The sequence below is a fragment of the Micromys minutus genome, assembly GCF_963924665.1.
Source record: "Micromys minutus genome assembly, chromosome: 16".
Lineage (NCBI taxonomy): Eukaryota > Metazoa > Chordata > Mammalia > Rodentia > Muridae > Micromys > Micromys minutus.
The window spans coordinates 31,947,464-32,019,552 of record NC_137985.1 but is presented as its reverse complement, the minus strand read 5'-3'; the positions used below and the strand labels follow the sequence as shown (position 1 = coordinate 32,019,552).

Sequence of the window (72,089 nt, the reverse complement as noted above, 5' to 3'; positions counted from 1 at the left end):
TTCAGATTGAGCTACAGTTTGTTTGGCAGGGGACATAAGACATAAAGAAAAAAATAACCTTCACTTGTTGCTTTGGTGGACACACAAGCCAGGTGATGTTGGTATCTGAAGATATACCTAAGACCAGAGCATAGAGCTTTCAACAGTCTGGATGGCTGGGCGGGGTATCTGACATGGACTTCTTTCCTTTGTGTGCTCTCTCATGCTGAGGCCTCAGGTTCCCCCACCCTTGGTCTTTTTCGTCTGCCTGAACTCCCCAAATGATCCCAGACACCTTGCTTCTCTTTCCCCCTATCTTTTTTTTTCTCTTGGCTCCATGTTAGTTTATTTTTCCTGGTTACAACTATTACGGTTAATGTATGCATAAAGCATTGAATACACATAACTATCAGATGTTTTGAGAAGATGCAAGGCCACCTGGATGGAACAAAAGAGACAAAACAAAAAGCAAGGTTAAAATGTTGACTTTATTTATATATGTGTATTTGAATGTGTGTATTTTGTAAGACAGTGTGAGAATGGGCTCCTCCTTGACACATACATATGGCATTATATATTTTTCTTATTTCTCAAACTTCTCCAGAGGCTTCCACCAGCTGGTTCTCTTTCTTTTTTTAAATTAGTACTAACTTTTGCATTCTTTTTGCACAATTTTTTTTAACTTCACCAAGATTTCCTCTTCTCTCGTGATCCCCTTTCTGGTCTCATGACACCATTCTCAATATGAACACATACAGATACCCATATAATTTTACATCTAGGTTAAAATTTGGACTTTAGATACAATCATTATTGTCTGTGGAACTTCTGCTAATATAATTTCCCCTGTTCTTGACATCAATAAATCAGATATATGAAAACCCAACTGGAATTCTTTTTGAAATGATTCCTTGATACAAGTGAACAGAGACTTTTATTGGATAATAAACAAAGAGCCAAGGCTCACCAATATCAGGACAAGATGGATGATGAGTTTAGGTGGCTGGTAAAATAGGTTGTAGATGCTATAATTGTGTAGTTAGAGTGGATACAGAAGGTTGAGTTGAGTGGAAGATATTCTGTTTACTACTCCTGGAAGATGATGTACAACACAGCAGTTCAGAATGGGGAAGAATCAGAACCGTGGAGGTTATGAGGCATTTTTATATTTAAAAAAATCTCAATTTGAATTTTATTTCTAAACTGGGCATGGCCAGATATATCTGTAAACTCTAAAATTGAGACCCTATGGTAGGAAGGTTGTAACTCTGGGTCACACAGTGAAATTTGTCTCAAGCAAAATAAAACAAAACAAGTTTTATTTGAAATGTAACCTCTTACCAAAAAGTAATGAGAAAATATCAGAGACAGTCTCAGAAATGTAAAATTTAAAATATCAGAGACAGTCTCAGAAATGTAAAATTAGTATATCCAAAATAAAAGTAAATTTTAAATAAAAGACTGGACAAAAAAAAACAGCAAGGGAATTTGCAGTAAAGAAACAGAGAAAATGAGACAGAAATGCATGAAGGAAAGTTAATTACTTGATTATAAAATGTTATAAAGGCTATTTGAGTGATTTTAATACTAAAAGAGTAAGGTTGAGGATTAAATGAATGATCTCAGGAAAACGTTTAAGTGAAATATTTCCTCAAATATGGGGAGCTTATACTGTAACTGCTGCTGTCACACAGTAGAACAGGCGTTAGAATCAGTTCCCTAGGTCTCTGTGACTGGGCTGATAAGATAGGATGTCACCATGTCATCCAGATTTGAGGCTTAGAAATCCATGTCCTCTTTAGGCTGAGAACACAGGAGGAGGCTACTGTGGGGTAATATGAACTATTTCCCATGCGAGCTGTTCATGCGGAGACATTGGGTGACGTGCTGGCAGCGTAAGGCTGATCTAGATATGAACTTAAAATGGTCAGCTGTCAGTTGTGCAGCATGAGGTAATCTTGGCCCCTGTAGATGTAGATGGATTTCATGTTCATCTTCATATGTAATGGAGTGTATGCATATAGTAAAGAAAGACTGTGCGAACTTGGCTTTATGAGCTCTTCCACAGCTAGAGGTTTCCAACACTATCCAGAAAAAAAAAAACTGGATTATGTAACAGTGCAACAGTAGACATAGCTGTGACTGTTTTTAACAGAGCCTAGGCACTTTTTAAGCTTGGATACATTAGTGGACTGTGTACACAAGTCAAGCTCATTATAAGTTTAATACACTTGTCTTCCCACTATGAACTCTGGTTCTGAGAAAAAAGCCACCCCCGTGTTAAGCATTAGTTTTAGAAGGCTGGTTGACGGATTGGCGCGAGATTTTCAGGTTGGAAACCAAGATTATCTTTGGCTCTCTTTGATTTTCTAACTGGCATTTATTGCCCAGCACTATGTGTGACCTAATGTGTCTATGCCTACTAAACAAATACATTTGGAATGTACATCTTCCTCTTGTTTTCTATCATTCTAAAGACTAAGAATGTCACCAAAGAGTATCTGAGATCTGTCACAGGGATTTCTTTGTTTTGTTGTAACCAGCTTTTAGTTACCTTTTCTGTTGCTATGGAAAAATATTCACTCCCTTTCCAAAATCTCATGAGAGAAAGTGTTTAATTTGGGCTTCTGGTTTTAGAGGTTAGAGTCCTTGATGGTAGAGCACAGGTAGGGTGGCAGTAATAGCTGAGAACTTATATCTAGAATCACAAGTAAGGGTCAAAGAAAAAAGAAAGAGAGAGAGAGAGAGAGAGAGAGAGCAAGAATATATAGAGAGAGAGAGGGAGAAGAGACAGAGATTCTCACACAGAGAGACAGAGACAGAGAGGGATTAGAATGGGTCTTTCCCAGTGACACACCTCCAATAAGGCCACACCTCGTAATCCTTCCCAGACTGTTTCACTAGCTAAGGGCCAAGTATGGGGCCATCTTCATTCAAACTACCATCCTTGCTGCTTCCATTAATGCATTTGAAAACTGATTTTAATTTACTCACTTAAAAAATTATGTATACGTGTATGTGCTTGCCTGAGTTTATATGTACCGTACACTTGGAGGCAGAAGAAACACCAGATTCCCCGGAATTGGAGTTACAGGTGGTTCTTAGCTACCTATGTGTGTCCTGAAACTCAAGTACTTTGCAGGAACAATAAATTCTCTTTGACTGTGAAGTTAATTCTCCTGTCTAGATTTATTTATTTTAATTTTAAATTTCAAATAAGACTTATTTTTATTTATGTGTATGTTTATTATTGTACATATATGTGTGTATGTCACATGTGTGTAGGTACCAACAGAGGCTTGAAGATGGTGTCAGATCGTCTGGAGCCGGAATTACACGTAGTTGTGAGGCAAGACGTGAGTTCTGGGAACCAACTTCAGGTCTTCAGGAAGAGCAGGGAGTGCTCTTAGCTACTGAGCTGTCTTAAAGCCCTCAGTAGTGGGTCATTTTCCTGCTGTAAAAACTTAGTGTGAGCTGAGAAAATGACTCAAAGTACTGTTTTATAATTATGAAGAATTGAGTTTGATCCCCTCCAAACCCATGTGAAAAAAAGCTAGGCATGGTGGCATGTTCTTATCCCAACACTGGATAAGTAGAAACAGGATCCCTAGAACATGACTAATTGCCTAACTCCAGACAAATGAAAGACCCTTTAAAAATAACATGTAGCTAGGGACTGAGGTACAACACCTGCGGTTGTATTCTGACCTCCATATGCATGTGCAAATATGAGCATGTACACCCACACATATGCACATGTATTTTCATGCATGTATGCACATTCACAAATCACCCCCCACAGAGTGACTTCCTGAAATTGTGACCAATGTGACCAATAAACTATCTCTTATTTCCTTGAAGTAAGAGGTTTGGTGTTTTTTTGTTTTTTTGTTTTTTTTTTTTTTTTTTTTTTTTTTGTTGTTGTTGTTGTTGTTGTTCTTGTTTTTTTTTTTTTGGTTTTTTTTTTTTTTTTTTTTTTTTTTTTTTTTTTTTTTTTTTACAGAAATGCATATGTTGCTGTTGGTTCTAAATTCAGAGAGGGTGTGCATTTGTGAAACCCTGTGGTGAAATGTATAAGAAGATTCTAAGAGTTCTGGATCATCTTTTATCTGTGATACAGATGCTCCTTTCCAGCTAATGAACCCTTGCTGTAACTGCACTATAGTTAACACATTAACGGTGATAAACTATAAGAGTGGATGAAAGTGTTGCAGGTAATTCATTGGCTGAATAGCTAAGAAAGATAGGGCTGGGGAATTAAAAAAAAAAAAATCCATAGTTTCTGATACGAAGGGAAAAAGGCATGGAGTGTGATGTACTTTAACATCATGCAATTGATAAAGCAGGCTTTGATTGCCTTGTTTACAGAAGAAGGGGACTCAAGTTTAAGAACAGTTAGACTTTTCCAGGCCACACAAGTACTTTTGTAGCCCTTGCTTGGGTCCCTGAGTCCTATAAGACATTAACTCTAGAGTAAGATTAACCTTAAGAAGAAATTTTTCTAGCAGAAGCTTAAAAGGCCAGGTAAAATTTTTTACAGAGTTTTGTGGCTTTTTTTTTTTCAGCAGAGATGTTAAAAAAAAATAGCAAAGAACCTCTACTATTCTGTAATTAGGGGTTGAGACAACTCTGTCTAACAGGGGTGTCTGTTGCTTTCTACTTAGCAAGTCTATGTGTTTAGGATTTACTACGAAGTGACCCATTTGACATCTGTACTAATGCCAAAGGTCCTTTCTTTCATAAGGCTGTCTTTAAGTAAGACCATGGTATCTCCTTGCCTTTTCCACTCTGACATAACCTATGACCACGATATTCCCTTTTCACACCTGGAAAGCACATTTTCTTTTGGTAGTGTGAGTATAATTTGCTTTTTAAAATATAGCACATATATTTCTGAGATGAATGTCACTTAAAAATGGATTCCTATTTTAAGAGCTCCAAACTGTGGGCCATGACTGAACGCTGGGCAGCTCTTAACTTTAGAAGTCTTTTTGTAGTTCTTTTTGTCACTGAGTAACTTTCCTTTTTCTAGTCCTTAACAGTCTCAGAGGGGTCCTTCTAATGTGTCAGCATCTTGCTTCTGGAAGTCATTTCAACAGGGATGCACCACAAGGCACAATTGTCAGGAGGGGGTGAAATTTGCAATTTTTAACTCTTGAAGTTACAGTGAAACCAATTATGTATAGCCTACATTATTTCGATTTAAAAATGGACACATCCTGTTGTTATTTATGGAAAACCACAAATGAGCTTTGTTAGTATTGGAAACAACGAAACAGGCTTACAGACCGGAAGCTGATGCCTTAGTTCTCTTTCCCAGCTTGAAAGATGGGAGGTGAAAAGGCAGAGAAGCTTGATACAAAGGAGAAGAAACCTGAAGCCAAGAAGGCTGGCAGGGATTCTCCTGCCCCCGGGCCCAGTCTGCTGGTGCAGCCAAAAAGGGTAACCCCAAAGTTAAAAAGCCCAAGAAGGCGAACCCCATTGCAGCCGAAACTCTGTCCTGGTTACAGGAACTGGCAGGTACCCACGATCTGCTATGAATTCCAGAAAGGCCTTGTACAAAAGGAAATACTCACCTGCCAAGACCAAGGTTGAAAAGAAGAAAAAGGAGAAGGTCCTTGTTCCTGTCACAAAAACAGTTGGTGGGGACAAGAACGGTGGTACCTGGGTGATAAAGCTTTGGAAAATGCCTAGGTATTATCCTACTGAAGATGTGCTCCGGAAGCTACTGAGCCAGGGCAAGAAGCCCTTCTTCAGTCAACACTGAGAAGGCTGCGCTCCAGCATCACTCCCGGGACTGTCTTAATCATCCTCACTTGGTGCCACAGGGGCAAGAGTGGTTTTCCTGAAGCAGCTGGGCGGTGGCTTGCTACTTGTGACTGGACCTCTCACCCTCAACACTGTTCCTCTGCGCAGAACACACCAGAAGTTTGTCATCGCCACCTCTACAAAAGTTGGTATCAGCGAGGTTAAAATCCCCAAACACCTGACTGATGCTTACTTCAAGAAGAAGCAGCTGTGGGAGCCCAGGCACCAGGAGGGCGAGATCTTCGACACAGAGAAGGAGAAATACAAGATTACAGAGCAGCGAAAGGCTGATCAGAAAACTGTGGACTCGCAGATTTTGTCAAATATTAAACGGGATGTATCCTCACAACTGGTATTCTAAATTGCTAACAACTTAATTAAACCGCTTCATATGTTAAAAAAAGAAAAGAAAAGAAAAGGAAGAAAAAAATTAAATGTATCATTTAATTCACTATTTTTAAATCAGGGCTTTTACTGGACATATTTTTCTATGTAATTTAGTAAATATCGATGATAAATATATACATTCATAATTATAGTTAATATTGGGCAGGCATAGTAAACGGTATTTAAAATATGATATTGACTTGCAATAGCTTGTGACATAGCAGGAGCTGACTGACACCTGGGATTCCTAGTACAAAGAAAGCTGAATGATTAAGAAGGAAAAATGCTAATTACCCTCATTTTATCATTGTAGATTCCTTACTTTCATCAAATTATTATGCTTTATTTTATAAATAGATAGAGTTACGATGTCAATAGAAATACAAGTAGAAATACAATAGATGTACATTGATATCTGATCCTAAAATGTATTTATTATGGTGTTGCTATCTCTGTGATATTTACTGATGACTTCGCTGTGACCCCCAACAGTTTAAAATGACTTAGGCAATGAAAGGGGTGATTAGAACACTAGCCTTTTGGCTACATAGCCTTCCAGGATGGCTACAGACCTTTGCTGCTCTAATACATCCCAGTTCTACATTTTGATTAACTGTATTCTTGACAACATTTTGTCTACTTTTTCACTTTTTTTGTGAACTTCATGAATGAATATAATATGTTTTGATCATTTCAAACCCTTAGTGCCTCTCCAACTCTGATTCTTTTTCCAACTTCATGTTCTCTTTTTGTAGCCCACTGATTTCCAGTCAGTGTAGCCTGTATGTACATGGGTGCAAGGACATCCACCAGAGCACGGACAGCTCCTTAAGACAACTGATGTTCTCTGTCCCTAGCCGCCTTCAACCGCCAGAGCTCTACAGCTACATGTAGTAGATCATACCTCATGATCTGGAATGGTGATAGGCTCCTTCTTGTGACAATCATGTGCATCCAACCACGATTTCTGGGAGTCTCTAAGTGCGACAGCCCTGTTATATCCAGAGAACATTGTTTAGCAGCAGTCTTCCTCAATCTTTGTCTCCTACATTCTCTCTCTGTTCTTTTCTTCATGTGCTCTCTGAGCCCTAAGGGGAGAGTTATGATACAGATGTCCCATTTATGTTCCTATTCTCTGTAGTCTAAACAGCTATGAGTCCCAGTGTTAAACACAATGAAGCTTCTCTCATGAAGACTGAGGGCTGCAGTCATCCGTGAACACTGACATACCTATATTGAAGGCAGTTTTGATACTGTGCCCTGGGTTTTCCACTGGTTTCTATAACTTCCAGCTATGGGGTTTTGGCCAGGATTATACTGCTAGGAATGAGTTTCCAGAGATGTAATAGGTCGTACATTTAACCAGAAAGAGGTTAGTAACTTCTGTAACATTCATGTGACCACTGCAGTGGTCATTATTGTAGATGGTAAGATTCATAGCGGGATAAGATGGTTGATTATTATTATTATTATTATTGTATCAGTAGCATCTTCTGGTACTTTAAACCTCAGCCACTCTGGAGGAAGCTTCCAGCCTGATTTATGTCCTATGACATAAGTACGTGATTTTTCTCAGCAATACCATTTTACCGTCATGTTCTGATGGGTAACCAGGAATAATGCTAATAGTAGCTGTAGTAATTTGTTTTGTTTGGGGCCCCTCCTGGGACCCCTCCTGGAAAATACATTGCAGGCTAGTATCCTACATGTGATATTTAATTTAATATAGTGTCATAGAGAAGCATAGTTCCTCCATATATAGTAAGTCCATTTAAGCTCAACACACACACACACACACACACACAAACACATGCACACACACTATTATATAAGGAAGCTTCATAAACACTAGGTTTTTATGTGAATTTTTCAAGCATCTTAGTGTTTACCATCTCTTTGACCCGCTTCCTTTGCCCTATCTGCATTTTCTTCCTTATCTGATTTCCCACTATCCCATTTCTCTCCCTATTCCATATATGTTCTTTTACCCCATTAATATCCCCCATGGCCTCATTCAAGTTTTCTGACTTTCATAAGTGTTCCAAGTTAAACAACACACATCAAAGCTAGAGTTGACATATGAGAGAGAAAATGTAGGATTTGTTTTTAGGGTCTGGGTTATCTCACTCAGAATGTTTTTCTCTAGATCCATCCATTTACCTGACAATTGCATAATGTTTGAGAACTTCATACATATGCGTAATATATTCAAATCACTCTTAGTTCCTACCCTTTCTTTTCTCTACCACCCTCCTGACCCCATCTCACATTCATTGTAACCAAAGTGTGAGTTATCCAATAGAGCCACAGTTTCTCTCTCCTCTTATGTAATTGTATGTGGTTGTTAAGTTCCACATTTAGCTCAGTCCATGACTTCTATAATTCCTTATAATATATCTCTTAATATTTTCTCCCAAACTTTTTGTTTCTAACTTTATTTTAAAAAACAAAGATAAAAGAAAAAATTTAAACATTTTTGCATAAATGTATACAAATACAAATGTGTCAGTGCTTGGCTTTTTTTTTTTTTTTTTTTAAGGTTTGATACTCTGCATTAAGGTCTTACTAGATACAATGAGCAAAAAGTACATGTTAAACAGGATGTAATCAGGAATTAGTCAACGTTTTCTTGGTGTATAAGGATTGAGCATGACTGGGTTTTTTTTGTTTTGTTTTGTTTTCTTTTCTTTTTTTCTTGAACTTCACACAGTCTGTGAGTTGTTTCTGGGGCAGTCCGAGGCTCTGGGGTTAGCATCCCACTATCAGTGACTGCATATTATGTCTGTTCTTTTGTGACTTGGTTATCACACTCAGGATGATATTCTCTAGATGCAACCATTTTCTTAAGAATTTGGTTAAGTCATTGTTTCTGATGGCTGAGTAGTACTCCATTGTGTAAATGTACCACAATTTTTGTATCCATTCATCTACTGAAAAACATCTGGGTCCTTTCCAGCTTCTGGCTATTATAAATAGAGCTGCTATGAACATTGTGGTGCATGTACTTTGTTGTATATTGGAGTGTTTCTGGGGTATATGCCCAGAAGTGAAATAACTGGATATTCAGGTAGTACTATGTCCAATTTTCTGAGGAATCACCAGACTGATTTCCAGAGTGGTTGTATCAGTTTACAAGCCCACCAACAGTGGAGAAGTGTTCCTCTTTCTCCGCAACCTTCCCAGCATCTGCTGTCATCTGAGTTTTGGATCTTGGACAATCTGACTGGTGTGAGGTGGAATCTCAGGGTTGTTTTGATTTGCATTTCCCCTGATGACTAAGGATGTGGAACACTTCTTTGGTGTTTCTCAGCCATTCGATATTCCTCAATTGAGAAAGTTTTGTTTAGCTCTGTACCCCATTTTTAATAGGGTTGTTTGATTCTCTGGTGTCTAGCTTTTTGAGTACTTTGTATACCTTGGATATTAGGCCTCTATCTGATGTGGAGTTGGTAAAGATCTTTTCCCATTCTGTTGGCTGCCGTTTTGTATTTTTGACAATGTCCTTAGCCTTACAGAAACTTTGCAATCTCATTAAGTCCCATTTGTTAATCTTTGACCTTAGAGCTTGAGCCAGTGGTGTTTTGTTCAGAAAATTTTCTCCTGTGCCTATGTGTTCTAAGGTTTTCCCTACTTTGTCATCTAATAGTTTCAGTGTATCTGGTTTAATATGGAGATCTTTGATCCACTTACACTTGAGCTTTGTACAAGGAGATAAGAAAGGGTCTATTTTCACTCTTCTGCATGCTGAGTGCCAGTTGGACCAGCACCATTTGTTGAATAGGCTGTCCTTTTTCCATTGAATGTTTACAGCCCCTTTGTCAAAAATCAGGTGACCATATACGTGAGGGCTCATTTCTGGATCTTCTATTCTATTCCATTGATCCACATGCCTATTTCTGTACCAGTACCATGCAGTTTTCAGCCCAATTGCCTTGCAATATAGCTTGAGGTCAGGGATAGTGATTCCCGCAGATGTTTTCTTGTTGTTGAGGATGGATTTCTCTATTCTAGGTCTTTTGTTATTCCATATGAAATTGCACATTGATCTTTCCAACTCAACAAAGAACTGGGTTGGAATTTTGATGGGGATTGCATTGAATCTGTAGATTGCTTTTGGTAGGATGGCCATTTTTAAAATATTGATCCTTCCAATCCATGAGCATGGGAGATCTTTCCATTTTCTGAGATCTTCCTTGATTTCCTTCTTTAGAGGTTTGAAGTTCTTGTCATATAGGTCCTTCACTTCTTAGTTAGAGTCACACCAAGGTATTTCATATTGTTTGTGACTATTGTGAAGGGTATCTTTTCCCTAATTTCTTTCTCCACATGTTTGTCCTTTGAATATAGAAAGGCTACTGATTTATTTGAGTTAATTTTTTATCCAGCTACTTTTCTGAACTTGATTATCAGCTGTAGGAGTTCTCTGGTGCAATTTTTGGGATCACTTAAGTACACTATCAAGTCATCTGCAAAGAGTGATGTTTTTACTTCTTCCTTTCCAATTTGTATCCCCTTGATCTCCTTTTGCTGTCTAATTGCTCCAGCCAGGACTTTCCAGTACTATGTTGAATAGGTAGGGGGAAAGTGGGCAGACTTGCGTCCCTGATTTTAGTGGGATTGCTTCAAGTTTCCCACCGTTAAGTTTAATGTTGGCTGTTGGTTTGCTGTATATTGCTTTTATTATGTTTAGGTATGGACCTTGGATTCCTGTTCTTTCCAAGACTTTTAACATGAAGAAGTGTTGAATTTTCTCAAATGCTTTCACAGCATCTAGTGAGATGACCATGTGATTTTGTTCTTTGAGTTTGTTTATATGGTGGATTACATTGATGGATTTCCTTATATTAAACCATCCCTGCATCCCAGGGATGAAGCCTACTTGGTCATGATGAATGATCATTTTGATATGTTCTTGGATTCGGTTTGCAAGGATTTTGTTGAGTATTTTTGCATCAATGTTTATAAGTGACATTGGTCTGAAGTTCTCTTTCCTTGTAGGGTCTTTGTGTGGTTTAGGAACGAGGGTTATTGTAGCCTCAAAAAATGAGTTAGGTAGTATTTCATCTGAGTCTATCTTGTGGAATAGTTTGGAGAGTATTGGTGTTATGTCTGCAATAAATGACTGATAAATTTCTGCACTGAACCTGTCTGGACCTGGGCTTTTCTTGGTTGGGAGGCTTTTGATGACTTCTTCTATTTCTTTAGGTGTTATGGGATTATGTAGATGGTTTACCTGGTTCTGGTTTAACTTTAGGATCTTGTATCTGTCGAGGAATTCAACCATTTCCTTCAGATTTTCCAGCTTTGTGGAGTATAGGCTTTTGTAGTAGGATCTGATGATTTCTTGAATTTCCTCAGTTTCAGTTGTTATGTCTCCACTTTCCTTTCTGATTTTGTTAATTTGTATACACTTTCTTTTCTTTAATTAGTCTGGCTAGGGGTTTATCTATCTTTTGATTTTCTCAAAGAACCAGCTCTTGGTTTTATTGATTCTTTTGATGGTTCTTTTTGTTTCTATTTGGTCTGTTTCTGCCCTAATTTTGATTATTTCTTGCCGTGTACTCCTCTTGGGTGTATCTGCTTCCTTTTGTTCTAGAGCTTTTAGCTGTGCTGTCAAGTTGCTGATGTATGCTATCTCCAGTTTCTTTTTGGAAGCACTCAGGGCTATGAGTTTTCCTCTCAGTACTGTTTTCATTGCATCCCATAGGTTTGGGTATGTTGTTTTTACATTTTCATTGAATTCTAGAAAATCCTTAATTCCTTTATTTATTTCTTCTTTGACCCTGCTATCTTTTAACAAAGTGTTGTTTAGTTTCCATGTGTATGTTGACTTTTTGTTGTCTTTGTTGTTGTTAAAGACCAGAAGTAGACCATGGTGATCTGAGAGGATGCATGGGAATATTTCAATCTTCCTTTATTGATTAAGGCTCGTTCTGTGTCCAATTATGTGGTCAATTATCGAGAAGGTGCCATGGGGTGCTGAGAAAAAGGTGTATTCTTTTACTTTAGGATGATATGTTCTGTAGATATCTATTAATTCCAGTTGGTTCATAGTCTCTGCTAGTTTTACAGTGTCCTTGTTCAGTTTCTGTTTCCATGATCTCTCCATTGGTGAGAGTGGGGTATTAAAGTCTCCCACTATTATTGTGTGGGGAGAAATATATATTTTGAGCTTTAGAAGGGTTTCTTTTATGAATGTGGGTGCTTTTGTATTTGGAGCATATATGTTAAGTATTGAGAGTTCCTCCTGACAGATTTCCTCTGTAATGAGTAAAAAATGTTTTTCCTTTTCTTTTTTGATAACTTTTGGTTGAAAATCTACTTTATTCGATATTACAATAGCCACTCCAGCTTGCTTCTTGGGGCTGTTTGTTTGGATTTTTTTTCCCAACCTTTTACTCTGAGATAGTGTCTGTCTTTGTCTCTGAGGTGAGTTTCCTGTATGCAGCAAAATGCTGGATTTTGTTTATGTATCCAGTCTGATAGCCTATGTCCCTTTATTGGGGAGTTGAGTCCATTTATGTTAATAGATGTCAAGGAATATTGGTTGCTGTTTTCTGCTATTAATGCTTTTGTAGGTTGAGTTGTGTCTTTGTCTCTTTCTTCTTTTGGTTTTCTTACTTAGGAGTTTTCTTATTTTTACTAGAATGTAGTTCCCCTTATTGTATTGGGTTTTCCACCTATAATTTATTGTAGTGCTGGGTTTGTGGTCAGATATTGTGTAAACTTAGATTTGTCTTGAAATATCTCCATCTCTCCATCTATGGATTGATAGTTTTGCTGGGTATAGCAGCTTGGGCTGGCACTTGTGCTCTCTTAGGGTCTGCATGATGTCTGTCCAGGCTCTTCTAGCTTTCATAGTCTCTGTTGAGAAATTGGGTGTGATTCTGATTGGTCTGCCTTTAGTATTCTTTCTTTGCTTTGGGCACTTGGTGTTTTGACTATTATGTGTCAGGAGGTATTTCTTTTCTGGTCCAGCCTATTTGGAGTTCTGAAGGCTTCTTTTATGCTCATGGACATCTCATTCTTAAGGGTAGGGAAGTTTTCTTCTATGATTTTGTTGAATATATTTACTGTGCCTCTTAGTAGATATTCTTCTCCCTCTTCTATTCCTATTATCCTTAGGTTTGGTCTTCTCATTGTGTCCTGGATCTCCTGGACATTTTGGGTTAGGAGCTTTTTGTTTTTTGCATCTTCTCTGGCTGTTTAGTCTATGTTCACAATGTTGTCTTCGGCCCCCGAGATTCTCTCTTCCATCTCTTGTAATCTATTGGAAATGCTTACTTCTGTGACTCCTGATTTCTTTTTTAGGTGTTCTGCCTCTAGGGTTATCTCCTTTAGTGTTTTCTTTATTTTGTCAATTTCCATTTTAAATTCCTTCTTCCATTCCTTCATCTCTTTGTTTCTGTTTTTCTCTAGTTCTTTGAGTTCCTTGAGTGTTTTTCTTGTTTCCTCTTTAAAAGCTTCTGATTCTTTTTGCTTTTCCTCCCGTTCTTGTTTAAGGATCTCTATAATCGTCTTGAGGTGTGATTTTAGGTCTGCATCTTCTTTTTCTGGAGTGCTTGGCATTCCGCTGTTTGCTGTGATGGGAGAGCTGGGTACTGGTGTTGCCAGGTTGTCTTGGTTTTCTTGGGATATGCTCTTTCGCTTTCCTCTTTCCATCTTGTTGTCAGTGATATGTTCTTGCCTTTCCCTTGTACCTGGTCCGTGTCCCTGGATCTCCACTGGTCCAGGTGGTGGATGGTCCAAGCCCTGTTCTGCGTCCCATAGCCGCCGGGTGGGAACAGAGGTCCCAATGCTAGGTTTCTGGTCTGTGTCAGGCAGGGCAGGGGCGCGTTTTCCGTGCACACTTGGAAGAGATCTCTCTGCCCCCTGGCTGCTTGGATCTCCTTCTCACCAGGCCTTAACCTTTGAGAACTGCTGGTCCAGGTGGCAGATGGTCTAAGCCCTGTTCTGTGCCCCAAAGTCGCCAGGTGAGAACAGAGGTCCCCGTGCTGGTTTCCTGGTCCCTGGGTCAGGCAGGGCAGGAGCATGCTTTCTGTGTGCACTCGGCAGAGATTTCTCTGCCCCCTGGGTGCTCGGATCTCCTACACACCAGGCCTTAAGCTTTGGGAACTGCTGGTCCAGGTGGCAGATGGGCCAAGCCCTGTCCAGCTCCTGATTTTGTTGATTCTTTGTATGGTTCTTTTTGTTTCTACTTGGCAGACTTCTGCTATGAGTTTGATTATTTACTGCCGTCTACTATTATTGGGTGTATCTGCTTCTTTTTGTTCTAGAGCTTTCAGCTGTGCTATCAAGTTGCTAATGTATGCTCTCTCCAGTTTCTTTTTGGAGGCACTCAGAGCTATAAGTTTTCCTTTTAGTACTGCTTTAATTGCATCCCGTAGGTTTGGTTATGTTGTGCTTTCAATTTCATTCAATTCTCAAAAATCCTTAATTTCCTTCTTTATTTCTTCCTTGATTATGTTATCATTGAGTAGAACATTGTTCAGCTTCCATGAGTATGTATGTTTGCTTTTTGTTGTCTTTCTTATTATTAAAGTCCAGCCTTATTCCATGGTGATGTGTTAGAATGCATGGGAGTATTTCAATCTTATTATATCTGTTGAGGCCTGTTTTGTGACCAACTATATGGTCAATTTTGAAGAAGGTACTTTGATTTGCTGAGAAGAAGGTATACTTGTTTTAGGATGAAAAGTTCTGTAGATATCTGTTAATTCCAATTGGCTTATAACCTCTGCTAGTTTCCCTGCATCTCTGTTCAGTTTCTGCTTCCATGATCTGTCCATTGATGAGAGTACACTTTTATTGTGTGTGGCGCAATGTATTTTTTTTTTAGCTTTAGTAGGATTTCTTTTATGAATATGTGTGCTCTTGTATTTGTAGCATATATGTTAAGGATTGAGAGTTCCTCATGACAAATTTTCCCTGTAATGAGTAAAAAGTGTCCTCCCTTATCTTTTTTGATAACATTTGGTTGAAAAATCTATGTTATTCTATATTTGAATGGCTATTCCAGCTTGTGTCTTGGAGCCATTTGCTTAGAAGGTTTTTTCCCAGTCTTTTACTCTAAGGTAGTGCCTGTCTTTGTCTCTGAGATGAGTTTCCTGTATGCAGCAAAATGCTAGATCCTATTTACATATCCAGTCTGATAGTCTGTGTCTCTTTATTGGGGAATTGAGTCCATTTATGTTAACAGATATTAAGGAATAGTGGTTGCTGTTTCCTGTTATTTTTGTTGTTAGAGATAGAATTGTTTGTGTGTCTTCCTTCTTTTTGTTTTCTTGAATAGTTATTTTTTTTCTTTTCCCAGGGTGTAGTTTTTCTCCTTGTATTGGGTTTTCCAACTATCATCCTTTGTAGGGCTGGATTTGTGGTCAGATATTGTGTAAATTTAGTTTTATCCTGGAATATCTTGGTTTATCCATCTATGCAATTGAGAGTTTTGCTGGATATAGTAAACTAGGCTGACATTTGTTTTCTCTTGTGTCCAGGATCTTCTAGCTTTCATAGTCTCTGTTGAGAATTCTAGTGCAATTCTGATTGGTCTGCCTTTACATGTTGTATATCCTTTTTCCCTTGCTGCTTTTAATATAGTTCTTTGTTTTGAACATTTAGTGTTTTGACTATTATGTGCTGAGAAGAATTTCTTTTCAGGTCCAATCTATTTGGAGTTATGTAGGCTTCCTGTATGTTCATAGTCATCTTGTTCTTAAGGGTAGTGAAGTTTTCTTCTATGATTTTATTGAAGATATTTCCTGTGTCTTTTAGTTGATAATCTTTGCCCTATTTTACACCTATTATTCTTAGGTTTGATCTTCTGATTGTGTCCTGGATCTCCTGAACATTTTGGGTTAGGTGCTTTTTGCATCTTCTTTGAATGCTTTGTCTGTTTTCTATGTTGTCTTCAGCCCCAGAGATCCTCTCTTCCATCTCCTGTAGTTTGTTTGTGATGCTTGCATCTCTAACTTCTGTTTTCTTTTTTAAGTTTTCTAACTCCAGAGTTGTCTCTTTTTGTGTTTTTTTCTATAGTTTCTATGTCTGTTTTCAATTTCTTCATCTGTCTGGTTGTGTTTTCCTGTAGCTCTTGAGTAATTTTTCCTGGTTCTCTTGTTTAAGGGAAAATTATTCGTGCACTTCTCGACAATTTCTACCATCATCATGAAGTATAATTTCAAGTATACGTCTTATTTTTCTGGTGTGTTTGGCAATCCACTACTTGCTGTGGTGGGAGAGCTGGGTTCTGATGTTGCCAGGCTGTCTTGGTCTCCATTGCTTAAGTTCTTTTGCTTTCCTCTAGCCATCTTGTTATTTGTGATTATAGGTGATCTTGTTGTCAGTGACTGGCACCTGTCTCTTCTGTAGATCTGAGAGCCTGTGGTCTCAGGAAGAAAATTGCTTCTGGGTGTTCTACTCTTTGTGGACAACAGTAAATTCTGATGGCAGTGACTCAGTTCTGTCTTTGTGGGCTCAGGTGTGGGAGCTCTTGTGAGGCTGTTCTGGGAGCTCAGCCCTCTGCCCACAGGGCTGTGAGTCTTACTGGCAGAGACCCGGCTCTTTCTTTAGGCCAAAAAGGACTCATTTCCAGAGATCACCACACTTCCTGAGCTCTGAGAACTCTTTGTGTTCCCTCGCTGGACACTTGGTGGGCCTATGCATCAGGCTCACTCTTGGTCCAAGCGTCAAAGTTCCTGTTCAGCTGATCTGGGCAATCGGCCTTCCCCAGGCAGATCCCAAGTCCTGATGACAGAGATTCGGCCTTCACTGTGGGCTGCAAAGAACTCTTTTCCAGAGCACCCTGTGCTCCAAGAACTCTCGATGTGACCTCCCAGGGCTTGTGCCCCAGGTTCTCCGCTGGTCCAGGTGAGGGAAGAGCCTGTGCTGCTGAGCTGCAAGCTCAGCCTTGACTACTGAATTCTTATATGTAGTATTTTGTATCCTTTACTCATTTCCTTCTGATTATTTTGTTTTTATTTGTATATTAGGAATATAAACTTTTTACCTGAGGTGTAAGTATTTCCTTTCATTCTTTCATTTGGCTTTTGATTGATTTAAAAAAAGTTTCTCTTGATTAAATTTATTATTTTATAATTTATTATATTTTAACCATCGTTAGAAATGCTTTATGGCTTCAGAGTTTATGAAACAATTTACATAGAATTTCATTCTGTGTGTGTCCTTTCATGTCTTAAGCAGGTAGATGTCTGGTTTATTTAGGATTTGTGCTATTGTGTGGAGTAAATGGATTTCTACTTCATTCTTCTCCATATGCCTATTCATTAACTCCATTGCCCTTTACAAAAATGTTCATCTTTTTCTCATATTGAGCTCCTGCCTTTATCACATAGTAAATGTCAAGGATGTTGGGCTATTTCTGAGCTTTCTATCCTGCTTAACTGGTCCATCAGTCTACCAGAAAGCTAATTTCACACTGCTCTAACTACAGAAACTTCATTATGTGCTTACATTGTTAGGGTAACTTCCCACTTACTCCTTTTTGGGGTGGGGAATTTGCCAAATATTCATGTTTAACTATAACTTTTGTAATTAATTTGGCTTAACCTCAACAAAAAAATCTAATAGAGTAGATGCATTAAAATCTTTTCTTAAGTTGACAAGTAAACTAGGGAGTGGAGAGTGTCTTAGAGTTTCATTGCTTTGAAGAGACACCATGACCAAGGCAACTCTCATAAAAGACAACATTTAATTGGGGCTGGCTTACAGGTTCAGAGATTCAGTCCATTATCATTATAGACAGAAAATGGCACTGAAGAAGCTGAGAGTTCTATATTTGTTCAAAGGCAAACAGATGAATACTACTGTCTTCTTGGCATCTAGAAAGGAGGGCCACAAAGCCCACCCCCTCAGTGACACACTTCCTTCAATAAAGCCACACCCACTTCAACAAGGCCACACCTCCTAATAGTGCTATTCCCGGGTTCAAGCATATTCAAACAATCACAGGGGTGTTCCACACCTCTGGATTTTAAAGCTGAATAGGATACAGCTTTCCAGTGGTTTTCCCCCCCTTTGGGTTTCTATCAGTATCTTTGGCAATGTTTAATAATTTGCTTTATTTATCTTTTGCATGCATTCTATTGGTTATATGTTTAGAAATGCTACTGTTGTGACTTTAGTAAGAGTCTTATTTTTATTAGGTTTTCCAGCCATTATTATGTTAAATGAACTATACTAATAAATATGTTAGTCTTATACTTTGCAATATAATTTGTCACTTATAGATAGATACCTTTCTCCTTAAGTTTTTATTTTTGATTGACATAATAACTGGGTTTATGAAGCTCAGTGTGATGTTTCAATCTATTTATTCATTGTATAATGATCATATCAGGGCAATTAGCTTAACTGTCACCTTAAACATTCTTTTTGTGTAGTGCGTACATTTAAAACCTGTACATTTGGTGCTTACCTACTTCTAATTTTTATGCCACTTATTTTTCCCCCCATTACATCCATCAACATTTTCTAATGCCTTTAATACATCACTGAGCAGTGGTGAAGACATCTTCCAATTAGGAAGGAATTTCAAATTAGTTGTTCCTTTTGATCTAAGATTTATATATTTTACTATTAATTAGTTTGGACCTGAAATGTCACCTAAGAGCTTTAGATTCTAAAGTCTTGGGTCCCAAAGTATAGAGTTTCTGGGTGATGGTGGAATCTTTAGGATGTGGGGTCTTGTTGGAGAAAGTTTGGGTCACTAATGTGTGTTCTTGAATGGGATATCTGGACCCTGGACCCCCTTCTCTTTTTCTTTGCTTCCTGATAGTTGTGAGATAAATAGGTTACCTCTGCCATGTGCTCCCACTATGGTGTACTCAGAAGTAAAAGAAAAAAAATAAAGTTCTAAAATCCTCAAACCCAAAACAACCAATCAACCAATCATAATCACAACAAAACATGTGCCCAGTGACCATGGACTGAAACTTCTGAAACCATGTACAAAAAATAACTCTCTACCAGTCATGAGGTAGAAGTAAGCACACTGTCTGACCTCAGTTTTTTAATGACTTGTTATTGAGTCTTTCATTATTGTATAATTGCAAAAATCCTAGCTGGCTGTAAGAAGCAAAGATCCCAGGAATCTTTTCTTCACTTTCTTCCACTGGTATGGCTTAGCAACACTTCAGTACAATATAACAACCAAAATATTGCTGTTGGTACAGCCAAGATACATAGCAATTCACTGCCCCAAGGATCTCTTGTTTTCATTGCCTTTTTCTATCACACCTTTCTCCTCCAAGAAGAAACACGTTATTCATGCACATTGCAACTTGGGTGCATTTCAATAGAATTATGCTGTGTGAAAAATAAGCCAATCTCAAAAGTTAAATACTGTCTTATCTCATTATATAACACAGTTGAGATGAGGAAAGGCTAGAAATGGGAGCACATTAGTGGCTGTCTGAACTGAAATTATACCTGTTCTCTCCACCCCAATTTGTTAAGCACCACCTTCCTTCTAATTTTTATGGGAAATATATGTAGCATTATTTAAGAAGCTAAATCTATATAAACAGTATCATCACTTAGTTAATACCATGTTTTAGAGGAAAACATTTTTAGCAGATGAGTATAATTTAATATTTATATGTACTTAAAATGCAAAAATTATGGAAATATAGAATAATTACTGAATAGAAGTATGAATCATTCATATAGTGAACTTATGCCTTAGCCAAAATAATAGAGAATATGAACTGAATCTTGCCTCCCAAACTGAGGTATCTTGAGAGAAATGTCACTGTGGTTACGTGTGATTCTTCCCTGCTGTCTCTGTGCAGAACATCACTGCTTGTATAGAGCCAATGGTAAAATAACATTTACTCTGCTTTCTCTTCTTCATGTACTGGTTTTGAGTTCTTTTTTATTGTGGAGGGTGAGTTTCCATTGTTATCTGATAACATAGAATCTGGAAGATTTAAAAGTTGTCGGCACTGTACTGAAAGAGACACCACTACAACATATATTGCTCTGCAAAGGGAGTAGATACTTCCACCGAGTGATTGCCAGGTCCCAGACTGTACCACTAAATGTCCCTGTAGGGAGGGATTCAGCCGTGTTCTATTCGCTGGGTCTGCAGAGGTCTATGCTTCTATCTGGGAATTTGCATTTTTTGGAATAAAATCCCATACAGATTATTTCTGTGGCAATTTCTGTCACATTATATGGTGAAGACAATTTTCTATAGAAATTAAATGATTTATAAACTCATATATGAAATGGTTAATGCTTTCAGTCTCTTTTGTGGCTGGTTTTGTTATTTGATGGCTAATTTGGGAACCTATTTCCAGCAGTCAGTATAGACTAAATATATAACTAAAGCCTTGTTAAGTTTTTTGGGTTTTTGTTTGTTTGTTTGTTTGTTTCTGTTTTTTTAATTTCGGGTTCCTATGCTATGCTTAGGATGTTTGAAAGAAAGAAAAAATACATGTAACATATTTCACATTTCTGCACCTTAGTCTTCTCAGTAAATCTGTGGATGATTTGATGAGAAGTAAATGAACCTGTTTCTTTTACTCGCATACCAAGAACATATTTGTGGTTAAAATGAGTTGTTAATTCTGTAAACAAATACATGTTCAAAAGATCTATTATGGTCTTGTAATCTTAACCTAATATATTTTAGATATTTTAATCCCCCCAGGGAATACTTTTAGCATAGAAAAATACTTCATGGCATTTTTGTATAAGGTTATATAACTTTTCATTCATAAACATGAAGTTTGTTGTAGGAAGCTCTTTAAACAAAACATTTAATCTAGGATTTTAATTTAATCTGTTCCTTGAATCTATTACTATGTGGCCCGTGAGAATATATCCCAAAAAATTCCATTGCTAATACAGCAATGAAAATACTTTGGGTACTGACAGACTCGTTGAGGCATGTATACATGAAATAAAAAAACCTGTATTGACTTTTTTTCTGTGATGTATTCTACAATCCAGAATGGCTTTTGCACCAGTTTTTAAACTAGTTTTTACCCCTTTGCTGTTGATACCCGAGTTGTTATAAATGACTGCTGCTTTAGGGGTTAAACATTTTGTTAGTGAAGATACAACCAGAACACTAAATCATGATAAACACTTGTGACTGGGTGATAGGTAAATTTAGCTGGGCTATATTCAAAATTATTTTATTATCAAATCCATACCATTTGTTTTACTGGAAAAGTGGTTTGCTTTTTACTACTGGGTCAGAGTTTGTGTAGTAAAGAAATTCTTTGGTCAATGTTGTAATCTTTATATTTCAGTTTTAAGGTTTCTTTATTTTTATTATAGCAAACTGATGATTTTGAGATTCAAGGCTCCTAAGAGTTTGATTTGCTCCATTTTTCTTAAAATATTCTTCTTCAATTGTTAGATCCTAGGTTGTGTACTTCCAGTTTCAACCAAGATGTCATCATGAACCCGGCTACCACTGATATCTGGAATCAATGAAAACCCATCTTCTGGCCACTGATTGAGGGATTTTATTAAACGAGTTGTTTAAAGTGTGGAGACTCACCCTAAATCTGGTCTATATCTTCTAATGGCATCCCATTTAAAGAATGTAGAAAAGGAACCTCTGCTTATAAGAGTTGCTTTGGACAGGGTGTTTGTTCACAGCACTAAAACCCTAACAAGTAGTGCTTCCAGGTAGCTAGGATGAGGGTCTTAAAGATCATACCCACAGTGTCACACCTAATCCAATAGGGCCACACCTTCTAATAGTGCCACTTCCTGGGCCAAGCATATACAAACCATCACAGATACTAAGAAAGTCACTATATGAAGCAAACTCTCAGAAGAGTAATTAACTGTAGTTCCCAACTGCATAGGGTCTTTGAAGACAGTGTAGCATGTCCCAGAACTGTTCTGAGCATGGGTCAGGCATCCTGAGTATTTATGGTTTGCCTATGTCAATCATAGTTTTGGGCAATAATTCAGGAAATAAGCATTTCAAGGCTCTCTGTACGTTTCTGACCAGTGGCTAAAACCCTGTACCTTGAGTGGAACTCTCTGGAGAGTAGCTCTAGGTAACTGGCCTTTGGGAGTTTGTGCTAGGCTACACCAAACTGGAGTGCATCAAAAGGAGAACAGTATCTGGATGTGGGTGGTTCTGGTGCTGCACAGTGATTAGCCCACTTCTCACCTGGCATTAAGCCTAGAAGCATTACATCTAAATTGGTCATTTATCATTTGTGCAATGAGCTTCTCTCCTTTCCTGTTGTATTTTTGGCTCTTTATACATGATTATGGGCAATATTCATAACAGCATATATAACTTTATTCTTATGCTTCATTTGTTGGGGGAGATTTGGGTTTTGTTATGAATCAGTCACTTGCCTGTGGAAAGAAAGACTACGGAGTTGTTTGCTCCTGATGGGAATCTGGCTTCCTCTGCCTTTCCTCTTCTCAGACACTTTGAGCTGGACTCAATGACTGTATCCCGTTTAGGTTGACCTACTTCCATCTCTGACCAGGCTTGGCATTTTTCAAAATATTTGAATCTCCAGAGGGTCTTCAGTGTCTCCTTCCTGATCCTGGCTCTCTTGTCTGTTGTGGGTCACATACTTGTGACCCACCTCTTTCTAATTTTGCTTCGGTAATTCAATTTGGTTGCAGGATTGTGTTTGTGATTGTTTTCAGCTTATCTCATGTGAGTGCTGTGTACTGGCTCTATCCACCTTAGGATTTCTGTCTTGGTTTTTGTGCTTGTTCATGTTAGCATACACACGGTAATATCTCCTTTACTTAACCTGAGATCCTTTGTGATTTCTGCATCTTACATGTACTCATACTTCTTATTATTTCTACCCTAACCAGACCATATGGATTGTGTCTTTTATAGACATCTCATCCAGCTCAGGGTCTAGTTCATCAATAGCAGTTATTGTCCACAGTATACCCATAAACAAGCATCTCTGTGCAACATGAACTGAGTTTTCCATCTTCTCTGAGAATCTTATGTCTTACGTCAGTTATTTTCTGAGAATATAAAGTGTAGGAGGTAGGATCACTAACGTTTGCAACCTCAGTAATCCCATGTCTTTTCCACACACTCAGAAGTTAACCCTGGACCAAAGTATGTGTGGCTTTACTGAGCTTCTAAAATTTTTGTTTTCTTTTGTAAAAAATTGTAGGTCATCTGCTTACACCACCATCCTCTACCCACTGCTGTGAATCCCTTTATTATTAACAACTCACAGCAATATGCTTCTAGGATGCCATAAACCTCATATATATCAGAATATATGACAATAACTATGATATGATTTTATTAATAACTGTAATATCAACATACAATTGTATAAGATTTCTGAGCAGAAATTAAATATATGATCCGCCAGAGCTCTGGCCTAGACTAGTGAGCTTTGCCTGTGCCTTGATCAATCTCTAGATTTAAGCTGGGTAGAACATCCTGTTTATCAATCAAGTTTGCTGTTTTCACATTAGAAACAAAACCAATGAAAAAGGCCCCTATGCCCTGTTCTCATTGCAAAACCACAAGCTATATAAAAGGTCAGGAAAGAATCCAGTTACATTAAAATCCACCAGTCTTTTTCTTTATTAGACACTCTGTATTTACATTTGAGATGTTATCCCTTTCCACTACCACCCTCTCCCGCCCCACTCCCATCACCCCTCCCCCTCCATTTGCCTTCAGGAAGGTGCACTCCCTCCTAATCAAACTCTTGACCCCATTGTCTTGGCATTCCCCTATATTGGGAAACCATGCCCTCTCTGGAACAAAAGTCTCTTCTCACACTGATGCCAGACACTCTCTTCAGCTACATATGTAACTGGATCAATAGGTCTCTCAAAGTGTGTGCAAAGGTTAGCGTTCTAGTCCATGGGAGTTTTGGACGGTTTGGTTGCTTAATAAAATGTTGTTATCTTCCCATGAGGTTGCAACCCCTTTCAGCTCCTTAGGTCCTTTCTTTAGCAACCTCATTGGGATCCCTGAGTTCAGACCAATGGTTAGCTGCAAGCATGCTCAGCTGTATTTATATGACTTTAGTATAGTCCCTAAGTGGGCATCTCTGTCTGGTTCCTGCCAGTAAGTACTTTTTGGGATTAGCTATAGTTCTTGGATTTGGTGACTACATATGTGGTGGATCTCCAGGTGAGGCGGCTTCTGGGTGATTTTTTCTTCCATCCCTGTTGATTTTTGTGCAGAGTGTAAAGGTATGTATCTATTTACATTCTTCTACATGAAAACATCCAGATTGACCAGCACCATTTATTAAAATGCTTTTTGTCTGGTATGTATTTATGGCTTCTTTATCAAAAATCAGGTCTCCATAGATGTGAGAATTTACATATGGGTAATCAACTTGTCTATTTTTATGCCAACACCATGTGGTTCTTATTGTATATCTCTGTAGTAAAACTTGAAACTTAGGGTGGTGATACTTCCAGAAGTTCTTTATTGTTCAGGATTGTTTTAGCTATCCTGAGGGGTTTTGTCTGTTTGTTTTTCCTTATAAACTTGAATATTTTTTCAAGTTCCATAAAAAACCTGTGTTAAAATTTTGGTGGGGAATACATTGAGTCTATAGATTGCTTTTGGTTGAATGATCAGGGGGGAAGTAAGGCTGCAGCTGGTGACCTGTTTCAGTATTAGGGATGAGACTGGGGTACTGGGTCTGGGGGAATTTGGCAAAACATTTGTTTTAAGCTGCCAGTATTTTGTTCAGCCCAGGGGAGCAAAGAAGAATCTGGCTATCTGGGACATTTGCCACATTTATTGACTGGCCATGGCTCCACTCCCTATCTGTCTGCCTATGAAGAAATCTGACTAACTCTCATTAGGTTTCAAGAATTTATTTGGGACGAGAAAAATATATATATATATGTATGTTTTTTGCCCTGTGATCATTTGTAGTTGTATATGAACATTGAAGTCTACCTTATTGAAATGTAAGTGAAATCCAAGAAAATTAAAGCAAGTTATACATACAGTTCACTACATTGAAAAACCACATATTCACACAACAACCACTCAGTTAGCTTATATTTTTATTTCCAGAAAAAGTTTGCTATCATGAGTTAACTTCACCCTACATAACTATTGTCTGATTGTAACCATCATTTATTATTTTTACCTGTCTTAAATGTTATAAATAGTGTCAACCACTTTCATGTGACTGTTTTTCGCTCAAATAAAATTTAAAATTCATTCATATTGAAATTCTTTAATGCATAAGTATGAGTTTAATCCCTTATTAATTGCTAAATAGTATTTAATTATATGAACATATCAATTGCTTATTTTCTTATTTGGATTGGTTAAAATTTTGAACTTTTAAGCAAGCACAGAAAATCTACAAGACACAACCACACTACAGGAGAAAAGATGTTTATTGGGAGACAAACTGCCAGGCTGTATCACAAGAGTAAAGCAACCCAGCCAAAAAGATCACATATACTTTGTGAAGTGCTTGAGGTTTAAGGCTAGATCCTTTTCTCTCAGGACATCTAATAGCTACAGGCAAGAGTACACAAAATATTCAAATTGCATTCATGTATTTAGAAATATATAACATTCAGGAAAAGAAGGTCATAAATTTGGGGAAGAAAAGGGATACATAGGAGGGACTGAAGAAAAAGGAGAGAAATTATATAATTATATTTTAATTTCAAAATAAAATAATTTTAAAATTATTACTTTTAAAAAGAAATCTTTGTGTCTCTCAGACAATACTCTGTGTCTCAGGAGTCACAAGAAAAAAATTAAGCCACACATCTCCAGGCTCATGTAGCTTGGGGTTGTGTAAGTGTCATTTGGTCTGGAACACACCATTCCTGCCAGTTAAAAAGCCAGGCACTAACAATTATTGCCCAGTCCAGGACTTCCAAGAGGTAAACTGTTAAATGGCTGACATCCACCCTACTGTGCCTAACCCCTACACTCTGTTGAGTTCTTTGCTACATTCCAGAATTTTGTACACAGTCTTAGACTTGAAAGATGCTTTCTTCTGCCGGCCCTTGGCACCCCCAAAGTCAAAAGTACTTCATCTTTGAATACAAAGATCCAGAAGATGGGAACAGCAGTCAGCTGGTGTGAACTAGATTCTCTACCAGTTGGGCTCAATCCGGCCACCTTGCTGCCCAATCCAACCTCAAGCCACCACAGCACAAGTGTCAAGAAATACTGGCAGAATCCCATGGGTGAAGTAAGACTTCTCAAAAGACCTCTCTGATCAACCCCTGCTGGGAGCAGAGACTACCTGGTTTATAGAAAGGAGCGGTTTTCTCCATGAAGTTCAGAGACAAGCAGATGTTGCTGTGGTGGACAGCACAAATGTCATCTGGGCTGAGCCTCTATCCATCCCACAATCCTGACATATCAGTGCAGAAAGTGGAGCTAATTGCCCTCACCAAAGTCTTGGAACTTGGAGTTGGCAAAACAATTAACATCTACATGGATTGCAAGTATGCCTCTGCCACAACCCATGTCCATGGGGCTATATACCAGAAGAGAGGACTGCTCACGTCAGAGGAAAAAGAAATAAAAAACAAGCATGAAATCTTGCATCTCTTGAATTCCCTGATGGAGCCAGAAACCGTGAGTGCTGTTCATTATCCAGGACATCAGAAGGGAAGCGATTCAGTGGCCCAGAGCAATAACCAGGCAGACCAAGTAGATTGAGAAGTGGCTATGCAGGAGCCTATTCTGGTTATGGGCCTGCAAGAAACACCAGCTGGGAAATAGGATTGAACTAAAGGATGGCCTCACTTAGAATGTGCAGCAGAAGAAAAGGCCCAAATTGCTACCAACCCCACCAGCTATTACTTAGAGGAGGAAAGACAATGGTGCACTCAAGAGGGGAGAACTATACTCCCTAAAAGCAAGCAAAAGACTCACTTGGCCAAATACAAATATAGACTCATTTAGGGAATAAGAAGCAGTCAAGGGATCTAAGGTATGTGTAATAGATCTTAGGTTAAGGAATGTCAGCAAGTAAATGCCTATGCAACCAAGAGCAAACAGGGCAAGAGACTTAAGGGGGAGTGATCTGGGAGGTCAATTTCACAGAAGTTAAGTCAGAAAAATATGGTTACAAATACCTCCTAGTGTTTGTAGATACTTTCTCTGGATGGGTTGAGGCTTTCCACAAGCAGGAAACAGCTACCATGGTAGCCAAGAAGATATTAGAAAAAAATTTCCCAAGGTTCAGAGTGCCCAAGTTAATTGGATCAGACAACAGTCCCACTTTTGTTTCTAAGATAAGTTAGGGATTGGCAAAGATATTAGGGACTAATTGGAAGCTCCATTGGTTGTACTGTCCCCAGAGCTCAGGGCAGGTAGAGATAATAAACAGAACCCTAAAAGAGATCTTAATTAATTTGTCCTTGGAGACTGGTGTTAACTGGGTGGTGCTCCTTTCCCTGGTCCTGTTCCGAGCTGGGAACATCCCCTACCATTTTAACCTGACAACTTTTGAAATCCAGTTTGGTAGCCCAACTCTCTCAGTGTCCACTGGGCCCTTCCTGGAGGGATCCCAACTCACTGATAGGAACCTCTTCTTGAGGCTCCAAGCCTTTCAGTCACTACAACATGAGATTTGGCCCAAACTGTCTGCCTTATATGCTCCAGGAACACCAAACACCCCTCACCATTTCCAGACTGGTGACTGAGTCTATGTCCGGAGCTATCAGGCAAAGTTACTGGAAGCCCAGTGGAAGGGATCCTTCCTGGTGCTGTTAACCTCTCTAATAGGACTCAAGGTGGACAGTATTGCGGCCTGGGTTCATACATTCCATGTAAAACCTGAAGATGCCCCGCTTCCCAGGGATTCCTGCTGCCCCCATGTCCCTGTCCATCAAACTCTGACTGTGGTTTCCACTGGAATTAGAGGTGAGATCGCCTCCCTGAAGGCCTCAAAACCTCTCAACAAGTTGGCCTCACTTTCAACCTATGCCAGCTGGAGGCAGGAACATCCCACGAAAGGAGCGCTGGCAAAGGCAAACTGTCCATATGGGAGAAAGAGGGCTCTGGGCTGGGGTGGGGGAGGATGATAGTATATACATTCCCGCTCAGAGGTATCACCTGCATGAGACCCTCCCATTTATATTTGCCCTCGAGATGGAAGAAGCCGGGCAGAAGTTCACCAATGCAGGGGTCCAGACTAGATTTATTGTGCCGCCTGGGGATGTGAGACTATAGGAGATACCTACTGGAACCTCTCATCCTCTTGAAACTTGATCACAGTAAAAAGAAATTATATGACTGGGGGGCCCTTCCAGGGAGGCAAAGGGTATTGGGACATCCCCTGTGTAAACAACACCTAGAATCCAATAATGATAAGACTCACTCAAAAAGACAAAGAAACAATGAGATGGGAAAAAAAAAAAAAAAAAAAAAAAAAAAAAAAAAAAAAAAAAAAAAAACTTTGAGACTCAGGTTGCACAATGATGGCCAAGGTGAAAAAATGGCTAGCCAAATAGAAGGGAGAAAGAGAGTAGAGTCAGGGCTAGTTCAAATCTTGGTTTAACTCCTCCCCTTGGCTAACCACCCTCATACCCACCTTGTTAGAAACCCTAATTGTTCTGCTATTGTTGACTATTGGATCCTGCATATTGAAAAAGCTTATAACCTTCATAAAAGAGAGAATAGGTGCAGTACAGCTGATGATCCTGTGCCAACAATATGAGACCCTGAGGACAGGACATGAAGAATATGAGTTAGTCACCAGAGACCCCTGGGAGTAGCTCCAAAATTGAAGTTTATCCAAGAAAAATGGGGAAATGAAGGATCCTAGTGGTTTTTGCCAGCCTTGTACTGACGCACATCAGGCCAAGGCTAAGCCAGGTTCCATTCTCCACCCACAGGAACATTTTTGAGTAGAAAATTCTCAAAATGTACTGAGTGATGCTTGCTATCTGATAGATTTAGAGGTTAATAAGTTTAGCCAATACGTTTGTTTCATAAGCTTGCTGATGTAATCTGTGCCCCTTAAAAGTATAAGAACTTCCTGCAGTAACTATTTGGGGTCGCTTTCGAGTCACTAACCTCAAGGGACTGATCGAGGGTCGACCCTGATGTACCTGAAAATGAACCTCTTGCTTTTGCTTCGAAAAGTAAATAAATAAACAAATAAATAATATAAAAAAAGAAATCTTAAAGGAGGGACAATATGGCAAGAAAAGACCATAAAGTCAAATAACACATATATTCAACTTTATAAACTTGAGATTATTTTTGATAACACATAGTTTTATATTCTTGAATAAAACATATTTCTGTGTCTTCAATATCTATTAAATAAGAATAAATAATTTATAAATTTCTTTTATAAATAAATGGTTCTTAATCATTGAAAAACATGCATAATGTTAAATATAATATTAAATATTGGACAAATGGCAAAGGTTGGCATGTTAAGACACAGGCTTTCAACCCTGACCATCCTAACAATACAAAAATTGCTATTTTGCTCATCGCCTGTAAATTATATAAAAATAGATTATGAATGAAGGAAGAAGACTGTTAATTATACATTTGTGCATATTTGATAGAGAAATTCATTTTTTATTAAAAAATAAGGATTGACAGAGTTTAGGCAGATTAAGAGTCAAGAAGAACAGAGCTCTGTTAAAATCTTGTTCAACTGTAAGAATTTGAAGCCCTAGCTGAGTATAGTTTCTTGGTTGGATATTGCTCAGGATTCTTGAATACCTACATTCTCTCTGTAGTGGCAGAAATTTTTCTTCTTGTAAAAGAAGAAAATAAAATAACCAGACCTTGGACCCCCTCATGGAAACATTTATTTTCTTATCTAAGCACAGCTCTTTCCATATGAATACTGCTCACTAGCCAATCACACCACTGCCCCTCATGGTACTGCTCCTCTCTTAAGAAAATATTGCCTTACCCAAGGTTTTCCTCAAAGCAACTTTGACATCCTTATTTCTCAAGCTATAAATCAGAGGATTCAACATGGGCACCACAATCATATAAAACAAAGAAGAAACTTTTCCTTGGTCCAGGGGCAAAATGGAAGGTGGCTTGAGGTACATGAAAGCCCCAGAACCAAAGAAAAGACAAACCACAATCAAGTGGGAGCTGCAGGTGCTGAAGGCCTTGGACCTGCCCTCTGTGGAATGCATGCGAAGAACGCTAGAGAGAATGAGGGCATAAGAAATGAAGATGGTGACAATGGGCACACCGATGTCAAAGGCCACCACAATAAAAATTACCAGCTCATTTATGAAGGTGCTGTTGCAGGAGAGCTCAAGAAGGGGAAGGATGTCACATATGAAGTGATTGACAAGGTTGTCAGCACAGAAGGCCAGATTCATTAAGTTCCCTGTATGGGCCATGGCCCCAGAGAAACCCATCACATAGACTCCCAGTAAAAGGAGTAAATACACCTGGGGAGACATGATGACCGTGTACCTCAGGGGGTTACAGATGGCAACATAACGGTCATATGCCATGGCTGACAGAATGAAGGACTCGGAGACAACAAAGAAACAGAAGAAAAACAACTGTGTCATGCACCCTGAATGAGAGATGATGTTCTTTGAGATAAAACTCTTGAGCATTTTAGGGATGATAGTGGAGGAATAACAGAAATCTATTACAGAAAGATTGAAGAGAAAGAAGTACATCGGGGTGTGCAGGTGAGAGTTCAGCACTATCAGGGAGATCAAGCCCAGGTTCCCCAATACAGTCACCATGTAGAAACCTAGAAAGAGAAAGAAGAGGGGCATGCGGAGTCCTGGCTGGTCTGTCAGGCCTGCGAGGATGAATTCTGTCACAGAGGAATTCTTGACAGTCATTCTTCTCAGGAGGGAGGCCTGTGTGGCAGAGAAGAGAACCAGTGGAAAAAAAGGAAACATCACTGCCATCCTCACAAATCTATCCTGTCTTTGGAAAATAAGAGGGGGGGAAGAAATGAAGATAGCAGGAAGAGAGGGTAGTACAAAAGAAGAGAGAGAGAGAGAAACTGATCAAAGTGGGTATCTCTTAAATTCTGAAGCTTGTCCATTTGTGATACCTTCCCCTTTTCTGCCTCTGAGCAAGTTGCTGGAAACATGAGCCTCTTCCCTTGAGTGAGTCCTGACAATAGATCCCACCAGAGATATGATAGTACCTCTCAGACTAATAGATGATAGATAGATAGGTAAATAGATAAATAGATAGATAGATAGATAGATAGATAGATAGATAGATAGATATATGATAGATAGATAGATAGATAGATAGATAGATAGATAGATAGATAGATAGATAGATAGATAGATAGATGAAACCAGGCTTCTCACAATCTCTTAGCTCAACTGTATGCAGGGTGAATTAAAACACTATGAGGTAACACTTATTTAGGAGTTACTGTAAAAGGCTCTAAGAATGAGTCTCTACTGCTATCCTCACTTTACAGATGAGATAAATAGGCTATTACCCAGAGTCACAGACCCTCTAGACTTCAGGCAGGAGGGAAGCTCTCGGAGTCCCACACAGAGTCTGCATTCTGAATCTGTTTCATGACTGCTCAGGGTCAGAGGGGCACATACCTTCCTTTACTTGCAGCAGGGATGTTTCTGCCTACTATCTCTCTTTTGATGTGTTCTGAGCAAGACAAAGACCTGGTGAATAGAAGACAACAGCTTAGAGATTGGGCCTTCTCTCCTTGGCCAAAGCTCAGAATCTTAGTTTTCCCTTATAATTCTCTCTTTGCTGACAACCTTGACTTACACCTTTTAATTGGCCCAATGGTTCCTCGAGCTTCCAGGAAAAAGGCAGCTCCTGTCCTGACCTATGGTAATAGGAGAATAAACAGACATAGGCTGGTTCACAATCTCAATGGCCTGATTATGAAGACAGAGGTTCCCTCGGGATCATTTCCTCAGAGTTATCTTCCCAAAGGAAGCAAAAATGTTTGTTTCCTGTATGATTTATAAGTTGGCTCTTTGAAGCAACTTTTCTTTCAGCTAATGATTACACACAGTGTAAAATTACAACAACCACTACTTCTTAAATACCCCATAATGTACTCAATGCTGTGTCATTAAACTGAGTCCCAGCTGTCAAGGTCTAAAGTATTTGGAAACATGTCTAATTTTGTACTTATGTATTTAGAGTATTATATATGTATAGATGTACAAAAATTAATGAAAAGGAGGTCACAAAATTTGAGCAAGGAGAAGCATATGGGAGATTTTAGCGGGAGGAAAGCGAAAGAGAAAATAATGTAATTATATTATAATCTCAAAATAATAAAAGAAAATAAAATTTGAGAAACATCCATTCATTCCTTATTACAGCTCTTGCTTCAGTAGTTAAAGTCTGGATCTCTGCATAGATACAGTGTGTTTCAAAACCCACAGTCTTATCTGAGTCTACCCAATTCAAAGTCCTTATCCTAACCATTAGACCAACTTCCTTAGAGGTCCCACTGAAACACATAAGGCAATGAATAATGTCCAGTAATTTCAATAGATATGAGCTCAATTGATAAACCTTTGCAGAGCTGTCATCCCTTAACATAATGAAAGATTCATTCAGATTTTAATTCATTCCAGGGATTAATATTAATTCTGGAATGCAATTTAGCAGAAATCAACAAGAATTCTTATTCCCCTCCCCTCTAAGTAAGTTTAATAATTTAATAAAAAGAAAAGAAAATCTCAGAGTAGCAGGTCTTCTCTATATGTATGCTCAAGCAGTCTTCATCTAAGTTACTAACGAGTCACAATGCCGTGACTGTACACTGTCTCTGCCTTCCACCACTCTCTCTGAGCACTCCTTCCAGTTGCCTCTTTCTCTTTTTCTGTCTCCTACTTCCAAGTCCCAACTCCCAACCTCTGCCTTTGCCATCTTTTCTCTATGCTCTGTCTTCTCAAACATCAAAGCCTCATGGAAGTTGAGACCTGAAGGGTCTTGAGAGGTTGTGCTTCCCTCTGTTTTCAAACCTGACTGCTCACTACAAATACCTAAACTGAGTCCTAGAAAGAAAGTCTGAAACATCGGTCAAAATCTCTGGGTATGGACATGTCCATAACATCTTTCAAGGACTTCTAAATATTTTCAGAACCAGCAACTTAGGGATTCACACAATCATTAGCTACTATCATCTTTGCAGACACAGAGCACAGGCTACAAAAGGAAAGATAGCTGTGCGAGGTGCCAGATTGCTTTAAGTCTCTGTTTCTGACCTGTCCTTCTCCATGAACCCACATGACTTTTAGTTGGACTGAAATGAAAAGTAAAAAAGAATAAAAATGCACAGCCTGCTTTTAAAATCAGACCTTAGATTACATGCAATAGCACAGTTGGTGTACTCCTTTCCCTGCGGACAAGCAATATAAAAACAAGAAAGGAGTTGCCATCCCAAAACTCTGACCCATAATTGTTCCTGTCTGAAGGAACTGTGGGGACAAAAATGGAGAAGAGCCTGAGGAAAAGGCAGTTCAGCGACAGGCCCAAAGTGGGATCCAGCCCAAAGTGAGGCCCCAAGGCCTGACACTATTACTGAGGCTATGGAGCGCTCACAAAAAGTGCCTATCATGAGTGCGCTATGAAAGACCCAACAAGCAGCTGAAAGGGTCAGATGCAGGTATTTACACCCGACCATTAGACAGAAGCTGCTGACCTCTGGGGTTGAATTAGAGAAAAGCTGGGAGAAGCTGAGGAGGGCAACCCTGTAGGAGGACCAGCAGTCTCAATTAACCTGAACCCCCGAGATCTCTCAGACACTGGATAACCAACCAGGCACATATAGCAGCTGATATGAGGACCCCAACACATATACAGCAGAGGACTGCCAGGACTGGGTTCAGTCAGAGAAGATTCACCGAACCCTCAAGAGACTGGAGGCCCCAGGGAATTCAGAGATCTGGTGAGGTAAGGCCTGTGGGAGTGGGACATCCTCACGAAGACAGGGGGTGAGGAGGAGGTATGGAATGGGGAACAGTCAGAGGGTGGACCAGAAGGGGCATAAAATCTGGAGTTTAAAACAAGAGGATTAAATAAAATTTAAAAATAAAAAACAAAAAAACACAAAGCAACTATTTGCAAACATTAAACAGCAGGCAATATAATAATAAAATTATTGACAAAATTAATATAAATTATATAGTGTATAATATAATGTATAATGTATAATATATAATATGTAACATATAATATATATTATGTAATATGCAATATGTAATATATCCCAAGAAAATGACAGGGTACCTATTAGTAAGATAAAGACAGCCCAAGTTCAAGGATGCTTAGACAACCAGGTATTAATATATAGAATATGCAAATAACTATAAAAAATTAAACACACAGAAAACCAAAACTTCTCAAAAGAAGGAATACAAATGACCAGTAAATATATTTTTATCACATTTATTCGATGTGTGCACACGCACAAAAATGCATAGCACAGCCACTATGTGGAGAGGACAACTTTCAGAACTTGGTCTCTCCATCTACCATGTGGGTCAGAGGGATTGGTCTGTGTTTACCAACTTAATAGAAATCATCTTTGCCTGCTGAATCATCCTGCTATCCCAGTCAGTAAGTATTGTAAAGGCTTTCAGTATCCTTATCCATCAGGGAAGTTCAAATAAAACTACTTTAACGTTCCATCTTGCCCTAATCAGAATGGCTATCATAAACAGTGGTGAGGATGAGAGAAAAGAAGTAACCCTGTTCACTGCTAGTGGGATGTAAATTGGTCTACCCTCTATGGAAATTAGTGTGGAGACTTCAAAAACCTAAAAGCAGAACTACCATATGACCCAGACATGTCACTTCTGAGCATATGCTGTGGTGGTTCGAATAAGAACAACCCCCATAGTCTCATAAATTTGAATTGTTGGTCACTAGGGAGTGCCACTACTTGAAAGGAATGGTAGCCATGGCCTTGTTAGAAGTGTATCACTAGAGGTGGGCTTTCAGGTTTCAAAAGCCTAAGTCCCAAGGTCTTCCTCTCCCTCTCTTTCTCCTTCTTCCTCTCCCTCTCCTCACTCTCTCTCTCCTTATCCTCCCACTCCTTCCTCTCCTCCCTCTCCTTCCTCTCCAGATCCTCTCTTTCCCTCTCCTTTTTCATCTCCCTCTCCTCCCACTCCTCCCTCTCCTCCCTCTCCTCCCTCTCCCTCTCCTCCTCCCCCCCCCCCACTCTCTTTTCTTGTTGCCTTCAGATCTGGCTATAAAACTCTCAACTACCATGTCTACCTGCAAGCTACCATGCTCCTTACCATGAGGATAATGGACCAAACCTCTGAAACTGTGGGCAAGTCCCAAGTAAATGTTTTCTTTCATAAGAGTGCCATGGCCATGGTGCTTCTTTACAGCAATAGAATACTGACTAAGGCATATAACTAAAGGACTCTACATTCTACTGCAAAGTTACTTACATATCTATTGAAACCCTATTTAAAATAGCAAGAAAATACAAAGTCCTTTAAATGTCCATCAATAGGTAATCAAAGTGTGGTATAAATACACAATGTGGTTTTACTTAGCAAAATTTGCAGAAAAATAGATAAATTTGCAGATTATCTTATTATGTAAGGTAACCTAGACCTAGAAAAATAAAATATTTTCTTTATATTATCTTTCATATGTATATCCTAGCTTTAAGGTGTGTGTGTGTGTGTGTGTGTGTGTGTGTGTGTGTGTGTGTAGGTAGGTAGGTAGGTAGGTAGCTAGGTAGGTAGGTAGGTAGTTGGTGGGTGGGTATGAGTGTAGATATAAATTATGAAGCTAGAAATGGATTCATGGTAGGAAAAGAAGATGTTGATGTCATTATGGTTAATAAAATGCATGTGACAACATGGATGAGAAGTTTCTTGAGGTAGAGAGGAAGATGAAAAAGCAGAGGAATGGGGAATGGGATAGGGAGATTAACAAAAACAAATTTGAAAAATGGCATAAGGAAGCCTAACATTGGTATGTTAGCTTTTGAAAAATATTTTTAAAAGGAGCTAATTCTTCAACTTTTGCCATCTAAGTGAGTACAACCACTAGAGAGGAATTACAGCATAGTGCCAATAAGGTGACCACTTGTCACCTTGCCTGGGACAGTCAAGTTTATGACTGTAATTCTAGCAAAATTATTGGTAGTAATGATAAATCATAGATTCTGATGTTCCTAAGCATTCGAAATGTGAACTAACTTCAGTAACAATAGTGACTTTGCCTATTGCCAAATATGTGACCTTAGGAGCTGTTCAACCTCTCTCTGAACTCTAATCTCTAATCTTAAAACTAATAATAATCATATCTCAAAGGGTGAATAAATGGTGCTGATTATAGAACGTAGAAGGCAAAAATAATTGATTAAATAATACTAGCAATCTTAACTGTCTTTCTTAATAGCAATGGTGTTTTATATAGACGGTAATGTCAGGACAGGCTGAAAGAGAGAAAAGGGAAGACAGGGAGAACAGCCAGAACACTTCCCACAGCAATATATACAGAAAGAGGTTAATGGTTCAGGAGACACAGTAATGAAGCAGTTGATATATATTGATATCCCAATGGTTAAAAAAAAAAAGAGATTGATGGGAAAGGCACAAATCAAATTTGATTAAGGTTTGAGGCTCAGAAAATCATAAATATGACATACATGAGAAATAAGATTGAAGAGGACAATTAAATAAATTTTAGATAAGACCATAAAGTGCTGCCAAAACGTCTCAAAGGCAAATATCAGAAAGAGAATGGCAACATAAAGTCAGTGTGGTAGAAAAGAAAAAGATACATACTTAAGAATTATTAATACAGAGCTTATCTAAAAGGTAGAGCAATTATAACTTGCTCTAAACACAGTATTTAAAGCGGCAGTAATTAAAATTCAGGGGTTGAGGGCATTCTAAAATATGTCCACACACAGGCAGGGAGATTGATCAACAGAAGCATTTGATGACATGTACATCTAAAAATGCCTTTCAGAAGTAACACAGAATATGAGCTTGTGTAGCATGCTTCACAATGACCCAATATGGCCATGTGACAAACAGGAATAATTATAGGAACCTTAAAGATATTTTTGAGTACTATATATAACCTCAACAAATACCCAGTTTAACAAATTACTGTAGAATAAGTGAAGTTTTGTAGGTGCCAGTGGTGGAGCACAAAACAGAATAACTATGTTCTTGAGCTGCCAAGAAAAAAAAAAAAAAAAACTGGGTATGACCTTAAATTACATCATTTCCTTAGTGTTCACTTGTTCTTCCAAAAAAAAAAAAAAAAAAAAAAAAAAAAAAAAAAAAAGGTAAAGTGCTTGTCCATCAAACACAGAGCCTAACACTCTATTTCTAACACTAAACAAACTGGGCATGGTGGTACACATCTGTGATCCCAGCACTGAGGGGAAAAAGGCAGAACACACAGGAGTTCAAAGTCATCCTAGGCAGCATAGCAAGTTTTGTGGCACCTGCGATACATGAAACACTGTCTTAGATTAAAAGATGATAAATAAATAGGAAGAGAGAGAGTCAGAGAGACAGAGACAGACAGATAGATGATTAATAGATGAAAAATGAATGGATAGATGATAGATAGATAGATAGATAGATAGATAGATAGATAGATAGATAGATAGATAAACAGACTGACAGATAGATAGATACACAGAAGATAGATACACAGATACATAGATACATAGATACTGATGGTTTTGGTGCCTCTGGCTTTGTCTTTAGTATGTTTAAGAGACACAAGGTTACACTTTGAGAAGAAGCATCATGCTTAAGAAAACTGTTCCAGAAAGAACAATAAAAATATTCTATTAAACTAGCCAGAATTCCTTTTTATTTAAGAAGGCTATAAGGGGAAAGTGTAGAAAAAAAGACATACAGAAAAACAAGATTAACTGACAATGTATAATAACCTCTATGGCACTGAGAATGATGCTACTGGTAGTCACTGGGGTACCTACAGAGATGAGATTAATAATGATTATACAGTGATAGTAATCCATAGTCCTGACTTCCTGTCAGAAAAAAACCTGGAACAATAAGCTTCTCTGGCACCAGATTCACATTCCTGGGGCGTCATTTCCCTACTGAAAGAACCAAGATTCTTGGAGAAATGAATGACTCAGCTCTGGAGAATGAAAAGAATGTGATAAATCACATCTTGTCATACCAGATGGTAAGGAAGATATTAGAGACTACTATAATTAAGTTCAAAGACAAATTGAGAAGTCCAGAAACCATCAGTGCCTGGAGGGATGGCTTCCTGGTTAAGAATACGCACTGCTGTTGCTGGAGCACCTGAGTGTGATTCTCAGCACATAACTCAACCTATAACTAAAGTTCCAAGAGAGAATTTGTTGCCTTTACCTCAAAAGGTATTTGTGTTCATATGAGCATACCAACACAGACACATATACTATTTAAAATAATAGTAAAAAATATAAAACATAAAAATAAAATTCTAGTTTCAAAAAAGCATAGTAATTGTGTTGGATTGAGTCACATTAAATGTGTTCACACTAGTGAATTTATAAAGGGGAAGGATATAAGAAAACCAAATCACTGTTTTAAATTTATAAAGATATATCTTTTTATTGTAAGTGTGACAATAAATACAAGAACCTATTCTGTTGAAAAGATAATACAAAAATAAATACCAAAATAAGTGTGATTGAAATTGGAGAGCGCTGAATAAAATTAAGACTGATGTCAATATTCTGGCCATGATGAGTACAGATGTTTTCAACGATGTTACTCTCTCCCTGGGAAGGAATTTTAGCAACAGGCCTCCACTTCTGCTCCAAGTTAAATGTGCAAAACAAAGAAGCCAGAACGTGCATTTGAGAGATAATGTGTATCATTTGTCTTTCTGGCCCTGAGTTGCCTCACTTGGCAAAATTTTGTAGCAACAAAACTCTTTAAAGCAAGCATGTCAAGGCTAGCTCATGATGCATCGTGATGACTAAAGCTGGCAATATGTAACCATCATGGCACTGAGAATGATGTTACTGGTAATCACTATAGAGATGAAAATGACGACAACGATGATACAGCAGTAGGAAAGGTGGTAACAATGGTCATAGTAATGGTGATGATAAGGGTGAGTGGTGGCAGTGGTGGCAGTAGTGGCAGTGGTGGGTGGCAGTGGAGGTGGTGGTAATACTAGAAGGGAAAATGGTGGTGGTAACACCTGTTGGCACTAAATTGTTCATTCCCCCATTCATCATATTCTAAGTTTCTGAAACTGAAAAATGACTTTTACAGATGAAAGAAAAATTAACACACTTGGGAAATAAGACATGATTCACAGAACAAGAGAAAACAAGAACTAATTGTTACTTTAGAGGCAACAATGGTCTCTAGAGTGACTACATCTCAGGAGATGATCCACATATATATAAGTAAACAGACCCCAAGTTCTTAGTCATATTATATCACCTATCCCAATCTCTTTTTCCATGACTGGACTGGGCTCTTTAAGTCAATTTCATGACAGATGAACATCTGTACACTTCCAGAATTTACTGAATGTTGAAGCCACACATTGCCTGAAGTTTCTAGGAGACACTGTTTCATATGCCTTCAGGAAAGGTATTTATCCACATGCCTAAAAACTATATGAGGAAATGTCTTGTCTTGTGAGCTCTCATTTTTAGTTCAGACAATTTATGACCATATTTTGACCTTCAATTTAAATGCTTTGTTCTATGTAGTGTACTTTCTTCAGAAAAAAAATATAGAGATTCTAAAAGCTTGATAATAATAGTTAATACCCATAGGAACTCATATGAAATGTGTGGTCCTAGTTCGTCTTTTATATTATTAGAAGATTCAAGCTTACTTGATGACTGCTATCTGCACTTTCAGCACTTGGCCAGCTATGGCAGGAGAATCATTACAAGCTAAAGGTCAGCCTGGGATTTGGACTGAGGTCTTGTCTCAAAAATCTGTGGTGGTTTGGAAACAAAAGACAAAAATAAAAAGCTGCAGAAGAAGATTGTATAAGTGAAAGATTTTAGGTCTAGCTGCCTCGGCTCATTCTACAAGATAATATTACCATCTACATTGCACTGGTTAAATAATTCACTCTGTTCTGAATTAAAGCACTCTGATCTCTGCCAATAGTTAATGAATATGTTTCTTATCATATTTAGAAGCAAGGATTCCATAAAGGGGGTGGGTAATGTTTTGAATTAGTTGTCATCTAGATTAAAATTGCTTTGTAGTAAATAAAAATAATATCTGATATGTCACTATGTAACTTTAGTTAAGCACCTTTCTATCACTAACTCAATATATAAACCCTACAATGTAATGCAGATGTTCTAATACCCAAAGCAGATTCCAAAGATGTTAAGGATTCTCTTATAATTAAGAAAAAGTAAGTCAGTAGATAAAGTCACTTTTCATCAAACATTGCAACCTGAGTTTGATCCCTAGAAGACATAAGATGGAGAAAACCAACTTCTGCAAGTTGTGTACACACACACACACACACACACACACACACACACACATAAATACACACACCACATCACACTCACTACAAAAAATTTCTGTTTATAAAACTGACACTATGGGTGGCTCGTAAAAGAATGAGCCAATTACAGACTGCAAAGGTGTCAATAATTAACAATTGTATCAGAAACAATTAAGATAGTGAGATTTGTGCTGTACCTTAATAAAAATATCCTATGCTGTGCAAGGGCTGCTGCACATGCATGCACTCCCAGTGAGCAGGAAGAAGAGGAAGAGGTATCTCAAGTTCAAGGATAACCAATGCTACTAAGCAAGACATACCTTTAAAAAAAGAGAGAAAGAAAAGAATACATCAAATATGAGACTTTAATTCAATATGAATCACAACTACTAATAATAACACATGCTTCTTAGAAACATATGCTATGTACATATAATACATATATAATTTGACATGGTGATAAATGGGGCAATGTTTTAGTATTGTGATCTAAAAATAATAGTTTTAATTAGCTGGAAAATATTTGATGGCTATACAGTATGCAACTGCTCATCAAATATGACAAAACAACAGTAATAAATACAGGACTTTGTCCTTTCTAAGCTGTAAAACCTCTAAAACCCTAAGGGCTGCTCCTTCTGTCAGGAAGAAGCAACAGTACAAAGAAGGTTCTTGTGACACAGCCAGGATGGCTCAGCAAGTGCCAGATGCAGAAAACCAGCCTCCCCAAGCAGGGCAAGAACAGCCATTCACAAACTTCTTCTCTCCCACCTCACAGGATTCACACCCAGACACATGGCTGCAGAAAATTACTCTACAGTGACAGAGTTCATCCTCGGGGGGCTAACTAACAGGCCAGAGCTCCAGCTACCCCTCTTCCTCCTCTTCCTAGGCATCTACATAGTCACCATGGTAGGAAACCTGGGCATGATCACCTTGATTGGACTCAACACACAGCTTCACACCCCCATGTACTTCTTCCTCAGCAACCTGTCACTTGTGGACCTCTGCTACTCCTCTGTCATCACCCCTAAAATGCTCATCAACTTTGTATCCCCAAAAAACATCATCTCTTATGTGGGATGCATGTCTCAGCTATACTTCTTCCTGTATTTTGTCATTGCTGAGTGCTACATGCTTACTGTGATGGCCTATGATCGCTATGTGGCCATCTGCCACCCCTTGCTTTATAACATCATCATGTCTCCTGCCCTCTGCTCTCTGCTGGTGGCTTTTGTCTATGCCATAGGACTCATTGGCTCAGCCATAGAGACTGGCCTCATGTTGAAACTAAACTATTGTGAGGACTTCATCAGCCACTACTTCTGTGACATCCTCCCTCTCATGAAGCTCTCTTGCTCTAGTACCTATGATGTAGAGATGGCTGTCTTCTTTTTGGCTGGGTTCGACATTATAGTCACTAGCTTAACTGTACTCATTTCCTATGCATTCATCCTGTCCAGCATCCTTCGAATTAGCTCCACTGAGGGCAGGTCCAAAGCCTTCAGCACCTGCAGCTCCCACTTTGCAGCTGTGGGCTTGTTCTATGGATCCACTGCATTCATGTACTTAAAGCCTTCCACAGCTAGTTCCCTGGCCCAGGAGAATGTAGCTTCTGTGTTCTACACCACAGTGATCCCCATGCTCAACCCCCTGATCTACAGCCTGAGGAATAAGGAAGTGAAGGCTGCTCTGGACAAAACACTGAGGAGAAAACTCTTCTGATATAAATATTGATCTCTCTTCATGTAAAAGTAAGTGGTTATAAACACATGTATGATAACCTCTGTAAGCTCACCCAGCTGTGAACAGAAAACAGGAATCACTTCTCTTCATGGTTGTACTCAAGGCCAATCTCCTTTTCCTCATACTCAACTTTTTTACTATTGTTTCTATTTATAACTACTCAATTTTAAGGTAAATTTTTCAATTGGGTCTATCTTTTCTATGAGGCGAATGGTAAGCAATTTTAAATATTTTATTACTGATATTTTCATGTTATATGATGTATTTTGATCATATCCATTCCCTATCTCCTACTCCTGCCCTTTCATTATCACTCCCAATATATCAATCTCCTATTTTCATGTCCTCTTTTAACTGAGCCCAATTAATACTATTTGCATACAGATTAGTGTCTGGCCATCCAAGGGAACATGGGTAACCTACCAGCAAATCTCACACAAATTAATTTAATTAGTGAAATCCTAACTACTTCTAGGGTACTAGTTGCAAGTGATTCTGGGAAATGCAATTTCCATCCTGTTTACACTAAGTAAAACCTGGATTAAAGGATTAGTGGAACAGACTCACTTAAATAGTTTTTTACTCATTTTCTTCTGACCTATCCCTAACATAAAATGAAATTTCTACCACTATTGATCTGCTCTAATTAGACCTGAAGGCAGGAAAACCTCTGCTTTCTCAAATGGAGACCTCTCAATGCAAAAAAAGAAAAAGTCCAGGCAAAAGTGTAATTCCGAGTTAAGAATACATGCCTCAAAAGGGTAGGGCTCTGAATTTGACTTGATTTAATCAGTTTCAAGATTCACTTACATTGATTTTTTTTTCTTTTTCTTTTTTTTTTTTTTTTTTTTTTTTTTTGTATATTGTTTTTATTATGTTTAGGTATGGGCCTTGGATTCCTTTTTTTTTTCCAAAACTTTTAACATGAAGGGGTATTGAATTTTGTCAAATGCTTTCTCATCATCTAGTGAGATGACCATGTGGTTTTTTTTTTCTTTGAGTTTGTTTATATGGTAGATTACATTAATGTATTTCCATATATTAAACCATCCCTGCATCCCAGGAATGAAGCCTACCTGATCATGGTGAATGATCATTTTGATGTGTTCTTGGATTCAGTTTGCAAAGATTTTGTTGAGTATTTTTGCATCAGTGTTCATAAGTGAGATTGGTCTGAAGTTCTCTTTCCTTGTAGGATCTTTGTGTGGTTTAGGAATGAGAGTTATTGTAGCCTCAAAAAAATGAGTTAGGTAGTATTCCATCTGATTCTATTTTGTGGAATAGTTTGGAGAGTGTTGGTATTAGGTTGTCAATAAATATCTGATAAAATTCTGCACTGAACCCATCTGGACCTGGGCTTTTATTTAGTTTGGAGACTTTTGATGACTGCTCTATTTCTTTAGGTATTATGGGATTATTTAGATGGTTTACCTGGTCCTGGTTTAACTTTAGTATCAGGTATCTGTCTGAGAATTCATCTATTTCTTGGAGATTTTCCAGCTTTGTTGAGTATAGGCTTTTATAGTAGGATCTGGTGATTTCTTGAATTTCCTCAGTTTCAGTTGTTATGTCTCCACTTTTCTTTCTGATTTTGTTAATTTGGATACTCTCCCTTTGCCCTCTAGTTAGTCTGGCTAAGGGTTTATCAATCTTGTTAATTTTCTCAAAGAACCATCTCTTGGTTTTGTTGACTCTTTGAATGGTTCTTTGTGTTTCTATTTGGTCTATTTCTGCCCTAAGTTTGATTATTTCTTGCCATCTACTCCTCTTGGGTGTATCTGCTTCTTTTTGTTCTAGAGCTTTCAACTGTGCTGTCAAGTTGCTAGTGTATGCCCTCTCCAGTTTCTTTTTGGAAGCACTCAGAGCTATGAGTTTTCCTCTCACTACTGCTTTCATTGCATCCCATGGGTATGGGTATGTTGTTTTTTTGTTTTCATTGAATTCTAGAAAATCCATAATTTCTTTCTTTCTTCTTTGACCCTGCTATCATTTAATAGAGCATTGTTTAGTTTCCATGTGAATATGGGCTTTTTGTTGTCTTTGTTGTTATTAAAGGTCACCTTAGACCATGGTAATCTGAAAGGATGCATGGAGGTATTTAATTCTTCTTATATCTATTGAGGCTCATTTTGTGACCAATTATGTGGTCAATTTTCGAGATGGTACTGTGAGGTGCTGAGAAGAAGGTGTATTCTTTTGTTTTAGGATGATATGTTCTATAGGTAACTATTAATCCCAGTTGATCCATAACCTCTGCTAGTTTTACTGTATCCTTCTTCAGTTTCTGTTTCCATGATCTGTCCATTGGTGAGAGTGGGGTATTGAGGTCTCCCACTATTATTGTGTGGGGTGAAATGTATTTTTTGAGCTTCAGTAGGGTTTCTTTTATGAATATAGGTGATTTTGTATTTAAAGCATATATGTTAAGGACAAATTTCCTCTGTAATGAGTAAAAAGTGTCATTCGTTACCTTTTTTGATAACTTTTGGTTGAAAATCTACTTTATTCAATATTAGAATGGCCACTCCAGCTTCCTTCTTGGGGCCGTTTGCTTAGAAGTTTTTTTCCCAACCTTTTACTCTGAGATAATGTCTGTCTTTGTCTCTGAGATGAGTTTCCTGTATGCAGCAAAATGCTGGGTTTTGTTTATGTATCCAGTCTGATAGTCTATATCTCTTTATTGGAGAATTGAGTCTACTTATGTTAACAGATATCAAGGAATAGTGGTTGTTGTTTCCTGCTATTTATGCTTTTGGAGATAGAATTGTGCCTGTGTGTCATTCTTCTTTTGGTTTTCTTGCTTAGAAGTTTTCTTATTTTTACTAGGATATAGTTCCCCTCATTGTATTGGGTTTTCCACCTATAATTCATTGTAGTGCTGGATTTGTGGTCAGATCTTGTATAAATTTAGTGTTGTCCTGGAATATCTTCGTCTCTCCATCTATGGTGATTGAGAGTTTTGCTGGGTATACCAGCTTGGGCTGGCACTTGTGTTCTCTTATGGTCTGCATGATGTCTGTCCTGGCTCTTCTAGCTTTCATAGTCTCTGTTGAGAAATCGGGTGTGATTCTGATTGGTCTGCCTTTGTATGTTACATGACCTTTTTCCCTTACTGATTTTAGTATTCTTTCTTTGCTTTGGGCACTTGGTGTTTTGACTATTATGTGTCAGGAGGTATTTCTTTTCTGGTCCAACCTATTTGGAGTTCTGTAGACTTCTTTTATGCTCATGGTCATCTCATTCTTAAGGGTAAGGAAGTTTTCTTCTATGATTTTGTTGAAGATATTTACTGTGCCGCTTAGTAGATATTCTTCTCCCTCTTCTATTCCTATTATCTTTAGGTTTGGTCTTCTCATTGTGTCCTGGATCTCCTGAACATTTTGGGTTAGGAGCTTTTTGGTTTTTGCATCTTCTCTGACTGTTTTGTCTATGTTTTCAATGTTGTCTTCGGCCCCCGAGATTCTCTCTTCCATCTCTTGTAGTCTGTTAGAAATGCTTGCATCTGTGACTCCTGATTTCTTTTTTAGGTTTTCTACCTCTAGGGTTATCTCTTTTAGTGTTTTCTTTATTGTGTCTATTTCTGTTTTAAATTCCTTTTTCCACTCCTTCATCTTTTTGTTTCTGTTTTCCTCTAGTTCTTTGAGTTCTTTGAGTGTTTTTCTTGTTTCCTCTTTAAAAGCTTCTAATTCTTTATGCTTTTCTTCCCGTTTTTGTTTAAGGATCTATATCATCATCTTGAGGTATGATTTCCAGTCTGAATCTTCTTTTTCTGGAGTGTTTGGCATTCTGCTGTTTGCTGTGATGGGAAAGCTGGGTTCCGGTGTTGCTAGGATATCTTGGTTTCCCTGGGGTATGTTTTTTTTTACTTTCCTCTTGCCATCTTGTTGTCTGTGTTTATACATGGTCTTGTTGTCAATGATTGGTTTTCACCTCTTCCTTGTACCTGGCCTGTGTCCTTGGATCTCCACTGTTCCTGGTGGCAGATGGCCTGATTGCCTGTTCTGCATGCAGGGACAGCCTTGTGGAAACAGACACCCTAAGGCAGAATTCCTGCTCCCCTGAATCAATGGGGGGCACACATTCCAAATGCTAGGCACAGACCACTCTGCTCCCCAGCTACTCTAAGCACTGTCTCACCAGGCCTGTGTCCCTGGATCTCTGCTGTTCCTCCTTACATTGATTTTAAATGTTGATAATCTGCAAAGTGAGCAAACCAGAAAAACGAGAACTCAGTGTTCCATACAAGTCAAAACAATCAGATTCAAATCTGCAGGACAAGCTATTTCCACAGTAACATAGTGCTTCTTAGTTTAAGCTGCTCACCAAAATAAAGTCCTGGAGAGTAGACTTGTGAAGCATGAAACACCTCACTAGAAAGCACATGGAGTTTAGCCCAAGAAAGGTTTTTGTCTCCAGAGCTAAGACATTCAGCTTTGATTCCCTGGTTAGTAATGATTTTTCCCTTTGAAACTTTACCTTTTCATAGAGTTGACTTCACTATACGTAGAACCACCAACCCTTCGTACCTACAGCAGCACCCTCACAGTGAACACCTTCCATTGGAAGACCTTAGGTTCTTTCTCATTAACCTTGACTTTACTCCAGTTTATTAGAAATACAAACATATTTTTTCATTCTCTGGAAATGATTGATCTGATTGTATTGTAATGGCAAATGGTTCTACCAAATGGATGAGTTTTTCTCAAAAAGGCAGTATTTAAAGATAAGTTTATTTCGAAGGTCTTTATGGGACTACCTATAATAGAGATGAGCTGTGACAGACTCAACACCAAAAACTCTTTCCTCTGCCTTTGTGCTAAAACTGTTGTTTCTGTCACAAAACTGTCCAAGAGTAGGCGTACATAATCTGGCATCTTGGCTTTTAAAAAACTTCTAAACTAATGTTAGTGTTTTTATGATCTCAGACTGATTTAAGAAAATAAGGTGTATTTCTTTAATGTTCGGTGTACAGTATGAAGCCTTCACCAAATATTTACAGGAATCCTTTGTGAATGGCTTTAAAAAAAAATATGAAGCCATTCCTAAATTTATAGTCTTATATTATGGATTTTTTTGTTGAACTATACTCACACATCTTGTGGTATTCAAGCAATAGTATATCTAATTTATGAAATGTAGTATTATTCCTTTTCTTCCTTTCCTCTTATTTTCTCTGACTAAAGGCACAAAGCCAGTTCATCTGTATATTAAAAACTAAAAGTGTTTGTGTGTACAAAGGCTAAAAGAACATAATTTTTGGAAAAAGAATTTGGTCTACATGAAATATGTAAAATACAGTCTTTAAATGACTGCGTAACAGTAATAGGGTCTTTGGAACTAGGCACTTACAAGGTGAGTGACAACAGAGTAAGAGAAAACAAACTAATTTAAGGTCATTTTCAGTCCTTCCACACAGCTATCCCTCACTCCTTAAATGCCCATCCTCTTGAACATCTCTGACATTCCCTTTATCTTTTAATTATCTCCTAAATAGTCTCAATCACATGCTATCCCTCATATATACCTTCTATTTTACTTGTTGTTTCTGGTTTGCACCGGAGGACACTGTCTGACAGTATCAACCTTACCACATTTACATAGCTCATGGGCAATGGCTCCACTTCACCCAAGCCTTACCCAGCATCTCTGCTGTCAACAAGCTGACGCCTTTTGTGGATATATTGAGGGAAACTTTCAGTCTTTCCAACACCTTTTTTGAACATACTTGTTTGGAGTAACTCACCATTGAGTTCTCTTTTTTATTTAAATATTTCATTTTATGAGAATTTTATATATGAGCAATGTATTGACATTTTTATTTCTCCCTCTCACCTCTCCAACATGTCTTGCACATTCTTCTAAATTCATGACCTTTAAAAAAAATGATTACTATTCAATCAGGGAGTGAAACCTGAATCCACATAGCATTGCTCATAAGTGTATGTGATTAGGACTATTTCAGATTGGTTAACCTGTCAGAGAGCTTATACATGAGGAAAACAAATGATTCCTGTTTCAGTAGTGATTTGGGTTTGTTTGAGGGATTTTCATAGCTTTTCATCTAAGGGTTAGGCCTTATGAAATTTCCTCCATCTACAGTTATCATCTGATTTCATTATGTAGGTCTTGTTGAGGTTGTCACAATTTTATAGGTGCAGCTTCATTGCCATATCCAAAGATGCCATCTCCCAGAAAGTACCTTGCTCCTTTAACTCTTATAATCTCTCCACCCTTCTTCCGTGATGATCCTTGAGTCTTAAGTATAGTGGCTACATATAATTGTGAATCTCTGCCATAGTATCAGATGTGAATGCCCTCCTAATTAGCAGGTCTTAAGGCTTTGAGGTTGTTGCCATTTCCTGGCTACCGTAAGTAAAGGGGAGATGTACACAGTCAAGCAAGAATATGTGGAAGAACACATTAAATCCCTTGATAATACGCCAGAGAAGAATACAGCTAGATCGTGTGGTACATCCAGCTGTAGCTTTTTGACAATCCTGCTCATTGATTACCATCAAAGCTTCCCTGTTTACAACCTTAACAACAGTCAATAAGCTTTTACCTTTCTCTGAATCCTGGATATTTGTTTCAGTTGTTTTCTTAATCCTACCCATCTGACTTGAGTAAGGCAAAATCTAAAAGCAGATTTAATTTTTATTTTCATAGTTTCATAGTAAGTTAAAAACATTTTTTACATATTTTTCAAACATTTTTGTTTCTTCTTCTGAGATCTTTCTCTTTAGACCCAGGGCCTATTAGGGATAAGGAGTAGCAGTTGTTGACCTTAAAGACTGAGCAAATGGAGTCTTTCTCAGGAAGTCTTTTACTACACCCCTATTGCAGAGGGTGCTGACTGTGTTCTCTGCAAGCAGTTTTAGCGTTTAATATTTCCCATGGAGGTTATTGATTCATTTGGAATTTTTGTACCAAATAATAGATGTGGAACTATTTTTATTCTTATACATGTGGACATCCAGTTTTCCCAGCAACATTTGTTGAAGAGGTTGTTTTTATGCCAGTGTATATGTTTAACATCTTTGTCAAATACCAGATGGCTATACTCATGTTTTTTCATCTCTTCTGCTCCTCTGATTTAAATGTCTGTAGGTTTGTGATTTGTTTTGTTTTGTTTTGTTACCAGTACCATGCTATTTTCATTACAATAGTCTATAATACAGATCAAAACTTTATTTTATCTCTCTAGCATTGCTCGTTTTGCTGAGAATTTTCTTGGCTATCCTTGGTCTCTTATGGTTCCATATAAATGTTAGGATAGTTTTACTAGCTCTGTGAAGATGTTATGAGATTTTTGACTGAGAATGCACTGAATCTTTGATTGCTTTTGGCCAGATAGCTATTTTCATAATGTGAGTTCTACCAACTCAAGAGAATGAGTGGTCTTTCCATCTTCTAGTGTCTTTCTCAAGCTCTTTCTTCAAAAATGTAAACTTTTAATTGTAGAGGTCTTTCACCTCCTTGGCTAGGCTTCCTCTTAGATATTTTAATATGTGGAAGCTATTATAAATGGGAGTGTTTCCATAATCTCTTTCTCAGTGTGCTTATTACCAATATATAGAAAGACTTCTAATTTTTATGAGTTGTGATATTTGAATTTATAACTTTATTGAAAATGTAGACCAATTCCAAAAGTTTTCGGGTGAAAATTTTGAAATCACTTATGTATAATATCAGCTACAAGTAGGACTCATTTGCCTTTTTTTCCCTCATTTGTATCCTTATTACTTGCTTTCTTTTTCTGATTGTCTGTGTTTCTGTAGTTTTCTGATTTCCATTTCTATCTCTCTGCTCCTAGCTCTGACCAACCTTCCACTGTCAGTATTTTTCTGATCCTATGAACCTTTGAACCTGTGAAGATTCTACCAGGGCCTTGTGGTGTGTCTGAAATTCAGTGTGTTGACTTCTTAATTTTCTCAGTTCTTCATTTAGGCAAGAAACAAGTGGAACTGACTGAGATAATTATTCCTCTTCTTTACTTACTTCTAATTTAATTTGTTCTTTCTTTTTTAGTTTCCAAAAATAGAAATTTGAATAATTATTTTCAGAACTTTCTCCCTTCTAATATGCATATTTAATGCTACTAAGCATTTTTTTATTTATTTAATTTTCTTGACAGGATTTCTCTTAAGTAGACCTGGCTGTCCTGGAATTCACTCTGTAGACCAGGCTGGCCTCAAACTCAAAGATCTGCCTGACTCTGCTTCCCTAGTTCTGGAATCAAAGGCAAGTGCCACCATCACCTGGGCCTCTAAGCATTTCTCATGGATCTTACAATCTCTCAGCCTTCTTTAAATATTCACTTAGTTCAAGTTATTTTTAAATGTTAGGATATTTTTCTTTGACACACATTTTACAACTATATTTTCTAATCTCCACCTGTGCTTGGTTTTCAATTTACATTTCTGGTGTTGATCTCTAGTTTACTGGGGGGCTGAAAATAGACATTGTATCATTCTAATTTTTTGAAATTTGTGATGTTGTTGTAATAATGCTCAACTTGACAGATTGTATAGTCACCTGGAAACAGGCCTCTGGGCATGGCTGTGAGGAGTGATCCCGATTACATTAATTGAGATGGGAAGGATGGGAAGACGTACCACTGTGGAGACACCATTATCTGGCTAGGATTCTGGGTTACTGAAAAGCCACAAGCACTTCTTGATCTCTGCTTTCCAATTAGAAATGCAGTGTGACCATTTGCTTCAAGTCCCTGCTGTCTTCCTTGCCGTGATGGACTACATCCTTCAACTGTGTGACTGAATAAGCCCTTTCGCCCTGAAGTTACTTTGGTCAGAATGCTTCATCACAGCAACAAAAATTAACTACGACCAAAACTGATACTTAAACATGAAACTGTTGCTAGGATAAACCTGATAATGTATACCTTATACCATTGAAACTGTTCTGCAGAAACAAAAAAAAAAAAAAAAAAAGTATTTGCAAATTAGGGTTAGAACGGCCCTTGAATACTGGAAGCCAAGGTTAATTAGACTTTATTCTGGGAGCCTGGAAGAATGCTGAGAGGAAAAATAGTCAGTGGGAGCCTGACTCACAAGATTTCATAAACAAAAACAAAAAACAAATAAAAACAAGGACTATGTGAGAAAGTGGGGAGTTATTTGTGCCTATATCATGAGAACCTGAGTAGGGTTGAACATTAAAATAATCGACTAACTAGTTTACAAAGGACATTTAAAAACAGGAGAGATTTCAGAGTGTTACTGAGAAAGCAGCTCTAATTGTTACAGACACCACTAAAGAGAAATTCTTCCATTGCACTGTGTCCTATGGTCAAAACTTCACCTTGCAAAGCCTCCATACTTGGAAATTCAAATTCATCTCAAGAAAGAAATCCTACACTGAACAAGTTCATTGTTCCTCAAAAGCAGCTATGTGGGAATATATTTCTCTTGGGTAAGCACACAAAATAGATAGAGAATGCTCCAAAGATTCCAAGTAACACCTCAAGTTTTCAGACAAAATTAACAGCAGTATCCATGAGTGTGCTTTTGAAGTCATGAAAGACACCGTCAAAAATTGGAGGCATCATAGGTAGCAACTTTAGTGTGGCATGGTGGAGTTCCTCCAGAGAGGGCCTGACAGGCCACTGCATGGAACAATAAAGCCAGATGTGAAGTAGAAACCTGTGATATTTCAGATGCAAGGACTAAAAAACACTCATCATGGAGAGCTGCAAGTAAGGTGTATGACTGATCTAAATGAGAGGCTTTTCTTGCTGCAGGTGGCAGGGCTAGAGGATTAGACTAAGTCTTTTGGAGCTTAGTTGATTCCATCGCAAGCTCTAAATGCTAGGCATGGCTTGATGTCTTTCCATGTAGGAATTTACCTTTGTTTTAGTCCTTGTAATACTCTGATTCTTTCATGTTAAAATAGGAATGTTTTCTCTGTGCCATTATATGTTGGAATATAGTTTGGTGTTATATGGGAGCTCACATTAAGAAAGTTTGACCTTCAAAGTGTTGGAACATTTAGTAGCTATGGAGAATTTTTATGTTGGACTTTACACTTTGCATTATAAATTTTTCAGGGGCCTATGAAGATAAGGGTGGAAAGTTATGACTTAAAAGTAGTGTGTTTGGGTATCAGGTTGATTAGGGGTGAAGTTTTGATTGTTAGTATTAATTATCAACTGGATGAAATCGAGAATCACCTAGGAGAAAGATCTCTGAGTGTGGCTGTAAGGAATTACCTTAATTACATTAACTGATGTGGGATAGCACCACTGTCTGGCTGAGTTCTTGCACTGTATAAGTAAAGAAGACTTACAAGCTGCAGCAGCATTAATTAATGTCTGATTTTCAGTTATGACCATTTGGTTCAAACTCTGGCCACCTTTGATAGACTTCAACTACGAGCCAGAATAAACTATTTCTCCCTTGACCACAGCAACAGAAAATAAAAACAAAAAGTTGTGTTGTTGAGAATTTGGTCTCTTTTTGTTGTTGTTGTTGAGGAAATCCAATAAATTGGTTATATCAAAAATGTATCACTTGTAGTGTAAAAAATAAAAAGAAAATACAAAAGAAGACATAAATGTATGCTCAAAGACCAATATTACAGTATTGCTTTAAAATAACTCAAATACATTATTAAAAATGAAATAATGTATGAAAGAGCAAAAAACCTGAAAAGAAACTCTCATAAAACTATTAGAGATACAGGAAAAATTAAATTAAGACAAACAAGGTATAACAAGAAAAAATAAAGACAACAGTTAACATTGGCAAAAAATACAAGCTGAAAAGAAGAAAATGTTAAAATGAATTTTTATTAGATACTCTCTGTATTTACATTTCAAATGTTATCCCTTCCCCCTTCCATTCCCTCTCCCCCTCCACATGCCTCCAGGAAAAGAACATCCTCTCCCAATCATCCTTTCCACCTCAGTGACTTGGCATTCCCCTACACTGGGAAAATGTGCCATGCCCTCAAAGTCCTCTTCTCACATTGACGCCAGACACTGGTATCCTCTGCTACATATGCAACTGGAGCCATGGATCTCTCCATGTGTGCTCAATGGTTGGTGTTTTAGTCCATGGGAGTTGTAGAGGGTTTGGTTGGTTTTTAATATACCAAACAAAAAGCAAGAAATCAGTGTTCTCAAAACAGACTCAGAAGAGAAACATACATAATTCCACCTCTAACAACAAAAATAACAGGAAGCAACAATCATTGGTACTTATTATATCTCAACATCAATGAACTCAATTCTCTAATAAAAAGACATAGGCTAACAAATTGAATATGTAAACAAGACACAGAATGTTGCTGCATATGGCAAAGACAGACACTACCTCAAAGTAAAAGGCTAGGAATTCCAAATAAATAGTCCCAAGAAACAAGCTTAAGTAATCATTGTAATATCCAATAAAGTAGACTTTTAACCAAAAGTTGAAAAAGATGATGGGAAAAGGAACTACATACTCATCAAAGGAAAAATCCACCAAGATGAACTCTCAATTCTGCAGATCTATGCTCCAAATACAAGGGCACCAACATTTGTAAAAGAAACATATTGAACCTCACACAATAATAGTGGGAGACTTCAACACCCCATTCTCACCAATGGGAAGATCATGGAGACACAAAATTAAACAGTGACACAGCAAAACTAACAGAAGTTATGAACCAAATGGATTTAACACATATCTGTAGAACATTTCATCTTAAAACAAAAGAATATACTTACTTCTCAGCACTTCATGGTACCTTCTCCAAATTTACCATATAATCAGTCACAAAACAGGCCTCAACATTTACAAAAAGATTAAAATAATTCCATGCATTCTATCAGATCACCATGGGCTAAGACTGGTCTTCAGTAACAACAAAAACAGCAAAAAACCCATATACACATGGAAGCTGAATAACTACCTACTCAGTAATAACTTGTTTAGGGAAGAAATAAAGAAATTAAAGACTTTTTAGAAATTAATAAAAATGAAGGCAAAACATACTTATGGGACACAGTGAGAGTCAAAACCATCCAATGGGAAAAAGACAGCATTTTCAAAAATGGTGCTGGTTCAACATGGTGGTCAGCATGTAGAAGAATGCAATTTGATCCATTCTTATCTCCTAGTACAAAGCTCAAGTCCAAGTGGATCAAGGACCTCCACATAAAACCAAATACACTGAATCTAATAGAACAGAAAATGGGAAAGAACCTCCAACACATTGGCACAGGGAAAATTTTCCTGAACAGAACACCAATGGTTCATGCTCTAAGACCAACAACCAACAAAATAAAATGAAACACTTCTGTGAGGCAAAGGATACTGTTAATAGGACAAAACAGCAATTCACAGATTGGGAAAGTATCTTTACCAACCTTACATCAGACAGAGGGCTAATATATAAAATATACAAAAAACTCAAGAAGTTAGACTCCAGAGAACCAAATAACCTGATTTAAAACTGGGGTACGGAGTTAAACAAAGAATTCTCAACTGAGGAAGATCAAATAGCTGAGAAGCACTTAAAAGAAATGTTCAACATCTTTAGTCATCAGGGAAATGTAAATCAAAACAATCCTGTGATTTCACCTCATACCAGTCAGAATGGCTAAGATCACAAATTCAATTGACAGAAGTTGCTGGTGAGAATGTGGATTAAGAGGAACACTCTTCCATTGCTGGTAGGACTGCAATCTGGTCAAACCACTTTGGAAATCAATCTAGCAGTTTCTCAGAAAATTGGAAATACTTCTACCTCAAGACCCAGATATACCACTACCAGGCACATACTCAAAAGGTGCTCCAACATATAATAAGAACACATGCTCCATTATGTTTAGAGTAGCCTTATTTATAATAGCCAGAAGCAGGAAACAGCCCAGATGTCCCTCAGTTGAAGAATGGATACATAAAATGTACATTTATACAATGAAGTACTACTCAGTGATTAAAAACAATGACTTCATGAAATTCTTAAGCAAATGGATAGAACCAGAAAATATTATCCTGAATGAGGTAACCCAGACACAAAAGAACAAACATGGTATGTACTCAGTGATAAGTGGATAGTAGCCCAAAAGCTCACAATGCCCACGATAAAACCCACAGACCATACATATGGAGCTTAGGAGGAAGAAAGACCATGGTGTGGATGCTTCAGTCCTGCATAGAGGAGGGGTGCAGGATTATCTGGGGAGGTAGAGGGAGGGGGACCAGAGGATCAGGAAATTGAATAAAAATAGGTAGCAGTGGGGAGTGAGGAATTGGGGGCAGCCACTGAAGGGTCCCAAACTCCTGGCTTTAAGGGGAGATAGAACCTATAAAGACTGCCTCCAGTAGATAGGCATGGGCCCCAGTTGATGGATGGGGCAACCCACTCATCTCAAGGTTTTTAATCCAGAGATGTTCCTGTCCAAAGGAAAGACAGGGACAAAAATAATGGAGCAGAGAATGAAGGACAAGCCATCCAGGGACCGCCCCACATGGGTATCCATCCTGTCTGCAGACACCAAACCCCAAAACTGTTGCTGTTGATGAGAAGCACTTGCTGACAGAAACCTGATGTGGCTGATCCCTGGGAGGTTCTGCCAGCACCTGACCAATTCAGATGACCATCAGACTGAGCTCAGGGACCCTGGTGGGGGAGCTGCTGGAAAGACTAGTGGAGTGGAGGGGTATTGCAACCCAATAAAAGAACAGTGTGAGCTGGCTGGACCACCCAGTGCTCCCAGGGATTAGACCACCAACCAAGGAGTATACAAGCAGCAATCCATAGTTTCAGATATGAATGTAACAGAGGATGACCTTGACTGACATCCATGGAAAGGGAGACCCCTGTGGAGGTTTGATGCCCCGCCATAGGGGGATGCTAGAAAGATGGGGCGGAATTAGTGTGTGGGTTGGAGAGCACCCTCATAGAGGCAAAGGAGAGAGGATATAGGGCATATGGGATGGGGGTTAACCGGGAATGGAGATATCATTTGAGAAGTAAAGAAATGTTATTATTAATAAAAATAATAATAATTTTAAAAGAGAATTGGAAAATGAAGGTGATATAAGTGGAAGGGGTTTTCTTTGTTTCTTTGTTGTAATTAACTTATAAATAACTAGGTATCTTAGTTAGGGTTTCTATTGCTGCAATGAAATACTATGGCCAACATGCAAGTTGGGGGGAGAAGGGTTTATTCTGTTTACACTTCCACATCACTGTTCATCACAAAAAGAAGTGAAGACAGAAACTCAAACAGGGTAGAAACCTGTAAGCAGGAGCTGAGGCCATGGAAGAGTGCTTCTTACTAGCTTGCATGCCTTTGGCTTGTTCAGACTGATTTTTTATAGAATCTAGAACCGAGGATGACATCACCTGAAATGGCCTGGGTCCTCCTCCATTGATCACTACGTAAATCCCTTACAGATGGATCTCAAGGAGGCATTTTTCTCAATTGAGGCTCCTTTCTCTTGTGTCAAGTTAACTTACAACTAGCCAGTACACTTGGTTTCCACTTGACACATTCATAATTACTTAGTTTTGGGTGATTCTGTCTCTCTACCCCTCGTCACAAGCATCTCCATAGCCTCATCCCCACTAAAACCTTTCTCCCCCAGTATTACCCCTGCTCTTTCCCATTGTAAATGCTTTATTATCTTCTCCCTTAAAGCCGCTTTTCCCTTCTCATGGTTATCTTTCTGGTCGGTTGATCTCCATGTACTCTCATTACCATATAAATGCACATGCATAAAACTTAGAAACTAGGATAAGTGTGTGAGAGAGGATTGTACTGTGTGCCTTCCTAAGCCTGGGGCACCTTACTTACTACAATATCCTATTTGACGGAATTTTATTTTCTTTACAGACCATGAAATTCAACTTCCTTCCAGTTTTATAATTTTATTTTTTATTTACAAATGGTCCAATATAATTCAGTCGTGTATATATTCTACACTAGTAGATCCAAGGACTCAGTCGGGTTTGTTAAACTACACAGAGCAAAACAAAAACACATAGGAAGAACTAAAATTAAACCAGGAGACAAGAATAAAATAAGTTGCATGTCACTGTTTATATCCTGGGTATGAGAATTTACTATTGCTGTGCGAGATGGTAAACTCAGTAAAACAGCAGAGACTTCAATTTAAAATTCTGCAATATAAATATCTTCATAGATCATATCAAGCTCAATATATTCTATTTAATTTATAGTGATTACAGAAGGATAATGTGTGTGTGTGTGTGTGTGTGTGTGTGTGTGTGTGTGTGTGTGTGTGTGTGTGTTCTGGCATTTATAAAGTCCAGAAGAGGGTCTCAGATACTCTGAAGCTTGAGTTATAGTTATGAGCCATCACAATGGGTGCTAGGAACCAAAATCAGGTCTTCTGGAAGAGTAAAAAGCTCTCCCATGATCTGAGCATCTCTTCAGCCCCCAGTATACCCTTAAATTGGAAATGTTTTACGAGCAAATATTGATATGTAGGCAAGGGCAAGCACAAAAGAAGGCAAGGTCCATGATTGGGCAGTGAAAAAAATAGGCAGGGACAGAGTTTTGGAAAGGTGGAAAAGAGATAAGAGAGGTGAAGAATCCAAGATGGAAGAGGAAGTAGATCTTTGTGTGGTTTTGGTAGCTATGAATATCTTAGTAGGAATAGATTATCATAAGACAATGTCTTATCTAAGTGGGCAGTTTATACCAATATAAATTGGCTCTGAGTTTATTGTGTGGATGTTTTTCAGAATGGGAGTTTATTGATATAAATCTGATTGATGAATTACAAGCTTCAAGAGTTTTGATTGTACCAGGTTGCTGGGAATGTGAGCAGGGTCTGCAGCAAGAAGCAGTGGCCACTGCTGGAACCAGAGAGTAGCTGGCAGCAGGCGAGGTGGAAACTGAAACTAAGATGGAAACTGGGAACTTAGCAAGTCGTGTGGAGACATTTTGCTGATTGAAATGAAAATGACTCAGAAATGCCATGTGGCTGTTAGTGAGGGTTAGTGTTTTATCACTACAACAAATAAGCACCTACAAATGAACACTCCTCCAGGTCCACATTTAAATGCTTTCCCAGCTCATCAGTTCTACAATCAGCATACAAGTAGATAAGCAGGCAAAGGAGGATTGACCATGTTTACAAGTTTACCATTCTTTTGCTAAAACTATCCCATTTGTTTTAATAAAATCTTTGCGCTTGTTTCTAAGACTTTTTAAAGTAATTGTTTCAGAGCTAGCTGATGTCGCAGCAAACGTGATAAATTAGCAATGATGTGCAACACACCTCAAGGCAGTAAGCACAGGTCATATTCCTGGCAGTAACTGGGGTAGCTATAAACCGCGATGGTGGTGGTAATGGTGGTAAAAATTACCAAAGTGAGGTCATTCTTGGTACTAAATTATTCCAATAATCACATTACATTCTAATTTTCCTTAAAGATATCTTAACCTCAGAGAAAGAAATTAACACATATAGGAGTAAAGAATACATACAAGCAAAGACTAATTGTTCCTTTAGAGAGGACACAGTCCCCATGTGATTCCTCCCAGGAGATATTATGTATATCTATGTTAACAGAACCCTAGCTCAACTATCATAATGATTCCTGTTTCCTAATGGTGCCAGACCCTAGCAGTAAACTAGCACTAGATATAAATCCATTTATACCATCTGTTTTTAGCATCTGCTAATTGTTGAGACCAAAGACATCCTTAAAGTTTCCAGGGGGCTAGCTGTCACTTTCCTTCCACAAAGGTATTTAATTTCACACTTGAATAACTTTTTAAGAAAATTCTTTCTCCAATAATCTCTTTTTTAGGTACAGTGTGTTTCCAATCATAAGTTTGTTTTCCTTCTTCTTCAAGAGTCTTGTTCTGTGTGTGTGTGTGTGTGTGTGTGTGTGTGTGTGTGTGTGTGTGTGTGTGTGTGTGTGTGTCTGTTCTTATCAACAACAATCCTGTGTCTTTGAAGGTTTGGTAAATATAAAGGTCATAACTTACAGGAAACATATGGTGTGTGGTTGTGTTTTTATATAATTAAAAGACTGCAGAAGTGAGATTTGTAAGCCAGACTCTGTAGACTCTTTTATTCACAGCACTCAGTGAATGATGTCCACTCCATTCTTCATAGATCAAAACAGTCTAATCTAGGAGAATGGTTTTTCATGGTAGATTTCCAATATTTCATATTGCTTCTAGAAGCTGGGTTGATTCAAAGGGACTTCATAGGATTTCCTTAACCATTTGTATCTAGAAAATAATTGATCTTTAATGATCTTCAATAATAAGTGGAATATTTAAAAGATAGTAGATGATTCAAATACTTATTAATATTAATATTAATACTAAATCTACTACCAATAATAATTTAACATAAAAGCTTATTTGTCTACATATATTTTTCTGTTTTTAGACCATAATCTAAGAACTTAAAAACTTATTCGTACACCTGAAAATGCCAGCTTAAAAGAATTAAAGTATTAATGGACTTTAAATTCTGAACAAAGATTTACAATTTGTTTTATTTTGGACACAGGTTGCATAGATTTGGCACATTAAGAATAAACCTGGAGTCACTGTAATGCACTGGGTACTAACTAAGGAAAGAAAGGAATCAAAGTGTTTCCCCCCTTGTGTCACTTAACCAAAAGATATTCCGGACTCGAATTCCTTGCTCTCACTGTGTCTTCTGCCATTTCTGCCTGTTGTATGTGTCTGAATTTATGCCTGCCTGAAGGCTGTCTTATGAAACTGTCCTTGTGTGTCTGTGTCTAAGTCTGTGTCTATGTTTCTGTCACTAACAACGGGCTTTGCTCTCTCTTTTATTGAACAGCAGAGAAAGTATCACACAGGGAAGGAATAAGCTATACTTTACAGAAATCTTTAACAGAGTTTTATAAGACAGCACATCACTGACTCCAGGTAAACACAAAGGGTCAAAACAACAAACATCATTTTTAATCAAGTAATGCCCAAGCGTTTTGTTCAACATTTGTGATAGATGTTCATTTTATAAAACTGCTTTCAGCCTATTTTATGTTTCCAGCAAATTAGTATCATAATACACAAAACAATATATAATGCATGCACATAATGTGAACACATATGCATTGTTCTTGGATCGGGACATGGAACAGTAATAACTTAAGATCATACCTAAGACCAAATAAACCCCATGTTCTTAGGAATGGGGGACACACAGTGTTGTTTCACTTCATTTTGTATGACCATATTTTTTCACCTTGTTTGGGTTTGTTTGTTTGTTTGTTTTGATTTAATTTGGGGGTTGGTAAGCTTTTGTTTGATTTTGTTAACTGCTTTTTGAGAGAGAGAGAGAGAGAGAGAGAGAGAGAGAGACAGAGGAGAGAGAGAGAACATGAAGTTGGACAGGTAAGGAAGTAGAAAGGTTCTATGAGGCATTGAGAAAAATAAAAATATAATCAGAACATATTGCATGAAAAGAACTTTTAATAAAAGACTACAGCTATTCATTAGCTTGGATTATAAAAGTTCACTACATGGATTAAGTAAAGTTGATTCCTACATTGTTTTCTAAAAGTCAGGTTGAACGAACAGTCTAAGTACACAGTAGAATAGCAATCTTAATTGACTTTGAGGTGTATTATGAACTCTGGCTCTGGGTCATTCTAAAGTTCCCATCTCTTAAAATGTAAGAAATATTTTATCATAATACATTGCCATGTAATACCAATATACAAAAATTTCAACTAATAATATATTTTAAATAAAAAATTACATTTATAATCATATATATAGGCCTTTTCTTTTTGATATTTTTTGTTGTTTCATTGTTGCTCATCTGAATCTATAATAAGTACAATGCATGTTGACACCTTTGAATAGACTATGAAATGATTCACAATGAAAAGCTAGAAAAAAAAAACAGAGTTTAACAAATACTGAACAGACCAAAAGCTGTAGTTCTTTAATTGACTCCTAATTGTGTCTCTTAAGACCTGGGTAACTTCAGATAACATGCAACTTTGGGCTTTTCAATAATCTAAGAAATGCTTCATCCTTGAAACAGATTCATGCCCTCAAACATAAACTTTATACTTAATGCCTACAAAATGAAACCTGATAAACTGTGTAAGAAGGTACCAGAACCACACCTTGGACATTTGTGAAACAAATAAGACCTTCAGATCTCCCCACTGTGACTCTCAGCTTCAAGATCTCTGAAACTCTGGGGCTGGTTCCAATATCCAAATGCAACCGTGTAGAGAAGATGTGTCTTTAATAACCAGGATGGCTCAGCAAGTATCAAACACAGAGAGCCAGCTTCCCCAAGCAGGGCAAGAACAGCCATTCACAAACTCCTTCTCTCCCACCCCACAGGCTTCCCACCCAATCACAATGGCTGCAGAAAATCACTCTACAGTGACAGAGTTCATCCTTGGGGGGCTAACTAACAGGCCAGAGCTCCAGCTACCCCTCTTCCTCCTCTTCCTAGGCATCTACATGGTCACCATGGTAGGAAACCTGGGCATGATCACCTTGATTGGACTCAACACACAGCTTCACACTCCCATGTACTTCTTCCTCAGCAACCTGTCACTCGTGGACCTCTGCTACTCCTCCGTCATCACCCCTAAAATGCTCATCAACTTTGTATCCCCAAAAAACCTCATCTCCTATGTGGGATGCATGTCTCAGCTATACTTCTTCCTGGTTTTTGTCATTGCTGAGTGCTACATGCTTACTGTGATGGCCTATGACCGCTATGTGGCCATCTGCCACCCCTTGCTTTATAACATCATCATGTCTCCTGCCCTCTGCTCTCTGCTGGTGGCTTTTGTCTATGCCATGGGACTCATTGGCTCAACAATAGAGACTGGCCTCATGTTGAAACTAAACTATTGTGAGGACTTCATCAGCCACTACTTCTGTGACATCCTCCCTCTCATGAAGCTCTCTTGCTCTAGTACCTATGATATAGAAATGGCTGTCTTCTTCTTAGCTGGGTTCAACATTGTAGTCACGAGCTTAACTGTACTCATTTCCTATGCATTCATCCTGTCCAGCATCCTTCGAATCAGCTCCACTGAGGGCAGGTCCAAAGCCTTCAGCACCTGCAGCTCCCACTTTGCAGCTGTGGGCTTGTTCTATGGATCCACCGCATTCATGTACTTAAAGCCTTCCACAGCTAGTTCCCTGGCCCAGGAGAATGTAGCTTCTGTGTTCTACACCACAGTGATCCCCATGCTCAACCCCCTGATCTACAGCCTGAGAAACAAGGAAGTGAAGGCTGCTCTGGACAAAACAATGAGGAGAAAACTCTTCTGATATAAATATTGATCTCTCTTCATGTAAAAATAAGCTTTTGTGTACACCTGGAAAGTGCAATCTGCAAGCTCACTCAACTGTAATCAGAAGATAATCACTTCCCTCTTTGGTTGAGTATGTGTTTGTTTTTCCATTTGTCTATTTTAGGGTCATTTTTTCTCTCCTTTAGAATTCTTTTCCCCTTTCCTGAATCCTTTAACAGTTATTTTTATTATAACTTAAACTAAACCTCAGCATCACAATTTTAGAATCATCATGGTCTTATTACTGTCAGTATGAAAATATTATCTTATGAAATTTTTTGTGATGTAAGATTACATACATCAGAGTGCTCAGTTTTAAAAATAATGAAGAAGTTGTGCATAGCCCCTTGCTCATCAGAATACTTCCTTTTTCCCCTTCTCCTCTCAAATTATTCCTCCCCATGAATATCAACATGACATTTTATATTATGTCTTTAGCAACTGTTAAGGTTGATATTCGAAATGTCCGCCATAAGCTACATGCTGAGAGCAGTTGGTGGGCTTTGAAGACATGGATCAGTGCTCTAACTTCATAAACAAACTAATCTGTTGATCAATGCTGGTGACAGAGTGACTGCTAAAACTGAAAAACCCAAACTTCCTAACAAATACCTTATGCCAAATGCAACAGGCTGAGCGTAGGCAAGCTGCTACCACTAAAGGAGGTTTGCATGCTCTAATCGTGGTGAAAAATACAAAAATTGTGGTGAGAACTGCAGGGACCACAGCAGAGCTGGCACTGTGAAGTGTTTATAGCTGCAAAAATTCTCTGATAGAAATAAAATCTAAATCATACAACCACAACAGTGTGAAGGGGGGGCAGAAAGGGCACAAAGCTACAGGAGTCCAGGCACTGAAGCATCATGAACTCTTTTAAAAAAAATTAGCCAGCGAGTTCTATAGGTATAGTTTAAACTTGGTAGTTTCATATAGAGTTTAACAACAACAAAAATCAAGAGAGTTTTATAGATATGATTTAATCGTGGTAGTTTCATATAGAATTTAACAACAACAACAAAAATCAAAATGAAATTCCATTTAAAATACTTACAGGACAGCAGAATATTCTTCCTACAAGATATATAAAGCAAGTCACAGGAATACACATAAATGACACTCATACCGTTATTTTAGAATGATCTAAAACACATTATGAAACAAATACAACTCAGGAAGGGGCCAGAAAACCTTATATACAAAGCATTTACAAAGCAAACAACAGAATTCAGGAAGTGATTAAAGACTACAAGAAAATTAATTTTAGCCACAAAGATAGAAAAAGAAGTAATAAAAAATAAACAAAGCATTGTGTTAGAACTAGAAAGGGGAGGGAAAAAGCAAAAAACTAAAAATGAAATGAAGAGATTCGTTGGGAAAACAGCAAAAACAGAAATTGGGCAAAGAAGACAGAATTAAAGTAAGAGCCTCTTTTAGCCTTTACTAAAAGGTTAGTGAAGAAATCCTAACAAAAAGAACAGAGCACATGATGAAAGATAAATTAAAAAACATGTATACGTATACATATATACATATGCATACATACTGTCAGAACATGGTCATGATGAAGCAGGATAAACAATGCCTTGGGAACTGTGAGAGAAGAACCAGGAATAAAGGCAGAGGGCCTTTTACCTCAAGTGCACTTTGTTCCTTAAATCGTTCTTAGACATGATTTCAGGCTTGCTGCATAAAATATTTACATTCAATTTATAAGACATGTTTATTCTTATTGAATGTCAAATTACAGCTATAGAACCAAATCTGGTCAGTGCACCCTGAATCTGGATGTGACCTGCTTTGCTTTTGTGCTTTCCCAGATACAATCTACATTATGTACCAGGCAATTGTATTAAAATTAGTTTGTCCCGAGAACATTTTGGGAAAGGGCTACTCTGTTAATATTTAATATGTGCTCACTGGTGTTTATTTACATGTTTTTCTGATCATGCTTTTCTGGATTTAAACAACCTTCCTGGATCATTGCTTTCTTTGTTACATTCATATATAAAACTACATTGAAACTAAAGTAAGATTGTCTAGAGCATTTGACTGTATTGCACCCTCATTCTTTCAGGTCCTCAGATCCCAACAGACAAGATCTTCATAGGTCAGCTGAAAAGTCAACATCATATACATACACATCTAGAAATATATCATACACATATACATCTATGAATATATCATACATAACACATACCATACATGTTACATACATACATACCACTCATCATATACAATTAAACACACATCATATGCATCATATACATCTATTCATACGTGATACATATGTCTGCACACATGTCTATTCATGCATATATACACACATATACATACTCACATATGTATATATCATATACATATATATGTACATCTTATACATTGTATACACCATATACATATGTATATATACATACACTATTAGAGTATGCATATATATACATGTGTGTATATGTGTGTGTGTATGTCTGTGTGTGTGTATTCATGCTCTAGTAGTGGTAAAAGGAGAAGGAAAAGAAAGAAAACAAACAAGGACAGAAACAAGAGAAATCATACATCACATTAAAAAAAATTATCCATAAAATGAATGCCAAAATATATCTTAGTAAAGTTATTGGACCTATTAGGAAAGAAAAGCAGTGATGGTTTAAGAACTACTCTGAAAAGAGTGACAGCATAGACAGAAAATCATCAAAGAGAACTCTTTTTTTATTAGATGCTCTGTATTTACCTTTGAGAAGTTATCCCTTTACCCTACCCCCACTCCCATCTCCCCTCCCTCTCCAGTTGCCTTCACAGTGGTGCACTCCCTTCTGATCCCCCTCTCCATCCCATTGCCTTGGCATTCCCCTACATTGGGAAAATGTGCCCTCTCTGGAACAAAAGTCTCTTCTCACATTGATGCCAGACACTGCTATCTTCAGCTACATACACAAATGGATCAATAGGTTTCTCAAAGTGCGCACAAATGTTGGTGTTTTACTCCATGGGACTTTTGGAAGGTTTGGTTGGTTGATAATGTTGTTACCATCCCATGAGGTTGCAACCCCTTTCAGCTCCTTAGGTCCTTTCTTTAGCAACCTCATTGGGATCCCTGAGTTCAGACCAATGGTTAGCTGCAAGCATGCTCAGCTGTATCTATATGACTTTAGTATAGTCCCTAAGTGGGCATCTCTGTCTGGTTCCTGCCAGTAAGTACTTTTTGGAATTAATTATAGTGCTTGGATTTGGTGACTACATATGTGGTAGATCTCCAGGTGAGGCAGCTTCTGAGTTATCTTTTCTTCAATCCCTGTTTCTCTGTTTGATATTGCATTTCCTCCCATGAGAGTTTTGTTCTCTTTTCTAAGAAGGACTGAGGCATCCCCATTTTGGCCTTTTTTCTTTTTTGAGCTTCATGATGTCTGTGAATTGTTTCTTGGGTATTTGGTATTCAGAGTTTTCTGGGGCTAGTATCCACTTATCAGTGAGTGCATATCGTGTGTGTTCTTTTGTGACTGGGTTACCTCACTCAGGATGATAGCACAATATACCCAAAGTTATGGGACTTAATGAAAGCAATGTTAAGAGTAAAGTTCATAGCATGAAGTGCCTTCATAAAGAAATTAAAGTGATCTCATACTAACAACTTAATAGCATACCTGTGTAAGATTCAAAATGAGACCAAGGATCAATGCAAATGCAAGAGGTGTATTTTCTGGCACATCAGAGTTGACCCCCAAATCAACTCCTCATGGCGAGTGACTGGAAGGCAACCCCAAATGGCTAAAACAAGCAGTTTTTATAGTTTTTAGGGGCACAGTTACATTAGCAAGGTTGCAGTTCAAATGTATTGGCTAAGCATATTGACCTTCAAATTTATTGGCTAGCAAGCATGACAGGCATTTGAACTCAACCTGGGGCTTTTCAGAGTGTCAGTCAGTACATTCTGAGAATTTCTTTACTCAAGAATGTTCCTGTGGGTGAAGAATGGAACTTGGCCTAGCCTTATCCCCAGGTGAGAATGGGAAGCTTTAAGGAGGGTGTGGGAATATAAAAGCTATTTGGTTCCTTCACCTGAAAGCTCTAAAACAAAATGAAGCAAATACCTAAGAGGAGTAGACGGCAGCATATAGTCAAACTCAGGACTGAGATAATCCATTAGAAACAAAGAGAACAATAAAAAGAATCAACAAAACCAAGAGCTGCTTCTTTGAGAAAATCAACAAGATAGACGAACCCTTAGCCAAATTAACCAAAAAACAGAGAGACCATACCTAAGATAACAAAACCAGAAATGGATAGGGAGACCCAACAACAATAACTGAGACATTCCAAAAAGCATTAGGTCTTACTTACAAAACCTATACTCTACAAAATTGGAAAATCTAAATGACACTGATAATTTTTCTAGACAGACACCACTTACCAAAGTTAAATCAAGATCAGATAAACTATATAAATAGTACTATAACCCTTAAGAAAATAGAAGTCCCACCTCACACCAGTCAGATTGGCCAAGATCCAAAACTCAGATGACAGCAGATGCTGGCGAGGCTGCGGAGAAAGAGGAACACTTCTCCACTGTTGGTGGGGTTGCAAGCTAATACAACCACTCTGGATATCTGTCTGGCGATACCTCAGAAAATTGGATATAGTACTACCTGAAGACCCAGCTATTCCACTTCTGGGCATATACCCCAGAAACACTTTAATACACAACTAAGATATATGCACCACAATGTTCATAGCGGCTCTATTTATAATAGCCAGAAGCTGGAAGGAACCCAGATGTCCTTCAGAAGATGAATGGATACAAAAATTGTGGTACATATACACAATGGAATACTACTCAGCCACCAGAAACAATGACTTAACCAAATTCTTAAGAAAATGGCTGCATCTAGAGAAGATCATCCTGAGTGAGATAACCCAGTCACAAAAGAACAGACATAATATGCAGTCACTGATAGTGGGATGCTAACCCCAGAGGCTTGCACTCCCCCAGAAACAACTCACAGCCTGTATGAAGTCCAAGAAATAAAGAAAACAAAAAAATATACATATATTCACAAAACAAGAAGACTTTGACTATTTCCATGTTGCGTTTTGTTTTGCATGTACTTTACGCTTATTGCAACTAGTAGGTTTTCAATGCATACCGTCAAGCCCTTGAAAAAAATCAAGTACTGACTAAAAAATATATTCACATGGTTTTATGTAAAATTTATTTTAATGTCTGAAAAAACAGTACTGACAAAAATGTATAATTTTAAGCAAAAAATGTTTAAAATCTGTACATTTATCTTTGTTTTGCAAAATAAAGTCGTTTAAAAAATAAAAAAAAAAAAGAAAATAGAAGTCATTAAAAACCTCCAAACCAAAAAAAAAAGAAAAGAAAAGAAAGAAAGAAAAAGAAAAAAGAAAAAAAAAATCAGGGGCTGATGGTATTGATACAGAACTCTACTAGACTTTCAAAAAAGAGCTAATGCCAATACTCCTCAAACTATTACACAAGATAGAACCAGAAAAAAAAAAAAACACTCTCAAACTTATTTTATGAGGCCATAGTCACCCTGATACCTAAACCACACAAAGACTCACTAAAAAAAGGAGAGAGAATTTCAGGCCTGTTTCTCTATGAATATCAATGCAAAAATATTCAGTAAATCCTCATGAACAAAATCCAAGAACCCATCAAAACCATCATTCACCATGATCGAATAGGCTTCATTCCAGCGATGCAGGAATGGCTTAATTTATGAAAATCCATCAATGTAATCCATCATATAAACAAGCTAAAAGAAAATTTGCATAATCATCTCATTAGTTGCTGAAAAAGACTGAAAAATCCAAAATTAAACACCTCTTGCTGAGATGGACTATACAAGGAACATACCTAAACACAATAAAGGAAATATACAGCAAGTCAATAATCAACATCAAATGAAAAGGGAAAGAAATTAAAGCAATTCCACTAAAATCAGGGACAAGACAAGGCTTCCCATTCTATCTATTCAGCATAGTACTTGAAGTTCTAGTGAAAGACCAGGATAAATCCTGACCCCCTAACAGGGAAAGTAGAAGACCCCTAGCAGGTAGAGTAGAGCCAAAAATGTAGGAAAGCCGGTTCAGTGGCTCTGTTTCAGGAACTGACTGACCATAAAACCACAAAAGTTAAAGTAAAACCTTGCAAACAATCTTGAGAAACCAGGTGTTTCCCTTGCGATTCTTCACTGGTCTTTTTGGCGTTCTCCAATAACATATCCCCTCCTCTCTTGGGTTGTGGTTTTTTTTTCCTTTCAAAACTCCTTCTTCCAGACACTCTGGGTTGAACTCCCCTACCCCTGCATGAGATGCAAGTCTCGACCCCAGTGTACTGTTTCCTGTCAATTCATGTAAATAAACCTCATGTGATTGCAGGAAGGACGGTCTCTTGTGAGTTCTTGTGGGGCCTTTCATCCTGAGACTTGAGTGAGGGTCTCCCCTCTGCGGGGTCTTTCACTAGCTATAGAAACAAGATAACAAAAGGAAACTAAAGGGACACAAATTGGAAAGGAAGAAGGCAAAGTATCACTATTCATAGATGACATGATAGTATGCATAAGTGACCCCAAAAATTCTCCCAGAAAACAACTACAGCTGATAAACACCTTCAGCAAAGTGGCTGGATACAAAATTAACTCTAAGAAATCAGTAGCTCTCCATCCTTTGTACAAAGAATGTGGAGAGGCTTTTGTGGTCACTTGGTTCTAGACACTTGATGAGAATTTGACATTACCAGGATAAAAGAAATAAACTCAAAGCAGGAATCTGACTTTGGGCCAGGACTCAGGAAAATAGGCCCAGATTAAGAGCACTTACATTTGAGTTAATGCAAAGCTCAGAGCAGGCTCAGTGGAAGCACGCATGACAGTCCTTTTGTCTTGATCATCCTGATTAGCCCCTAGAAAGGTGTTTACAGGATTTTGTTTATTGCCTTGCTTGTTCCTTGACTCGGAATTAACTTAATATTCTGCATGTACTTAAAGTGACATAAAAGCAGATTGGAAAATAATAAAACTGCCTCAGTCTCAGAACTGGCTAGGGTCATGCTATAGTGTTGCCTAATTGTCTTTAATCCTCACTCCTGCCCTGGAGAACCTGTTGACTAACTGAGCTGGCTTGGTCAAATAATGAACAGGCTGAGAAAGAAATTAGGGAAACAACACACTTTATGATACCCACAAATAATATAAAAATATCCTGGTGTAACTCTAACCAAGCAAGTGAATGAGAAGAATGTGAAGTCCCTAAAGAAAAATGAAAGAAGACATCAGAAGGTGAAAAGATCTCCCAAGCTTATGGGTCAATAGGATTAACATAGTAAACATGGCCATCTTACCAAAATCAACAGATTCGATGCAATTCACATTAAATTCCAACACAATTCTTTACAGACGTGGAAAGAGAAGCTCTAAACCTTATATGGAAAACCAGATAAAACAGGTTAGGGCTGTAGAGATGGCACAGCAGTTAAGAGCACTCACTGCTCTTCCAGAGGTCCTGAGTTCAATTCCCAGCAACTACATGGTGGCTCACAACTATCTGTAATGAGATCTGAAGTCCTCTTCTGGTGTATCTGAAGACAGCTAGTGTGTGTGTGTGTGTGTGTGTGTGTGTGTGTGTGTGTGTGTGTGTGTAATCTTAAAAAAAAGAAAAAGAAAGAAAAACCAAAATAGCTAAAACAATCTGAACAAAAAATAACTAATCTCAAACTGCACTACAAAGAAATAGTCCGCCAAGATGAACTCTCAATTCTAAACATATATGCTCCAAATGCAAGGGCACCCACATTCATAAAAGAAACTTTACTAAAGCTTAAAGCACATATTTCACCTCACACAATAATAGTGGGAGACTTCAACACCCAACTCTCATCAAAAGACAGAAACAGAAACTAAACAGAGACACAGTGTAACAAACAAAAATTATGAACCATATGGAGTTAACATATGTCTATAGGAAATTTCATCCTAAAACAAAGACTATATCTTCATCTTTGCACCTCATCAACCTTCTCCAAAACTGACCATATAATTGATAATAAAACAGGCTTTAACAGATACAAGAAGATTGAAATAATCCCAGGCATCCTATGATATCACAATGGATTGGTCTTCAATAACAACAAAAACAAAAAGCCCACATACACATGGAAGCTGAACAACTATCTACTCAATGATAAATTGGTCAAGGAAGAAATTAAAGACATCTTAGAATTTAATGAAAATGAAAGCACAATATACCCAAACTTATAAGACACTACTAGTACTGAGAAAAACTCATAGCTCTGAGTGCCTCCAAAAAGAAATTCCAGAGGGCATACACTGCCAGCTTTATAGCACACCTAAAAGGTCTAGAACAAAAGGAAGCAAATGCACACAAGAGGAATAGACAGCAGAAAATAATTAAGCTCAGGGCTAAAATCAACCAAGTAGAAACAAAAATAACTATACAAAGAATCAACAAAACCAGGAGATGGTTCTTTGAGAAAATTGACAAGATAGATAAATCCATATCCAGACTAACAAGAGGGTACAAAAACAGTATCCAAATTAGCAAAATCAGAAGGAAAAGGGGAGACATAACAACAGAAAACAAGAAAATTCAAAAAATAATCAGATCCTACTACAAAAGCCTATACTCAACAAAACTGGGAAATCTGAATGAAATGGACAATTTTCTAGACAGATACCAGGTACCAAAGTTAAATCAGGATCAGATAAATTATCTAAACAATCCATAACACCTAAAAAAATAGAAGCAGTCATCAAAAACCTAAAAAACAAAACAAACAAAAAAAAAAAAAAAAAAAAAAAAAAAAAGTCCAGGACAAGATGGGTTCAGTGCAGAATTTGATCAGACCTTCATAGAAGATCTAATACCAATACTCTCCAACTATTCCACAAAATAGGGACAGATGGAACACTACCCAAATCATTCTTCGGAGCCACAATTACTCTCATTCCTAAACGACCCAAAGACCCTACAAGGAAAGAGAACTTCAGACAAATCTCCCTCATGAACATTGATGCAAAAATACTCAATAAAATTCTTGCGAACAGTATCCAAGAACACATCAAAACAATCATTAGCCATGATCAAGTAGGCTTTATCCCAAGGATGCAGGGATGGTTCAATATACAAAATTCCATCAACATAATCTACTATATAAACAAACTCCAATATTTACATATATATATATATATATATATATATATATATATATGATCATCTCATTAGATGCTGAGAAAGCATTTGACAAAAATCCAGCATCCCTTTATGTTAAAAGTCTTGAAAAGTTTAGTAATTCAAGACCCTTACCTAAACATAGTAAAAGCAACATTCAGCAAACCAGTAGCCAACATCAAACTAAATAGAGAGAAACTTGAAGCAATCCCATTAAAATCAGGGACTAGACAATGCT

The 72,089-nt window shown here is 37.9% G+C and overlaps 3 protein-coding genes and 1 pseudogene across 4 annotated transcripts; 3 read left to right on the top strand and 1 right to left on the bottom strand.

The window, feature by feature from the left end:
* Positions 1-5,307: 5,307 nt before the first annotated feature.
* On the top strand, positions 5,308-6,148 carry LOC308431181 (large ribosomal subunit protein eL6-like; annotated as a pseudogene). Its single transcript has one exon. The product of its transcript is annotated as a large ribosomal subunit protein eL6-like (transcript).
* Positions 6,149-30,039: 23,891 nt separating this feature from the next.
* On the bottom strand, positions 30,040-30,969 carry LOC308431131 (olfactory receptor 8B12-like; the record flags this gene model as incomplete). The annotated part of the gene is made up of 1 exon (XM_080930493.1): positions 30,040-30,969. One exon carries the CDS (start codon positions 30,967-30,969, stop codon positions 30,040-30,042), a length of 930 nt encoding a protein of 309 aa, XP_080786619.1.
* Positions 30,970-41,386: 10,417 nt separating this feature from the next.
* LOC308431132 (olfactory receptor 8A1) lies at positions 41,387-42,316 on the top strand (the record flags this gene model as incomplete). The annotated part of the gene is made up of 1 exon (XM_080930494.1): positions 41,387-42,316. The coding sequence occupies one exon, from the start codon at positions 41,387-41,389 to the stop codon at positions 42,314-42,316; it is 930 nt and encodes a 309-aa protein (XP_080786620.1).
* Positions 42,317-61,691: 19,375 nt separating this feature from the next.
* Positions 61,692-62,621, top strand: LOC308430729 (olfactory receptor 8A1-like; the record flags this gene model as incomplete). Its single annotated transcript, XM_080929996.1, has 1 exon — positions 61,692-62,621. The coding sequence occupies one exon, from the start codon at positions 61,692-61,694 to the stop codon at positions 62,619-62,621; it is 930 nt and encodes a 309-aa protein (XP_080786122.1).
* Positions 62,622-72,089: the final 9,468 nt, after the last annotated feature.